Source organism: Nicotiana tabacum, chromosome 5, assembly GCF_000715075.1.
Source record: "Nicotiana tabacum cultivar K326 chromosome 5, ASM71507v2, whole genome shotgun sequence".
Lineage (NCBI taxonomy): Eukaryota > Viridiplantae > Streptophyta > Magnoliopsida > Solanales > Solanaceae > Nicotiana > Nicotiana tabacum.
The window spans coordinates 3607448-3679536 of record NC_134084.1 but is presented as its reverse complement, the minus strand read 5'-3'; the positions used below and the strand labels follow the sequence as shown (position 1 = coordinate 3679536).

The window sequence follows — 72089 nt, the reverse complement described above, 5'->3', positions numbered from 1 at the left end:
ATGGGATATTAAAATTCAATATACCCAGTTTGTAGATATTTTGTAGATGAATTGTAGATTATTTGTATTCTGATTGTAGATGCTTTATTTTCTGATTTCACAAATCAAAAACGACTAAAACTTCTACAAATCTTCTGCAAAAAATAATCTACAATTTTTCTACAATTTATCTACAATTTCTGCAATATGTCTTCTTCTTCTTCTTCTTCTTCTTCTTCTTCTTCTTCTTCTTCTTCTTCTTCTTCTTCTTCTTCTTCTTCTTCTTCTTCGAATTTCAATCTGAAATTCAGCCAAAACCAAGTCTAAATCTTCACCAAAACCTCCTCAAAATTGAGATATAAACTCCAAAACATATTTCCAATTATTTACAACAACACCCAACCAAAACAAATAATGATTTTTGAAAACCCAAATATGAATTCAAAGCTTTCAAGTTTTTTAATGGCTGTCAATGGTGGAAGCCTGTAAAAAGAACGTCAGTATGGATAAAACGTTGGTGGGGCTGAGAGGTTAGGAGAGAGAAACGTGGGTTGAGTGGAGATACTGAAATTAAACGGAAATCCTTTAATTAAGGAGTAAAAAGCATCTCATTAATTATACCCTTAATTAATTATGGTATAGAATTGGTAATTTGGTATACTAAGTGTAATTAAGTCAAACCTTAAATATTGAGGGTAAAAATGTTTCCTATGTGGTATAGCAATGTAAAAATTCCTAATGGGGAAATCGGGTTCTACTTTCTTAGTCATATTCTTTTCCTTATTTCTATTAATTTCATACCTTCTATGAATTTTGTGAAAACCATTCTAATAAATGTTATGTTAGATGAACCAAATTGTCATGCCCATGAAATGCGTACTAAGTTTAACTATAACATTTATGATATATTTTAAATTGTTATTCCTTTATGGATACAGAATTTAATTGACATACATATATATAACATGAATAAAAATCATGTGAAATTTATTTTCAAGTAGTGAAATGATATAAAGTATATTATTTGAAATGATCATATCTATACTTGAAAGTTCTTGTTTATGTCATCTGAGATCATGAAAGGAAAATGATATTCCTATTTAGAATTATTTTTTAAGAGGTTGCAGACTTTTAATAAATTAATTTTATTCTTTTTTTTAGATATGACGAGAAACTACATCTTTGAGTTATTGGGTTCTATGTGGACACTAACTGAAATATGATAAACGTATAATCATTTTAGATATTTATATTTTATGCAAAAAAAAAAAAATACATATTAAACCATATTGATAATATTTTGTGGATTGCATATTTCTATTCTATGTGTCTCATGTTATAATGTATTTGAGAACTATGCTAATATTTAATAGTTTGAATATGAAAAAATAATTTTTTATATGTTGTCAAATATCGAGAGCTAAATGAGTACAAGTTTATTTTATTTATCTCATCTATTTTTACATATGGAATTACGACATGATACATAGATGTGACGACGCTACATTTGTTAATGCAACCAAAAGATATTTTTGAATGAACGAAAGGAAAATCTGAGCTCGAGATAGAAAATAATTAGATATTGGATATTTCCAACAGAGTAAACACGTTGGATTACAATCGGTTTTCAAGAAATATTAAAAATAACGAAAGAAATTGCCCAAAAACAAATTAAAATTCTCGAGAGGGATGAGACTGAAGTCTTATAATTAGTAATTGCTGGCAGTAGCGACCCACCGTACCCTTACAATTGGAAATTCTATGACGAAGATTCAATGTGGTAATAACAAGTTGTCTATTAATTGGAGTAGTAGCATAACTTTTTTTTATTATCTTAGTTCCACTCGATTAAATTTTATGGTTGTATTGGGAAAAATTGAGTTTATATATATTGAAGTGATTGAAAGATGACGTGTCATGACACGAAGGCTGATAAAAAAAATGATGATTAGCAAAGAGGCACGAGTCGCAACAGATACGAGCAGAGGCACGAGCAAATATTCAAAAGACTCGACGCTCGTACCTATTTAAATCCAAAAATTAAGGAGAATGAATCAGATAGCATAAGAGAGTACAGATACAGTATTTAATAAGCATTAAATACTGAAAACGTTAGAGAATCTGTATTGAATTACAATGATTATCATTGTAACGTAGCATTAAATGCCTTTAGTTGTTATTATGACAAAAACAAAACGTATATCCTAGAAATGTCTATAAAAGGGGGAAGACTGAACATTTGTAAGGACAAGAAATATCATCGAAATATACTGATTTACTTTGTTTTCTTCTGTTCATCTTATTGTTAGCAAAATCAATTTCTTTTACTCATTTTATACATTGATTATCAATAACCCGAGTTCTTCTAAAATAAAGCTTTGACCGAAATTCTACTTTTTGGTTAAATAAATTGGTTCCGTTACCGAAAATCTGGTAATCTATTCTTTCTTAGCCTAACCTTTTTTGTTGCATCAACCATGTCAAACATTAATGACAACACCCAAGGAAACCAGGGAAACCATCAACTCCAAGGGAATCCACAGGATGATCGCACCCCGATCCCTTCTCCACAAAGCTCCCCCCGGCGGTCTCGAGAAGGCACTCCTGATGGATCTCATTCAAATGCAAATGCTCAATTGGAAAACGATGAAACTATCAATTAAGCTTTGCAAAAGCTAATCGCTCAACAGATCAATAAAGCTCTTGAGGCCTTTGTCAGCCAGTTACATGTTGCACTACCGACACCAACTCCAAATAACAACACTTTGGAGAACCCTCGTTCTGGTCTTGCTAATTCAGGCAGTGGTGGAATCCTTAGCGAGTCACGAGATGGAGAACCAGGTAACTTAGTCAATTCTGATTTATAAAATTTAGTATTAACATTGCAGAAACAGCTCAAGGAGCAGGGTGACCGCATAGAGAAAATACTTGGAGTACCGCCCATAATCAAAGGGATAGATATGGATAAATATTCACAACAACCTTGGAAGCCAAGTGCTGCTCTGCTCCCAATTCCAAAGAAATTCAAAATGTCTAATATTTCAAAATACGATGGAACAATTGATCCACGAGACCACGTGACTGCATTCACAACAGGCGTAAAAGGCAACGACTTGACCAAGCAAGAAATTGAACAGTATTGGTCAAAAAATTCGGTGAAACACTCACTAAGGGAGCATTAACATGGTATTCTCTTTTACCCAAAAATTCCATAAATTCTTTTGTTGAGCTTGCAGATTCATTTATCAAAGCACATTCGGGAGCTCAAAAAGTCAAAAAAAGAATGGAAGATATTTTCAAAATCAAGAAAGGGGACTCAGAGTTACTTAGAGAGTTCGTGGATAGGTTCCAACGTGAAAGAATGATGTTACCGCGTGTACTAGACAATTGGGCAGCTATAGCCTTCAGTAGTAATTTGAATGAAAAAAGCTCAGAAGCCACGAGGTGACTCAAGGAAAGTCTTCGGGAATTCCCAGCAACAACGTGGAATGACGTTTACAACAGGTATAGCACGAAGCTAAGGATAGAAGAAGATATTATCTCACGATCTCAAAAATAGGAAAAAGTGAGTTCGAGACGGGCGGAAACAGAAAAAAGGTCCGATAAAAACAGATACGAACCATATATGGGCCCAACGGGAAAAGATTCACGATCAAAACATGACAATTCAAGGTACGATCATAGATCGAGTAATAGAGAGTCAGGCTCATCATCAAGATTTGGGAATGATCGAAACACACGAGAGTCGTGTGATGATGATAGAAACTTAAAGGCAAGATTTGGCAGTTATAATTTTAATGTAAGCACTTCCAAACTCGTAGCTGTTTTAAGAAGCATGAGTGATAAGGTGAGGTGGCCAAAAGAAATGAAATCAAATCCAAACAGGCGCAACCTGATCACTGGTGCGAATTTCACAACGATCATGGTCACAAAATGGCAGATTGTAGGTTGCTACAAGGTGAAGTTGATCATCTATTAAAGCAAGGGTATCTCACCGAATTATTCAGTGAGAAAAGTAAGCAAGCATACATGAAGAATAGGCAGGAGCCCCCTAAACCGCCTTCTCCCAAAAGGACCGTTAATGTTATAAGAGGAGGTGAAGAAATCAATGGTGTGATGTACACAATAGCCAATAAAGTTTAAAAGGTCACAATTACCCACGGGATGCGGGTTCGACATGTTTTAGAGCAAGAAAGTATTACGTTTAATGATGCAGATGCGGATGGCATATTAACTCCATATAACGATGCACTGGTAATATCTCTACTTGTACATGATACTAATGTGAAACGTATTTTGATTAATTCAGGTAGTTTCGTGAACATTATTTTGCTAAGAGTACTACACGAGATGCAAGCTGACGATAAATTAGTACCAAAGGTGCATACTTTGTCAGGATTTGACAATTCCAGCGTTGTGGCGAAAGAGGAGGTAATACTTACTACATTCGCAGAAGGAGTTGTCAAAGATACAAAGTTTCAGGTGGTAGAGATGGAGATGACTTACAATATGATTCTCGGGAGACCATGGATCAACCAGATGGATGCCGTTCCGTCTACCTTACATCAAGTTATTAAATTTCCATCACCATGGGGAATATGTCAAATCCGTGGGGATCAACAGATATCCAGGAGCATCAACTCCGTAGCAGATTCAAGTACGAAAAACGAAGAAAAATAGCAGTTACAGAATCCAGTTAAGGATACCACAACACAAGCCTCAACTGAACAAGGGCGAACAAATGTGAACTCAACACCCGATTCCATTCAAGAACCAGAGGAAAACAAAAATATCAAAACAACAATTGAAGAACTAGAGGCTGTAGAGTTATTTACACAATGGCCTAAAAGGAAAGTGTACGTATGAGCCAATCTAAGCCAAGACATAAAAGGTAAGCTGATTGAATTTTTGAAAACTAACGTGGATTGTTTTGCTTGGTCCCATTCTGATATGACAGGAATACCACCGGAGGTAATGACTCACAAATTAAATGAAGACCCATCATATCCACCTGTCAAACAAAAGAAGAGAAAGCAAGGAACTTTCAAAAATCAGGTAATTCAAGATGAGGTCCAAAAATTACTGAAAATTGGGTCTATCTGCGAGGTAAAGTATCCTAATTGGTTAGCCAATATTGATGTGGTACCGAAAAAGAATGGTAAATGGCGAGTTTGTGTAGATTACACAGACCTTAACAAAGCTTGTCCTAAAGATTCTTTTCTATTACCACATATAGATCAACTAATTGATGCTACTGTAGGTCACGAGTTACTTAAGCTTTTTAGATGCGTATTTAGGATACAAACAGATCAAAATGGATCATATAGATGAAGAAAAAACTTCATTTATAACAGACAGGGGGACTTACTGTTATAAAGTAATGCCTTTTGGTCTCAAAAATGCTGGTGCAACATATCAAAGACTAGTGACCAAAATGTTTCAAGAACATTTGGGAAAAACTATGGAGGTTTATATAGACGATATGCTCGTTAAAACTCAACATTCAGGGGATCATATATCACACTTGTCTGATACGTTTCAGATCTTGCGAAAATTCAATATGAAACTAAATCCTGAGAAATGTGCATTCGGTGTTGCATCAGGTAAGTTTTTGGGTTTTCTTGTTTCTAACCGTGGTATTGAAGTGAATCCCGCACAGATTAAAGCAATTGAAGAAATTCCTGACATACTTACAAGTAAAAAAGAAGTGCAAAGGTTAACAGGAAGAATTGCAGCCTTGGGGAGATTTATTTCCAATTCTTCAGAAAAGTACTTTAAATTCTCTTCAGCTCTTAAAAAGCAAGATCAGTTCGAATGAACTGAGGAATGTCAACAGGCACTCAAAAATTTAAAGACATACCTATCAAATCCGCCGTTGCTCGCAAAACCCAAGGTTGGGGAAAGATTACTCATCTATCTTGCTGTCTCTGAAGTAGTGGTAAGTGCTGTGTTAGTTCGTAAAGACCAAGGTAAACAATCTCCAATTTATTATGTCAGTAAATCATTATTAGATGCGGAGACGCGATATCCTCAATTAGAAAAGCTTGCACTTGCACTAATCATGACATCTAGAAAACTAAGGCTTTATTTTCAATGTCACCCTATTGTCGTAGTAACTGCTTATCTATTACGCAATATATTACACAAGCATGAGTTGTCATGTAGATTAGCCAAATGTGCTATAGAATTAAGTGAATATGACATCACTTATCAGCCCAGAACCGTGTTAAAATATCAGGTGTTAGCAGATTTTAGCCAAGGAATGAAATTAGAAGTAGAAAAAGAATTACAGGTGTTCAACGGATCTAATCCAGGAATTTGGACCTTATTTACTGATGGTTCATCTATTGTGAAGGGAGCAAGCTTAGGAATTGTTTTGGTACCACTTACGGGTAAAACCATTCGACAAGCCATAAAATGTCATTCTATAACTAATAATGAGGCAGAGTATGAAGCTATGATTGCAGGCTTGGAATTGGCACGAGAACTTAGCATTAATCAAATTATAATCAAAAGTGATTCACTGCTCGTAGTTAACCAAATGCTGGGGACTTATACAGCTAGGGAAGCACGGATGCAGCAGTACTTAGAGAAGGTACGAGATCTGGTCAGGTAATTCCAAACCTGGAAAGTTATACAAATACCAAGAGATGAAAATGTCGAGGCGGATCCCTAGCCAATCTTGCATCTGCGGCAGATGTAACGAGCAGTGAAAATGCTTCTGTAATTCATTTTCTTCATTCATCACTCGATCCAGATAAAAATGAGGTAAATTTTAATAACTTAACCTGGGACTGAAGTAACGAGATTGTTGCTTTTTTGCAGTATGGTACCGTCCCTGAAGATAAGAAGAAAGCCCACTCGCTTCGAAAAAAAGCTGCTCGATATTGTTTAAAGCAAGACAATCTTTATCGAAAAATGTTCGGTGGTCCTTTAGAAAGATGCCTTGGGCCTTCTTAGAGGGAATATGTAATGAGAGAAATATATGAGGGGCATTGTGGGAATCACACTGGAGGAAGATCACTGATAAGAACCATAATTAGGGCAGGTTATTATTAGCATAGAATGGAAGAAGAAGCGGAAATTTTCGTGGCTAAATGTGATAAATGCCAAAGGTACGGTAATAACATGCATAGACCTGCGGAATTGCTACATCCTGTCATTGCACCATGGCCTTTTATGAAATGGGGGATGGATATCGTGAGTCCGCTACCACAAGCAAAAGGACAGGTAAAATTCTTGCTCGTTCTCACTGACTACTTTACTAAATGGGTAGAAGCCGAAGCATTTAAACAGGTACGAGAAAAAGAAGTCGGAGATTTCATTTGGCGAAATATCATATGTCGATTCAGTGTGCCAAAGGAAATCATGTGTGATAATGGCCCGCAATTTATAGGCGCACAAATCACAGAGTTTTTTCAAAGTTGGCAGATCAAAAGGATTACATCCACACCTTATCATCTGGTAGATAACGGACAAGCTGAGTCGACAAACAAAGTCATTATCAACAATTTAAAGAAGTGTTTGGAGGAATCCAAAGGTAATTGGCCAGAATTGCTACCTGGTATTTTATGAGCATAACGCACGACAGCAACAACAAGTACGGGAGAAACACCATTCTCATTGGTGCTGAAGCCTTAATTCCAGTTGAGATAGGAGAGCCAAGCACGAGGTTTACACAAGCGTCAGAAGAATCCAATGACGAAGAAATGCGCATAAACCTTGATCTACTTGCAGGAAAAAAGGGAAGATGCATTAATAAGAATGGAAGCATAAAAGCAGGTCATGGAACGATACTACAATCGAAAGCGCACCTAAGATACTTCAAGATTGGGGACTTCGTTCCCAAAAATATTTTTCAATCTACGAAGGCAGCCAATGCGGGAAAATTAAGTCCAACCTGGGAAGGACCCTACAGGATTCATGGTATCGCAGGGAAAGGAGCATACGAGCTGGAAACGATGGATGACAAGATACTACCTTCACATTGGAATGTCGTTCACCTGAAGAGATACTATTTCTAAGGAATACCCATGGTCAGGTATCCATATTTTAAAATTTTATTTTTGACTAGTTAAAATTTTACTAACTATTTTAGATAATAGGCAAAAAGCTAGCCCGTACTAAATGATGAATCACGACCTGCAAGGCATGTGTAATAAATTAAAATTCCCGGTCTAAGGTTACAACTATTCTGATAGAAATTCAGACGGATTAAGCAGTCTTCATCTATAATCGCACCTCCGAGTCCCGTGTGTTTTTCCTTTTCAGGGAAAGGACCAAATGAGAGGAACAATCAAGTGCTCAAGACTTTATACTTCAAAGCTCAAACACTTGGGGAACTATATAATATACATAGACATGTGTATAAAAAGGCAAAGAAGATTGGAAAATAATCAAAGTTCAAGCCTGAGAAGTTTACCCATTGAATGAGTCAAGTGCAGAGCAAAGTCACGAGCTAAGACCAAAGAAAAACCTTATCATAGTTAGAGTAAAAGCAATGTACTAAAACAAGTTATAAGTAAAAACCTTGTGTTCATTTTCTTTTTGAAATCTGTTGTAAGGAAAACAATTACGAGAAAGTTATAGAAGTAATTTAAATACATGTAAAGTGCTATTTAAAACTCGACAAAGTTCAAATAAAAACTTGCCGAAGTTATTCCAAAAAACATGTGTATTCCTATTTCTTTTATCGTACATTAACACCATTATGAAGTTGAGACGTCTTCTTCATTAAGTGTCGAATATAAAAGGGCCCTCTTTTATAAAATTCATGGTTAATTCAAGTATTCATGAAGTTAAAAAAAAGAAGCATTTTTGAAAAATAAAAATGCAAGTTATTCAGTAAGTCCTTAAAAATAAAAGCAAGAATAAACAAAACAGAAGTTCGAACAACGGAAACTTCTTAATATTAAAAAGTATAGACTAAGTATGAACTTAGTCATAAACCAAAAGCTGTTTATACAAAGTACCCCATGAAAGGTCTGAGGACTTAACATTTTCAACAAACCCTTAAAAAAGACCAAGGGTTACAACCACATACCACCAAAAAGAAAAAAAAAGGAAATCAAACATCATAAACTTTTCACTGAGAAGTTGAAGGAACTGAAGTAGGGTTATCAGCAGTAGCAGGCTCAACTTCACTTGAAGGAGTGGGGATACCCGTATCATCTTCAACATTTCCAGAAGCTTCAGCCACGGGAGAAGAAAAATCTTGGTTTTGCTGAGTCTTCTCAATAGTCTCTTTGATCTTGGCTAACTCAGATTCCAAGTTGAAATTCTCCTAGCTAACTTCAACAAGGGTATCATGGCGAGAATCTAAAAACGCCCAACTCACTTCAATGGTAGTTTTATCTTCAAGAATCCCATAATCTCTTTCATAGTCAGCAATTTCATTTCTTAGCTTCTCACTTTTTTAGCCAAGGCAGATTCATAAGAAGTTTGAAGAGAAGCGTGGGAATTTTCTAAAGAGCAAACTTTATCAGAAGATACCCGGAGGTCTTCTTGAGTTTAAGTCAGAGTCTGCACAAGTTCACCAGCATATGCTTCCTTCTTATCTAAGAGAGCCTTCAACTCTCTGTTCTCTTCACTTGCCTTGGAGAATTGCTCGGAAAAAGAGGTTTCGAGACGATTCTTTTCTTTACCTGCTTGATTTGATGAAGCCTTTTCAACCGCCAACTCTGAAGTCAAAGCCCTTACCTGCTGCTCTAAGGTACATTTACTTTCTTCTAATATTTCCATGTCGATTTGAAGACTTTCAAACTGTTCCTTCCAATAATCCACCTCCACTTGGTAGTCACACACTAATTTCTTTGAGAGGGAAACCCTCTTCATCATCTTTGTGCCAATTAGATTGACCTAAAAAATAAGGGGAGGGGAAAGATGAGAACACTAAAAATAGAAAAAAAGTAAAGTAAAGTTTGAAACAAGGGATACCTTTAAAGAAGCATGCACTATATCATTCATCAAAGTCAAGGAACTGTGGCCATCAAGTTTAGCTCTTTCAACTGGACCAATCAATGGCTTCAACCATACATCAGCTCGACCTGATTTCCTCAAAAGGTTGCCCTCAGCAGGAACTTCAATAGTAACTTGCCTCATGACTTCACTTCTACTTGAGGAACCAACCTCAGTGTAATGAACAATTGAAGGAGGAGGAGTCGAAAGAGGAACTGTAGAAGTAGTCAAAACAGCTTGGGGAGGAACAGTAACAGCCACGACTGGCAAATGAGGTATCGCAGAAATGGGAGTAGAAAAAGAAGCAAGGGGTGCTTCATCAGAAATCGGATCTAAAATTTTCACTTCCAAACCCGCAACTAAAAAGTTGCTCAATTGAATCATGAGCAATAGCGGTAACAACATCATTGGTAATTATCACCGGGGCTTCAACAGACTCGGTAAAAGGAATAGAACGAGGGGAAGAGGCTTCATCATCAGAAATGATTCGTCTACGAGCTCGTGGTCGTTTTACCAAAGAACGCACATCTTCTTCTTCTTCTTCTTCAGAGTTTTGGTCAACAAAAGCTTTTTTTTTCGATGAAGAGCCAAAAATTATCTCTTGGGCCCTTTCCAAATAAATTAGAGAAGCTACGACCGCCTCAGCACTAATACCTGGAATGACAAATCCTGATAAAAGGAAGGATTAAAATAAGATCTGGAAAAAGTAATAAAAAAACTCTTACCATGAGTTTTCACTTTCCAACCAAACCGTTGGGAGAGAGCTTTCCAAGATCTACTCTCCATTAAGGCTGTATACAACAATTTTCCTACCCAACCACGAAAATTGGGAATTTCATCAACAATTCCCATGGTTGCTAGAAAAGAAAGGGAAAATTAAGATAATGATCATCAAAATTGAAGAAAAAAGGTACGAGAAAGTTATTAAAAAGAATACTCACGTGCAAAATTTCACTTCTCAGGGAAGGGAACATTTTCATTACCCACTAAACCAACAATGGGGGCTGCAACAAACCTGGCATACCAGCTACGGTCTTTGTCATCTTTTGGACTGACCAAAACTCTTTTGCTCCTTGTTACTAAAGTAAAAACATCTTGGCGAACGAGTCTTGGAGAGTAAAGTTGAATTAAATGGGCAAAAGTGAAAGACACACCAGCCATGTTAGTCAAATGCCTCAAACAGGCAACAACCCTCCACACTATGGGACCAATTTGACCTAAACAAACGTCGAAAAAACGACAGAACTCGAGGATAACAGGGTCAATAGAAGGTTTGAAACCTAACGTGAAAAGGGTATGTATAAACAAAAGAAAACCCAATTAAATAAGAGGTGATTCTTTGATTCGCATTGGGAATTATGATAGGGAAGTCATGACTCCAATGACAGTATTTACGAATTAAAGAAATCAGGCCTTCAGTGATCTGAGTTGGGTAGATATTAGCAAGAGCCAAAGAGGACACTTGGTTTCTAAGGGACTCTCTATCATTGTAGAAAAATAGTTCCACAGGAACTATTTCCTCTACTGAAGGTTCACGAAGAGGTTCAGAGGGTTCTTTACCTCTAGAAGAAGACCTCTGAGAAAGAGAACCTTTGGTTCTAGAAGAAGGACCGGAACTAGATGAAGGAAGAGAAGAACCACGTATGGATGAAGATCCTAAATTACGTAGTCTACCTCCTCTTTTGCTCCTACTAGGGGCAAGAGGAAAGTTATCAACTATGGGGACTCTGCTAGGGTTAGGGTTTGATGAAGACATGATAGTACGAGGAAGAAGCAAACAAGAATTTAAGAATTGAATATTCAGAGAACTTTATGTGAGAAAGACAAATGCAAAAACTATATTTATATTAAGAAGCAACCGTCAAAGGAAAAAGTGCAATGATGGATAGGTCATAACGAGAACTGTCGCTTCGTAATTGGTGAAGCTGTAAAAGAGCCTTAAAAACCGATGCAAAGTCGCAGAACCAATAAAAAGATGCCATGTGTCATAAGCATTAAAGAGAAGTGACAATTGAAGCGTCGATTCCATAATAACATTAATGGCGTCAAATATTCCCGCTTTAATAAAATCCACATCCCAAATATTCAATTGATGAATAAATGGCAAGTGGGGGGACTATCTGTATTGGAAAAAAATGAGTTTATAAATATTGAAGTGATTGAAAGATGACGTGTCATGACACGAAGGCTGGTCAAAAAAATGATGATTAGCAAAGAGTCACGAGTCGCAACAGATACGAGCAGAGGCACAAGCAGATATTCAAAAGACTCGATGCTCGTACCTATTTAAATCCAAAAATTAAGGAGAATGAATCTGACAGCATAAGAGAGTACATATACAGTATTTAATAAGCATTAAATACTGAAAACGTTAGAGAATCTATATTGAATTACAATGGTAAAATTACAATGATTACCATTGTAATGTAGCATTAAATGCCTTTAATTGTTATTATGACAAAGGCAAAACATATATTTTAGAAATGTCTATAAAAAGGAGAAGACTAAACATTTGTAAGGACATGAAATATAATCGAAATATACTGATTTACTTTGTTTTCTTCTGTTCATCTTATTGTTAGCAAAATCAATTTCTTTTACTCATTTTATACATTGATTGTCAGTAACCCGAGTTCTTCTAAAATAGAGCTTTGACCGAAATTCCACTTTTTGGTTAAACAATGGTGCTTAATGCAACAACTAGGAACAATGCATACTTATAGTTATAATGAGTTCGTAGCAACCTATTCAGGATATGCTTTCATTATATATATTTGAAAAATACGCAGAATCATATATTACATAACTTGATATACACGTGCAACACACGTATCGAGAAATTAGTAAAAATAAAAAATATCAAGAAAACCAGTCATTGTGATCTAAATTAAGCAGAGGAGATGCATATTTAAGTGTATTCTAGTGGTTAATGAAGTGGCAAGATCATGGAAGATTAAGCTTCAAATTCAAGCAAAGACCAAAAATAGTAGTAGATAACTTTTATGAGTCTGTCGAAGTTTTGGTGGAAAAAATAACCTAATATAGCTTTGCCGGAGAATAATAGCAGGTACCTCAGCAACTAGTCGAGACACTCTCATGGACAAAGTTAGACGCCGACCCAGGCACTACTTTATGATCCCAAAAGAAAAAGGAAAAAGGAGGTTGACATGGAAAAAGAGAGTCAAGAATGAAGAAACAAAAAGAGTAGTGAGGTTCTTGGAAGATGTATTTATTTAAATTTAAATGGACACGTTTGAATGTTGCTCAAAAAGATTCAAAAGAGTTGAGCATGCCAATAATGACAGAGGCCAACTCCAACTTCTAATAAGTGAACAAAATAATATCCAGATGGTATATATACATAGAATTTAAAGTTCCCAACTTTAGATCATTATAATATGCACAGAAAAAGGGAAAGCATGGCTTAATTGACCTGGTCCTTAATTTCTTTAAGTGCCATTACCACCTCTTTTTTGACACAGGAATAACTTCACCTTTTCTTTTGGTTTCCGCATATTTGCTCTGGGTCCGACTAATCGGCATTTGTGACCGGAAGTCCTACTTTGCGGGTGCGGGGAGGTAAAACGCTTCCTACTCAAAAGCGATTCTATATTCAAGGCTCGAAATCCAAGTTTCTGGTTAATGATAAAAGAGTACTTACTACTCCACCGTAACTTTATCCAAAAAGAAAAGATAAGCTTAAAGGTAAAACACTTTCATTTATTTAGAAAAAGAAAAAAGTAGGGTGGTCTTTTTATTCTTTTAATCTCAGTGGACCATTGGAAGCAGTAGATAAAGACTACAACTCAATTATGCATTAATTTCAACATGTGATCGGCTATATAAATTTTCACGATCTATATGGCTACATATATTTTTAAGATATCAAAATTGGCTGGCTGCAAACATAGTACGGGTTTGTAGATGGTGATTAAGAATAATCAATTATATAGGAAAGAGTTCAACAATACTTGTTCACATCAGTGTCCTTTTCTTTTCCTGCTTTACTTGAGTCTTTCTTTAACTTTGTTTTTCCTTCTAATGATGGTATTCCTTTTTCAACACAATAATACTATAATCAACATGAGGTGCTTTATCTGAATTAACAATTGAAAAAGGTTCCAACGTGTTGAACCAGAAAATCAGTCAAAATTAAAGGGCCAAAGCACTATATATACTACTAGTTGTTTAAAGAATTTCAAGTATCAACTGTACTTCAGAACAGCAAGAAATTAGAGTTCTTTTAGCCCAGTTGCAGCCATGAATTTCTTGAAAATCTTTTTTCTTTTTTGTATGGTTAGCTGTTTTCCATGGCCAACTATTCAGAGCCCTTTTGAGACTTATATAGTTCAAGTTGAATCCCCAGAAAGCCAAATTTCCACTCAATCTTTATCAGATCAGGATCTTGAGAGCTGGTACCGATCTTTTTTGCCAAATACGATAGCAAGCACACGCTCAGATGACGAAGAAGGGCCACGTTTAGTGTATTCATATCGCAACGTAATGAAAGGCTTTGCAGCAAGATTAACAGCAGAGCAAGTGAAGGAAATGGAGAAGAAACCAGGTTTTATGTCTGCATGGCCAGAGAAGATATTGTCGTTACACACTACCCATACTCCAAGTTTTCTTGGATTGCAGCAGAATATGGGATTGTGGAAAGATTCCAACTATGGTAAAGGTGTGATCATTGGAGTCTTGGACACTGGCATTTCGCCTGACCATCCTTCATTTAGCGACGAAGGGATGCCTCCTCCGCCTGCTAAGTGGAAGGGCAAGTGTGAATCCAATTTCACTACAAAGTGTAACAACAAGCTCATAGGTGCGAGGTCCTACATACAAGAAGATCGCTCGCCAATAGATGATGATGGACATGGCACCCACACAGCCAGCACTGCTGCTGGAGGTTTTGTGCAAGGTGCCAATGTATATGGGAATGCTAAAGGTACTGCAGTTGGGGTTGCCCCTCTTGCTCATTTGGCAATTTATAAGGTTTGTGACTCTTCTGGTTGCGCTGACGGTGAAATTTTGGCTGCCATGGATGCTGCTATTGATGATGGTGTCGATATCCTGTCCCTTTCCCTTGGTGGAAGTGGTAGTCCCTTGCATAGTGATCCCATTGCACTCGGTGCATATAGTGCGACAGAAAGAGGCATTCTTGTAAGTTGCTCAGCCGGCAATGAAGGTCCATACAATAGCTCTACTTCAAATGAAGCCCCATGGATTCTGACAGTAGGTGCAAGCACTCTCGACAGGAAAATTAAGGCTACTGTTAAGCTTGGAAACAAAAAGGAATTCGAGGGCGAATCAACTTTTCATCCAAAGTCTTCCAACGTAACATTTTTCCCTCTATTTGATCCTGCAAAGAATGCAAGTGATTTTGACAGCCCTTATTGCGGAACAGGTACACTGACTGACCCTGCTATTAGAGGCAAAATAGTTTTGTGTATGGCAGGTGGTGGTTATACAAGGATTGGAAAAGGACAAGCAGTAAAGGATGCTGGAGGTGTTGGCATGATCATCTACAATGGGCCAGAATATGGTTTTACTACGTTAGCCGATGCTCATGTCCTTCCTGCCCTGGATGTTACTGATGCTGATGGAATGAAAATTCTTGACTATATGAATTCAACTGAGAAACCAGTAGCTAGAATTACGTTTCAAGGAACGATAATCGGAGATAGAAATGCACCAATGGTTGCTTCATTTTCTTCTCGAGGACCAAGCATGGCTAGTCCTGGAATCTTGAAGCCTGACATTATTGGTCCTGGTGTTAACATTCTTGCTGCATGGCCTGCTTCTGTAGAGAACAACACAAACTTAAAATCTACCTTCAATATTATTTCAGGCACTTCCATGTCTTGTCCTCACCTCAGTGGAGTTGCAGCATTGCTAAAAAGCGCACACCCTACTTGGTCTCCTGCAGCTATTAAATCAGCAATCATGACAACTGCTGATACATTAAACCTCGCTAACAATCCCATCTTAGATGAAAGGCTTCTTACGGCTAATATCTTTGCCGTTGGTTCAGGACATGTCAATCCATCAAGAGCAAATGATCCGGGACTAATTTATGACACCCCATTTGACGACTACTTACCTTACTTGTGTGGTTTGAATTACACAAATCGACAGGTGGGAAACCTTCTACAACGCAAGGTCAATTGCTCGGAAGTGAAAAGTATTCTTGAAGCACAACTAAATTATCCGTCATTTTCCATCACACTGGGAACAAATACTCAGACATATACTAGAACAGTAACCAATGTTGGCGATGCTAAATCATCTTACAGTGTAGAGATAATTTCACCACGAGGAGTTTCCGTGATGGTTAAGCCCTCTACTCTAAAATTCTCCAAGTTGAACCAGAAGTTGACATATCAAGTGATCTTTTCCAAAATAACCAACAACTCAAACAGTGATGTAGTTGAAGGATTCTTGAAATGGACTAGTAATAGGCACTCTGTACGAAGTCCAATCGCAGTTGTGCTAGTCTAGTAAAACTGCAGGTGTGGATGTCTATTTGCTTTCTCTTTCTAATAATTTGATCCATTTACAATAAGCATGTGATTATATGTTATTAGATTCCATGATTAGTCTAATTCAAAGAGTCGTTTTTAAATGCATTTTGCTTTTCAATCATCTTTTGCTTCAGTCTATAAAATCTACTGCATCATGGATACATCCCTATTATAACTTAAACTCTTAATGATGTAATCATACACATTAAACTCCATATATAATAGAAATTCAATGTATAGGGGGTTTTGAGTGTGCAATTTTAGAAGACATGGCGCGCAGCTGTACATTTTTATATAGGCCTTTTATAGAGGATCTATGTGCCTGATTCAAAATGCAGGAAGTGTATCCATAATTAAGCCATATTAACAAGCAATTTACTTTTCAAGTAATTTGATGTCAAAACTTTTTGAAATATATATCAAGATTAAAAGAATGTTTTATAAATTAGAATATACAAAGTAAATTAGGATCAACATAAATTTGGATGCAGATAAAGATGAAGGATGTAAGCAATCAATTCAATATACAACAAAGTAACTAAAATAAGTCGAAGTATAAAAAATATTACTGACGATTAAGAAAATAGAACTGATGTAGTAAAAATTCACAAAACTGAAAAGATGTAGAAAACCATTACAGAAATAAAGTAAAAGAATGAAGTAGAAATATTAGCCCACACTAAAAAGAAAGTAATAGAAGGGGATCCTTGGCGCAACTGGTAAAGTTGTTGCCATGTGACTAAGAGGTTATGAGTTCGAATCGTGGAAACAGCATCTTGCAGAAATGCAGGATAAGACTGCGTAAAATAGACCCTTATAGTCTGGTCCTTCCCTGAACCCCGCGCATAGCGGGAGCTTAGTGCACCGGGTTGCCCTTGCTCAAAAGAAAGTAACACCAGTATAATAGAATGTGGGTGCTTTCTGCACTCATTCAACATTGTCAAACAAACCAGTAATGCAGACTTATTATTAAAAGGAAAAGAGACTAGAAATCCAATGTTGCAGTTTCTTCTAAGACAACTGCAATTGGATTTCTTACAGAGTGCCTATTACTTGTCCATTTCAAGAATCCTTGAACTACACCACTAGTTGAACTATTGGCTATTCTAGAGGTTTAACTTCGAGAACTTTAGAATAGAGGGCTTAACAGTCACAGAAACTCCTGGTGGTGAAACTATCTCAACATTGTAAGATGATTTAGCCTCCCTGACGTTAGTCGATGTGTTCCAAATGTGATGGAAAATGAAGGATAATTTAGTTGTGCTTTAGGAATACTTTTCACTTCTGAGCAATTCACCTTGCGTTGTAGAAGGTTTCCAACCTCGCGATTTGTGTAATTCAAACCACACAAATAAGGTAAGTAGTCCTTGAATTTTGTATCATAAACTAGTCCCGGATCATTTGCTCTTGATGGATTGACATGTCCTGCACCAATGGCATAGATGTTAGCAGGACGGAGCGTTTCATCTAAGATAGGATTATTGGCGAGGTTGACTGTATCAGCGGTTGTCATGATTGCTGATTTAATAGCTGCAGGAGACCAAGTGGGGTGCGCGCTTTTAAGCAATGCTGCAACTCCACTGAGGTGAGGACATGACATAGAGGTACCGGAAATTATGTTGAAGGTAGATTTTGTGTTGGTGTTGTTCTCAACAGAAGTAGGCCAAGCAGCAAGAATGTTAACACCAGGACCAATAATATCAGGCTTCAAAATTCCGCGAGTAGCTATGCTTGGTCCTCTGGAAGAAAAACCAGCAACAACCGGAGCATTTTTGTCTCCAATTATAGTTCCTTGGAATGTAATACGCGCAATAGATTTTTTTGTTGAGTTCATATACTCAGTGATTTTAATTCCATCATCATAGGTTACATCCATAGCCGGAAGAACATGAGCATCAGCTGATGTCGTAAAACCATCATCTACGCTATTTATTAGAATCATGCCAATACCTCCAGCATCCTTAACTGCTTGTCCTTTTGCAATCCTGGAATAACCACCACCTACCATACACAAGACTATTTTGCCTTTAATAGCAGGGTTAGTCAGTGTACCTGTTCCGCAATAAGAACTGTCAAACTCACTTCCATCTAGTGCAGATCATACAAAGGGAAGAATTTTGTACTAAAAGCCTTTGGATGAAAGGCGGACTCGCCCTCAAATACTTTCTTGTTCCCGAGCTGAACAGTAGCCTTAATTTTCCTGTCAAGAGTACTTGCTCCTACTGTGAGAATCCATGGTGCTTCATTTAGAACCGAGCTTTCGGATGGACCACTATTACCTGCAGAGCAAACAACAAGAATACCTCTTTGTGTTGCACTATACGCGCCAAGTGCAATCGGATCATTATGGAACGGACTTGTACTTGTACCAAGGGAAAGGGATAAGAAATCAACTCCATCATCAATAGCTGCATCCATAGCCGCTAAAATACCACTGTCAGAGCAACCAAAAGAATCGCAAATCTTATAAATGGCAAGATGAGCAAGAGGGGCAATCCCAACTGCAGTGCCATTAGCATTTCCATACACATTAGCACCTTCCACAAAACCTCCAGCAGCAGTACTTGCAGTGTGTGTACCATGTCCGTCATCATCTATTGGCGAACCATTGGCTTGAGGAAATGTCCTCGCGCCAATGAGCTTGTTGTTGCATTTCGTAGTGAAGTTCGACTCACACTTACCCTTCCATTTAGCAGGCGGAGGAGGCATTCCTTTGTCGCTAAACGAAGAATGATCAGGAAATATCCCACTGTCTAAAACTCCAATAATCACACCTTTTCCATAGTTTGAATCCTTCCACATTCCCATGTTCTGCTGCAATCCAAGAAAACTCGGGGTATGTGTAGTGTGTAAAGACAATATCCTCTCTGGCCATGCATATACAAAGCCTGGTTTTTTCGCCATTTCTTTCACTTCCTCTGCGGATAATCTTGCTGCAAAACCTTTCATCACATTGTGATATGAATATATTAACCGCGATTCTTCATTTGAGCTTGAACTTTCAATAGTATTTGGCAAAAAAGATCCTCAGATAATGATTGAGTGGAAATTTTGCTTTCTGGAGATTCAACTTGAACTACGTAAGTCTCTAAGTTGCTTTGCATACTAGGCCATAATATACAGCCAAATATGCAGAAAACAAGAAGGATATTCAGTAATTTCATGGCTGCAAAAATGAGCTAAAAAAAACTCTAAGTTCTTGATATTTTGAAGTAATACATGAACTACTGATATATTTAAGAAATTAAAAAGATCTATGCTTTTCATTCTTTGAAGTACTAACATATACAGTGGAAAGCTTTTGGATTGTTTAATCAATAGATCTCCTCATGTTAACCGGGACGTGATGGATTCAAGCCGTGGAAACAGCCTCTTGCAGTGCGGCCCTTCCCCGGACCTCACACATAGCGGGAGCCTTTTATTGTATGTGAAAAAAAGAAAAGCATCATGTGATGGAAAAAGACTAAAGTTAAAGGAACAATTAAATAAGAAGAGAAAAGAAAGTATAGTGATATGAATGAGTGACTAGACTTGGAATAGTTTAATGTAGGAATTATTTTTTGGTTTTAATCATTAGTATATGAAATACACTAACTCGATTAATTCAGATATGTGTCGCATATGGGCCATTAAAGGAGATGCGGCCCATAACTCGAAATTCTCCATTCTCACCGCTCGAACCAAAAACATCGAATTAAGGACGGAGGGAGATCACCTTCATCCGACTATCTCCCTTCTTGGTGATGTAGTGCATAAAATAATACATAACTTTTTATTTAACTTATGTGTATATTAGCAATGCAAAGTTTACTTAGGCCACAAAATATTGTATTGAGTTATGCGACAATTATTTTTTCTTATACGCCTAACCAAACATGATATACATTCATGATAATCTTTCATTATTATTATTATTATTATTAAAGCAAATGACCACTAAATGCACTTGGCTTATCTTTAAGATCTTTTATAATTTTGGATAAAAGATGTAGCACATTATTAAAGTTATCCTTGTCATGATAAAATGTACTAATAAATTATGTGCAAGGTTTCTTGCATGGAAACTTAAATTTTCCCAATTGGCTTTTAAGAATTCTAATTATGAATAAAATGCAGATTTTTTTAATGAAAAGAAACTTATAAGGATCTATAAAGATGGGAACTTTAACTCAGTGTAACTTTTACACATATACCATGTGGATGTTGCTTTAATATTTTGTTTGATGTTGGACTTAGTATCTGGCATTTTTGATATACCCTATGTCCAACACAAAATATACATCTCTTTATATTATTCAATTTGGCAACATGTTAAAAGTTTACATTTCTAATGAATAAATACATCTTTCAAGAACCTAGATATATAGGGTCAAAATAATATTACTTAATTTAGGCCACAAAGACTGGTTTTCTTGATATTTTATGTTGGGAACAGGGTCAAATTTGTCATATAATACTGTCTGAAATAATTGATTTTGCAATCTGCTAAATTTTTGGTCTAATCACTCTTGACCCGTGCGTAGTGAAATTTCAAAGTAAGGGTGATTTTAAAATGAAAATAGCACGGGCTAGTCAGTTTTCGGATTTGTAATTGAAAAATAGTTAGCGTTTGCAAAATCATTGAAAAATAGTCATTATATTGCTAAAACACGGAAAGTTATAGCATATATGATGGATTATGGAGCTCTTGCGTATAAACTTCCAGCATATTATATTGGAACTTCAGCTTACGGAAAGTTCCAGCATAATATCCTGGACATTGGAGCTCTTGCCTATAAACTTCCAGCATATTATTGGAATTCCAGCATAAGGAAAGTTCCAGCATAATATGCTGGACATTGGAGCTCCTGCATATAAACTTCCAGCATATTATGGTAGAACTCCAGCACATTATGAAATCCCAACACATATGTAAGAAATTCGAACTCCGGTATATATGCTGGAATTTTTCTAGATTTTTAAGGGTGTTTTTGTTCAAATTTTATCTTTGCATAAAAAATGACTAAATTTTGATTACTTTTGAAATCGTGGTTATTTTTCAAGTACGAGCTATAAATCTAGCTCTTTCTGATTTTTTTCCGATTTTAAACCATCGACAAAACTTTAAAGGTAAATTTGGACCTTTATCTAAAGGTAGATTTATTTGGTTGAATTAGAGTAAATCTAGAAGTTACTGTGACTTATATAGTTAAAGTGTACAAAGGAAACCGACAAACCGCACCAACACGATAATCCGAGTCAAATCGAGAAAAAAAATCAGACTATGGTTTGATTTGATTTGGTTTAGTATTTGAAAAAAACCCGACCATAATTGGTTTGGTTTGGTTTTAACTAAAGAAAATCAAATCGAAATCAAACCAACCCGACATTACATATTTAAATTTTTTTAGATATATTTAATATATAAATATACCTTTTGTGATGTAATTTATAAATATTTTTTAAAAAATTTCATAATTTTTTCTTTTAAGGTATTATTTCAAAGTTGGACGTAGAACTTTTGAATGTTCCAATAAGTTTTATAGCCATTAATATTAGTAAATTAAATAATGCTAACAAAAGCCCAAACCAAAATCAAATCAATACTAATGTTAATAAAAGACATTCAATTCAATACTACGAATGAGGATGTATTGAATATCTATTTTTTGTTTTACAATAATTTAAATAAAAATGCATAACCTATTTTTATTTTTTCTTTAGCGTTTAATCATGTAATTAATACTCCCTTATTAGTCTACTTATTTTAGCATGACTTAGTACTTTTAGATTATGTTTATTTTTATTATGGTTTTTTAATTAGCAATATTTATATCACATAATTTTATTGTCTTTATTGTTGAATATTTTAGGATAAGCCATGACACATCTCATATTTTATATTATTTTCTTGAAAAATACTTTATATAGTTGTATCTTACTAGGATTAAAGAAATATTTTGAGCACAAGTTATATGTTTTGTTCTACGAAGATTTTACCGGAAAAAATCGGGAAAACCCAAATAACCCGAGAAACCGAGAAAACCCGAGAAAAACCGAGATTGAAAAACCCGAATTTTATTGGTTTGGTTTGGTCTTTAGATTTAATAACCCGACACAATTAATTTGGTCTGGTAATTATAAAATCCGAACCAACCCGACCTATGTACACCCCTATAGTTAATAAGTAAAAGGATTATGTTTTTATCAAAACAGTGTTAGGTAGATCCCAAAGTAAATTAAATCCACCTGCCCAATATACAGCTACGTAATAGGAGAATGTGATTTATTATTTTATCTATGATTATGAGTTAATAACAAATAACAACTTGTTTCTTGTCAATATTGTTAGGTCAATATGGATTTATATTTGTTTGTTTGTTCTTTTAAAATTTGTTTAATTATCAAATCAAGTAACTAAAAAAGTCTCTTTTTAGTTATTATGACTATATATTAAACAAACGAAATCCAAGAACTTATTTTTACGACTTAATTGCATATTCATTTTATGTTTTTAAACACGTTCTTTCACAAAATACCTGATCTCTTTTTAACCAAATACGTAGAAATACATATTTTGTTAATCTACTGTATTGAATTTATGTGAATTATCTTATCTAAAAATTAAAACCGTCGCAAATCAGCAGATGGAAGACAATCATAGTATAGTTTAAGTACCATATTGTGCAAGCCTTGAAGCAACGGTAAAGTTGTCTCTTTGTGACCTAGGTCAGGAGTTCGAGCCGTGAAATCGGCTACTGATGCTTGTATCAGGGTAGGCTGCCTACATGACACCCTCTTGGGGTGCGGCCCTTTTCCAGGCCCTGCATAAACGCGAAATGCTTTGTACACTGAGTTGTCATTTTATATGCTAAATTTTAGGGTAAAGTCAGGAAAAGTGAAATCCACCTAAATAAAAGATGTCAAAAGCCAATGCTTAAATAAAAAGTATTCCCTCCATTCCATTTCAATGTGAACTTGTTTGACTGGGCACGTAGTTTAAGAAAAAATGAAGATTTTTGGAATTTGTGATCATAAACATGTCAGAAGGGGTCCAGAGTATTTTTGTGGTTATAAAAGCTTCTCATTAAGGGTAGAATTGGAAGTTTAAGTTAAATTGTTACCAAATTTAGAAAAGAGTCATTCTTTTTGGAACGGACCAAAAAGAAAATAGGTTCACATAAACTGGAACGGAGGGAGTAATGAACATTGAAATAGAAATATTAGTCCATACCAGAAAGGAAATAACACCAGTAGAATAAAACATGAGCAATTTTTGCACTCATTCTACATTTTGGATACAAGCCATTAATACAGGCTTATTATAAATTGAACAAATTATTAAAAAGAAAAGACATTAATCTTCTGGTGTTTCAGGCTCTTGTAGAATAACAGCAATTGGACTTCTTACAAAATGCTTATTACTTGTCCATTTCAAGTATCCATGAACAACTTCCATGTTTGTGATGTTTGTTGTTGTGGAAAATGTCACTCGGTATGTCAACTTCTGATTTAACTTCGTAAATTTTAAAGTTGAAGGCTTAACAACAACGGAAACACTTCGTGGTGAAACTATCTCCACGCGATAAGATGATTTTGCCTCCCCGACGTTTGTCACTGTTCTTGTGTATGTTTGTTGATTTGCTCCAAGAGAAATGGAAAATGAAGGGTAATTTAGTTGTGCTTCAGGAATACTTTTCACTTTCGAGCAACTTGTTTTGCGTTGTAGAAGGCTTCCCATCTGTCGATCTGTGTAATTTAAACCACATAAATAAGGTATGTAGTCCTTGAATTGTGTATCGTAAACTAGTCCTGGATCATTTGCTCGTGATGGATTGACATGTCCTGATCCATAGGCGAAGATTCTAGCAGGAGAGAGCATTTCGTCTAGGAGGGATTCGTTGCTAAGATTGACTATGTCAGCCGTTGTCATGATTGCTGATTTAATAGCTGCAGGGGACCAAGTGGGGTGCGCGCTTTTTAACAATGCTGCAACTCCGCTAAGGTGAGGACATGACATAGAGGTACCAGAAATTATGTTGAAGGTAGATTTTGTGTTGGTTTTGTTTTCGACAGAAGTAGGCCAAGCTGCGAGGATATTAACACCAGGACCAATAATATCAGGTTTCAAGATTCCAGGACTAGCTATGCTCGGGCCACGAGAAGAAAAACCAGCAAGCACTGGAGCATTCTTATCGCCTATTATCGTTCCTTGGAATGTAATTCTAGCAACAGGCTTCATTGTTGATTTCATATACTCGATAATATTATTTCCATCAAAAGAAGCAACATCCAGGGCCGGAAGGACATGAGCATCAGCTGATTTAGTTAAACCATCCTGAGGCCGATTAATGAGAATCATGCCAACGCCTCCAGCGTTCTTTACAGCTTGTCCTTTTTCAATCCTGTTAAAACCACCACCTGCAATGCACAAAACTATTTTACCTTTAATAGCACGGCTGAGGTCAGTTAGCCCTGGTCCGCAAAAAGAGTTATCAGAGTCTGTTGAATTTTCTCCAGGATTAAACAAAGGGAAGAATTTTGTCTTGGAAACCTTTGGATGGAAAGCTGATTCGCCTTCAAATTCTTCTTTATTTCCAAGCCTAACAGTAGCCTTAATTTTCCTGTCAAGAGTGCTCGCGCCTACAGTGAGAATCCACGGGGCTTCATTTACAACAGTGCTCTCAAATGGACCGTTATTACCAGCAGAGCAACTTACAAGAATACCTCTTTGTGTTGCACTATACGCACCAAGTGCAATAGGATCACTATGGAATGGATTAGTACTTCCACCAAGGGAAAGCGATAAGATATCAACTCCATCATCAATAGCCGCGTCCATGGCAGATAAAATGCCACTATCAGAGCAACCAAAAGAATCGCAAACCTTATAAATGGCGAGGTGAGCAAGAGGGGCAATCCCAACTGCAGTGCCATTAGCATTCCCGAACACATTGGCACCTTTCACAAAACCTCCGGCAGCAGTGCCAGCAGTATGTGTGCCATGTCCATTATCATCTATTGGCGAGCCATTGGCTTGTGGAAAAGTCCTCGCGCCAATGAGCTTGTTGTTACATTTTGTAGTGAAGTTTGATTCACACTTGCCTTTCCATTTAGCAGGCGGAGGAGGCATTCCTTCGTCGCTAAATGAAGGATGGTCAGGAGAAATACCAGTGTCCAAGACACCAATAATCACACCTTTCCCATAATTGGAATGTCGCCATACACCTTCGTTCTGTTGCAATCCAAGAAAACTTGGAGTACGCGTAGTGTGTAACGACAATATCCTCTCTGGCCATGCAGATATAAACCCCTCTTTCTTCTCCATTTCCTTCACTTCCTCTGCTGATAATCTTGCTGCAAAACCTTTCATCACGTTGCGATATGAATACACTAAACGTGGCTCTTCTTCTTCATTTGAGCTCGTGCTCGCTATGGTATTTGGTAATAAAGATCGGTACCAGCCCTCAAGATCCTGATCTGATAAAGATTGAGTGGAAATTTGGCTTTTTGGGGATTCAACTTGTACTATATAAGTCGTTAAATCGCCTTGAATGCTAGGCCATGACAAACAACCAAGTATGGAAAAAACCAAGAAAATTTTCAAGATTTTCATGGCTGTAAATGGGTTGGGATATTTCTATTTTCTTGATATTTTATGAAATAATATGAGCTAAAACATTTTGTACTAAGGTAAGTGTAGTTGATACTTTGCATTGTTTGAACTAGTGTATATATAGTGCTCTGGCGGCTGGCTATGTTCAAGATATATGCGGCAAGTTGGGTGGCTTTTGAATTATTTAATCAGTAAAGCCCTCATGTTAATTATAGTACAAATTTTATTTTAATTTTTAATTTTATCTTTGGTCGAAAGAGGAGAACAATTATTACGAGAAGAAAAGAATTAAAACTAAAAGAAAGATTTCAAAAAAGGAGAAGAAAGGATAATGATGTGAATGAGTGCCCCTAAGAGTTCTGATACACGTGATGTATGAGTTAATTGTAATTAAGTGAAGAAAGGTAAAGGCTCAACCCATTATTCACCAAATTTCGAACAACCAGTGGCGGAGGCAAGATCTCCACGAAGGGGGTTCAAAAAATTTTTTTGTAGCTAGTGGGAATTGAACTCATGATCTTATGTAGATTTTGAACCCCCTTGACCACTAAACTACACTTTAGGATTGTGTTAAGGGGGTTTAAAACTTAATATATAAAGGTAAAAAACAGATTTTGCCTTATATATACAGTGTAATTTTTCGGCGAAGGGGGTTCGGATGAACCCCTTGCGCCCCTAAATCCGCCCCTGAGTGCGACCACTGACCTTCGAAGAATTTTTTGATAGTAATCTTGAGAATTGTCTATTAAATTTAAAGAATGACTCTCCTTTTATGTTTCCCTAAATGAAGTTGGTTGGCTTTAAAATCATTTATTTTTTGAATAATAAAGTTGTAATACATAAAGTTGCACCATAATATATTAAGAACCCCGCCAATTAGCCGCCATGCTTTCTCAATATTTTTCATATTTTAACGTTCTAAAGTTGATAACTTTGACTTCTTTTTGCATTTGATGTTACTTTAGTCAATTATTTGATGGTGGACTTATTATCTGATATTATTGATGTACACTTTTTCCTACATAAAATGCTCAATTCTTTTGAATTCTCAAGTGGGCAACATGTTACAGTATTCCATCTAATGAGTAAATACATCTTCCAAGTAGCTCAGGTGAGTCAACATATTTTCCCTTAATATAGGCCACAAAGACTTTTTTTTTTTTTTTTTTTTTTTTTGATATTTTATGTTTTTTTCACTCTTGGAACAGAGTCGTTTTTTATAGGGAGCGCAAATTCAAGAAAAGGCAAGCAACATTAGATGATTTCTTTTCAATAGCTAGTTTAAACTTTAGTGAGTAGAGTTATTTTTACGATGCATATGTTGATGAGAGATATTCGAGGTATCCAATTAGTCGAGATGTACACAAATTCGCTCGTGTGTGTGTGTGTATATATATATATATATATTAGTTTAAAACTTTAGTGAGTAGAGTTATTTTTACGATGCATATGTTGATGAGAGATATTCGAGGTATCACGACCCAAATCGATGGACCGTGACGGGCACCCGGTACCTTACTCAACCGAGTACCAATGTAGCATATCTTTCTTATCATACCATCATGGGTAAGTGGGCCAGAAGGGCCGTCATGAGATAATCAGAATAAAACATAAAGGAATACTAGACATAGGGCAACCCAATATGATGTAGAAATTCATACATGTGACATACGGTCCTACAAGACCAAAATGAACACTCGTACACTGAACATAGGCCGATAAGGCCATTCAATCTTTCATATACATGACATCTGTCTACAAGCCTCTAAGAGTACATACACATCACAAAGGTCGGGACAGGGCCCCGCTATACCAATGACCCTTACTTGCCCTATGGTAACCCTTCTGTACCAGGGATAACTGAATTTCTTATGCATGAAGGTAACACCTAGTGGAACTGGCACATATAGTCCCTTAAGATTAACTCTGCTCAGAGTGTTTTCTTTAGGGAAGCGTCTTCCTAAATGACCTTTAAAGGTTATTCGTCCGTTGTCTATTCTATTATTGTCGGAATGCGATCGATGAAGTTATCACAATGTCGACTATTATCAAATCCTCTGGTCCCTAATTCATGTTCGGTTTTATCTTGTTTACTATCCCATACTAAATTTTATTACTACGGGGATCTAATTTTTCCTTCTGGTAATGACGTTCGAGTCACCAGCTCAATTCTTGAATGAGGATATAGCCGTTGGCCTATACTCTATTATTGTCTCAAGGTCTGTCACCTCTTGTCTTTTCCTTCGCTTGACTATAGACTTTATCATCGTGTCAAATTTTGATTTACCGTTATCACCCATTTATCACCTTTTACTCATAATACTTTATTTACTCTCTTCTTATTCTCTTGCTAATATTTCTGTTTATCACTTTATCCTGAAAACTTCAACAAAACATTCTTCGCTTTTAGCTCCTCTTGCTTCATCTCACTAGCTCTTCGGGATGCCTAAAATTCTCTCTCTCTCTCTCCTTCTCTCTTTTACTAGGGGCGAGAGTCATACTAAGGTAAATATTTATCCCTTCTAGGATTCCACTGCCTATCTTCTGAAATTTCTGAGCATTCTAGTATTCATATATGATTGTACTATTCTAGAGTGCACCATCTGGGTATCCCGCAAGGAGATCTGTTACCATGTTTTCACTATCCTTCAAAAATGTTAGCTAATGATAACAATCCATCCACAAATTTGGGTTACTCTAACCCCAGCTGGATCTTAATATCCCATCCTTCTTTTAAACTATATTTGTTAGCTCCTATAGGGCATAATTAAGATGGATGTGTCCAATTGTATATATCCCTGTTACTGTTGAAAGTAACTCAGAATGGTTATATTTCTCTACATGAATTGTAAATACTGATAATCTCACTAACTGGATAACTCGTACCCTTCTTCACCTTGCTTCTTTTACTTGTTGTATCTTGTATCTACCTTCTGATTCTCTTATTACTTTTTACCATATGGGTGGATAGAATGCCTTAGGGTTCTTTATCAAGAAACTTACACGTCTTAGTACACACATGATCTGCAGAAGACCTCACATTTACTCATCATAAGCTTAATGCAAAATCAAGTTCCTCTGACTCAACTTTTCCATAACCACATTCAATCTCTTACCAACCATCTTCTTTCTGGATGTAGATTTCATTGTATTATAAATTAAATAGAATCTAAGAGTTTGAATTCTTACAACTGAGATCTACCACACGATCTAGAGTAAGAAGAAAGAGTGATAGTCCTAAATGCCCTGTAGCCTCCTGCTTATAAGTGTGGTGCACAACACACCCATAAACAAGACTCTACTAGACCCGGTTTGTAAACTCCTTAGGACAGAACTGCTCTGATACCACTTTTGTCACGACCCAAATAGGAGGACCGTGACGGGTACCCGGTACCTTACTCAATCGAGTACCAACGTAGCTTTTCATTTCTTATTATACTATCATGGGTAAATAGGCCCAAAGGGTCGTCATGAGATAATCAGAATAAAACATAAAAAAATACTAGACATATGACAACCCAATATGATGTAGAAACTCATACATGTGACATACGGTCCTACAAGACCAAAATGAACACTCGTATACTGAACATAGGTCGATAAGGCCATTCAATCTTTCATATACATGACATCCGTCTACAAGCCTCTAAGAGTACATACACATCATAAAGGTCGGGACAGGGGCCCGCCATACCAATCAATACATGTCCAAATCATATTGACCAAATAGGCAACTCCGGAGCAAGTGGAGTACACCAACACCTTTCGCTGAGCTGATAGCCTACTAGTAGGAATGTCAACCTGTCTATCGGGACCTGCGGGCATGAAACGCAGCATCCCCAGGCAGAAGGGATGTCAGTACGAATAAAGTACCGAGTATGTAAGGCAGGAAATCATAAATAAGAACTGTAATATAAAGTGAGATAGAGGAGATACAACCTGGAACATCTGAGTGCCTCTTGGGGGCTACTGATATAAAATGCATAATACATATATATACATAAACTTTTAAAAATATACGCCTTTGTGGGCATCATCATCATCATATCGTACCCGGCCTCAAAGAGGACTCGGTAAAAACATACCCGGCCATCATAAAGCTTGGTAGAATCGTACCCGGCCACGCGGAGCTCGATAAACACAACTGATCAGTGGTTGCACAATAGGTGTCGTACCCAACTGACTATAGCGCGGCTCGGTAGAGTAAAATAGATACTATATATAATGCATGCTAGACTCATGGAATCACGTTCTAAACCTTTCCGAGTGACTTAAGGTCATTGCACCTTCGATTAACATTATGGACATCCATACCCTCAGTATTAACCTCAGTAGGATTCAAGGATCATACGCACTTGCTTAGAATAAATTTATAAGGAAAGAACAACATGGACAACCTTAGTTGCTAGGAGTAGATCCGTTATGAAATAGCGTATTCATTTCACTTTAGATCATGCCAAAAGAAATAAGGGATTGCCTTAACATACCTTAACTCCATTGAGTCCTTAATACCTTCCAAGTAATTCTTCAAATAACTCAACTCAATCTATCATAGCATAAGGAGATTCAAAATTAGTGTTGAGTAAAGGCTATGTTCGCAACTTAAACTAGTAGCTCGTTTATGTAAATTTGGGCAGCATCTCCCCAGTAACAAGAGCCTCCTCCAGTACCATATACCAACAACAATGACCAAAGAAATCCAGCAATACATAATTATCAATAACAAGACACCATAAAATAACAACAAGTCACAACTACTTCACAACGAGCGTCAAACTCCAATTGGAATTCATATACCCATATTACCCCTTATAGGCTTCTTACTTTAACTTAATAGTATCATTAACATGATAATTAATTCATTCATCAATGATTCGATCCTTATACTATATATTTATAACATGGAAAACAATTCACAACTCCAGTTATCCTCAATTAGAAACTTTATTCACTAGTTGTTTAACTTAATCATTGCCAAGATAATCTTAACAAGAATCAAGAACACAATATAATAACCTCCTACAGTGGATAAAAGTCTAAATCCATGTTACATTTAGCTTACAACAGCTCAATACACCCCAATCACTTCATACCTAAAACGACAACTATAGTAATGTCAAACACGCCGAAAATGTTACAAAGAACGACTAATCCACCATTTCTCCATTATTTGGTGTTTCTCCACACAATTTCTCCTCCAAAACTCCATTAAATAACAACAAAATATACAGCCCAAAAGCAACACGAAATAGCCCAAAAACAGCCCACAACAAGTCGAATAATTCGAACTCACGACTTCCGATCACCGTCCCGTGGGTTCTAGCTATTACAAAATGTATTTATCAACCTTCCTTTATATTTAAAAGCTTAAATACAGAAATAAGGCATTTTATTAACTATTAAATATCTTCGAAAACTCAAACTACAAAGAAAAAGAGAGGCAATATAGCGATACTTACGTCGTAGGGATCATTTTAATGTTATCGCTACTTGATTTCGTGCCCCGGATGATAATCTTGTTGGAAACCCTTGTGGAGAGATTGAGGGGAAGGTTAGAGGTGTTATTTCGTCGTGCTTTCTGGAAAAATGGGGAAAGAGACAAGATAAGGGATGTAAATATCCATTTTGTTGAAAAGTCAAAAAGGTGCTACTTGGCACCCTAGCATTGGTCCTTCTTCCAACGCTTATAACTTTTTATCCGTGTGTCATATGAGCAAACAGTTAAGAGCGTTGAAAACTAGATTCCAATACCTTCATATAATATATCCCAAAAAGACCTCATATAACACACAAAATGTATTGCTCAAAAAGCTTTAGTGACACACCTACTTGCCACTTATACAGTCTGTGTAGTCTCGCAAAACTGCAAATATCTCTCTACTCCGATATCGTATTGACAAACCATTTAATGCATTAGAAATTAGACTCATAGATCTTCAATTTGATATGTGGATCATCCTGTAATTCCAGGTATATTGGGAGAAAAGCTCCACTACATTTGACCTAATGTTTAGCACATTTAAAAAAGCAACTTGTGATGACCTTTGCCAACTTTTGTTCCACAACTCGCTTGACTTCAAAACGTAACATACAACTATCATAAACCTAAAATAACTTATAACATAACCTCCTTATCACGTTAAGAACCCTAGTCTCACCCCAAAGTGCATGTTATAACATTCCAAACTTATCGACTTTCGACGAAACTTATTTTCTTCAATTTGCTTAGCTTCTAAGCCTTTCCAACCATCTTGGTACTTGTTATTCATGATCTTAAATATTTGTAACCTCTAAGGTAACATGATTAACTTACTTTATTTGCTTCCAATAGAATCTTATTTCTAAGCTTACATCAGTTGACTTACGACATACTCTCACGTATGAAAAAATGGGGTGTAACACGAGGTATCCAATTAGTCGAGATGTACACGTTTTTGCTCGTGTGTGTGTGTGTATGTGTATGTATGTATGTGTATATATATATATATATATATATATATATATATATATATATATATATACAAAGATGTACGTTGCATATGTTTTTTAAGTAAAGGGAAGTCTTTTGTGTGCCATATAGGTCATGGGTTGAAATCGTGGAATCAGCCTATATTATACTCTTCAGGGTGCGATTCTTTCTCGAACACTACGTGAATACAGGATAGTTCGTGCACTGCATGTGTTGCATTTTTTAGGTGTACCTACTACTGGAATATCTAGGAGCATGTGATTTATTCTCTTTATGCTTGTGACTAGACAAATAACAAGTGGCAAAGGACCCTAGCTCTTTAATTTTCTGGAAACATGAGATGGCTCTTTTCTTTATTTGTATGTATCTTGTCAGTTCCTGCAAATTCTACATGAGAAAAGCATAATCATCTCACTAACAACCAAAGCTAGTGCACAATATATTAATGAAACTATCATCACTAAAGATATTTTGAATGAATACAAAACTAATTGATAAGACATTATATGTGTATTTTACCATAATAATATGGGAGAAAGATGCCCTAAACTAACTTGAAAGGGAAAAGAAAATAATCATCAAGAAAGATAAGACATGAAATGAGAAATTGAGCTATTTAGGCAACACTCTTTTTTTGACTGTTTAAGAAAGAATGATACGTTTTTAAATTTAAAAATAATTTAATTTCTAATATTTCATTTTATCCTTAATGATATACTTTTATAGTCTCATTGTCATGACATATGTAAGACACTAAATATCAAAAATATTCATCTTTCATAAATATTGTGCTCAGTCAAACACTGTCATATAAAATGAAAAGAAGAGAGTATATAAGAAGTGGAAAGGAAGTAGCCATGTGGATGTTGACTACTTGACTTCTAGTACTTACTACTTTCTTTGTTTCATTTTATGTAATACTATTTCCTATTTAGTATGTTCTAAAAATAATGCCATATTTATATATTTAAAAACAATTTAACTTTAGAGTTTAAACTTCTCATTACCCTTTATGATATGCCTTTTAGCCGCAAAAATGTCATGATGTAGTTAATACCATAAGTTTAAAAAGTCTTTATTCTTTTTAAACTCCGTTCAAACAAACAGTGCCACATAAAATGAATCTTAGGAATTATATAAGAAATGGAATAGACATCAGGGTGGATGTTGACATGTCTCCTGACTAGTGGATTGTGTTTGGAAATTTGTATACTCTGTAAAGTACAATGCTTCTTAATTTACTAATAAGCATGGCTTATTTTCTAGGAAATTTACTAAGGTAACAAAATTAATTGAATTGGGCTCAATTATAGTCACATGATGGTAAAAGATCAAGCACTATGGTTTTAAAAAAAAAATTAACAGAGGTGTCCATATTTGTCTGAACGCACCTTAATTGTTCCATCGAATGCCTGTTACCTCTTACCAGTAATTTTATCGATAAACTCTATCTACCAACACTTAGATGATGAGAAGAGATGACCTAACGTTTCTCTTAAAATATTTACCACTAGAGCATCTTTAATCCTTTAACTTTGCTAAACTAGAGCACCTTTAGTCTACTAACAGAACCAAGTTAAAAACTAACGGTGCTAACCCATGTGACACTCACGTGACTTTGGAAAATGCTAAACCCACCAGTTCCATTTGCAATTTTCCCTCAATTCCATCGACAAAGAAACCCATTACCAAAAACCCTAGCCTCTCAAAAAAAGCTTCGATGACTGAAAACAAGAAGAGGACTCAAAGTGAAGAAGCTTATTTATTGATCTCCAGCAATGATTATTAGATGCCATGGTAATGAAATACCCAATTATAGTAAGATTTTAGCAAGAAATAGTATTTGGATTTTCATCAAACTGAAGAAATTGTGATTTTTTTTTTTTTTACTGTAAGTTGATTCAATTTCTCATTCTTTAGTTTATTTAATGATTATTATATAACACATGAGAGCTTCATTGTATTATAATAAAGTTAGTAGATTAAATCTCTCCTATTCTTCGTGCAATACAGTGATATGCAGTAGCTTTTCGAATAAAAAATATTGGAATAGAGACAAACAATAAGGAATAAAAAAGTTGTTTCTAACATTGCTAATCTTTTATCTCTCTTTTTTAATCGTTGGCGAATTAGGTCCACCCATATTAACGTGTCTTTTTCTTCTTATAAAATTACTCTGTACGTGTCCACTAGAAAAAGGTCTAACGTCAGGGTTACTATAATGGTAAGCAACTCCACTTCTAACTGAGAGGTTGTGAGTTCGAGTCTCCCCAAGAGCAAGGTGGGAAGTTCTTGGAGGGAAGGATGCCGGGGGTCTATTTGGAAACAGTCTCTCTACCCTAGGGTAGGGGTAAGGTCTGCGTACACACTACCCTCCCCAGACCCCACTAAGTGGGATTATACTGGGTTGTTGTTGTTGTTGTTTATATATTGCATACATAATATATATTTATATACAAAAATAACACATGGTGGTACGATGAAGCATCAGCCTAGCAGATATTATCTTGGGGGTCGTATAGATTTTATTGATTATGTTAACCATATGGAGTTGAAGCTCTCGCAATTCAAATCCATGGCAGAACTATGTGGTTATGAGAGAGATTCTGTTACTTTTTGGCAGAAGTGCAGGAGGTACGGGAATAGAATGCGACTTGTTTCTACTGAAAATGATTTTTCAGATGATAATGAAAATGTGAATCATATATATGAAGTTAGTGAAGAAGTTAAGAAAAAAAATGACTGCTGAAGAAGGTGATACATATTGTGTTGACTCGGATGATACAAAGAGTTTAGAATGTGACTCTGACAGTGAGAGTTTCAACTTTCCGATGTTCAATCCTAAAACAGACGGGGATAAACCAGTGTTGGCATTAGAATTGACATTTGAAAACAAGCATGAGTTCAAATATGTTGTAATAACTCATGAAGTTAATGAAGGGAAGTACATTAAGTGGTGCAAGAATGATAACTCGAGAGTGAGAGCAACTTGTGATCATCTAGATTGCAAATGAGAGATTCTAGCTTCAAGAATGCATTGAGATAGAACATTTCAGATCAGAACATACAATCCCACTCATGATTGTAAGATTTGGAACCACCGTAACAAAGCAATCACATCTTCTTATATTGCACAAAGATATCTTAAGGTCATAAGCTCAAATAGGTCTTGGGCAATCGGTGCATTCAGAGATCACGTTAGTGTGGAACTTAGAGTTCAAGTGACATTATCATAATGCAGAGGGCCGGATTCAGTAGTATCTCACTCAGGAATGCCCTTTGGAAGGCTGCAAAGGCTACAACAGTAAAGTGGTTTGAGGATTGCATGGTTGACATCTTTGATATAGATTCATAAGCTGCTCATTGGCTCAAGAAGAAGTCGCATACTGAATGGTCTAAATCTCACTTTCCTGAAACTGTGAAATGCGATACCTTACTCAATAATATGTGTGAATGTTTTAATAGCATGATCATTGAGGCTAGAGATAAGTCGATTATCACTTTACTGGAGAAGTTAAGGTCTCACCTTATGACAAGGATGCAAGCAAATAGGGATAAAGGTACCAAGTGGAATGATGGTGATATTTGCCCCAGGATTAAGGATGTATTGCACAAAAATCAAGCGAAAGCAGCTGAATTTATTCCCAGAAAGTCAAATGAGTGGAATTATGAGATAATAGGAACAAGTATAATGAACAAGTGGGTTGTGAATTTGCTAAATAGAAAATGCAGTTGTAGGAAATGGGATCTAACAGGAATTCCTTGCAAGCATGCCATTGCCGCGATTTGGGCTAAACATGATGACATTAATTCATATGTGGATGATTGTTATAAGGTAGAAACTTATAGAATGATCTATGCACTTTCTATTCTACCTATGAATGGTCAAGAGATGTGGCCTAAGTCGAATAACATTCCTCCTTTGCTTCCACGATTGGAAAGACAAAGTACCAAAGGAAGAAAACAAAAGCTTCGCAAAAAAGAGCCTGATGAAGTTGGAGCAAGTTGACAAAAAATGAAAAGGAAGCAAACAAAATTAGATTGTAGCTTATGCCATAATCCAGGCCATAACAAAAGAACCTGCAAGTTAAATCGTGTGTATCCAGATTCTCATGATGATGAGACGGTGCGACAAGAACCCTCATTTCCTATTGCATCTTCTGCTCCTGTAAAGGTTCCGGTATGAGTTTATTACACATATCACTTTATTTAATTATATTAATGATAATATTTTTCTTTATTGTAGGTAAGAAGAGAGCCTGCTAGCCAAGACCATATGAAAGCAACTCAAGAAAGTAGAGTGACTGGAGATATATTTTTTGATATGTAAGTTTCTGCTTAAAAGGATTGGTTGTTGCTGCTGTAGGATAGTTAATTTAAAAAGATATGTTTCCTACATTAATTACTCCTTGGGTAAAGGTGGGGATGTCACAATTTTGAACTAATCAAATTTGCAGAACCCATAAGGAAATCATTTGAGAAGCTTCAGGCAATCACCATTAGAAAATTTGCCCCTTCCGTTAGTTTTTAAGTTGGTGAGGTTAGTGTGACCAAAGGTGCTCTAGTTTAACAAAGTTATAGGATTAAAGGTGCTCTAGTTTATATTTGAAGGACAAAAATGAACCTATTCCTATAGATAAGGGATAATTTTAGTCAAAAACTCTATATTTATATATTATATAATCAAAGACTTAGACTTGGATTTGACTTGGGCGCGGGCCGTGTCGGATCCTAAAGTTAATTATTTTACTTTAAATTTTAATTTGTGACAGAAAATCAGTTTATTTGAATTATAAATTCGAATAAACAGTTATGTCTATTATGAAAGGGCCTTGTATGGGTCGAAATTTGGACGACCACGACCGAAACCAAGTAATGCAGAGAGCAAGGTCCCTACGATGTCGCTTCCTAAGGATCGTCATGATGAACGACGATCGACAGTGGCTAGCGAACGCACGACACTTGTAGTCGTGTTAGCATGATAGGAAACAATGAGAATATGCCTTTGGAATATTCTTTAAGTTGTACTTTTTTCTTTTGAGAGTAAGAAGGGAGATTGTCCCCTATAAAAGGGGACCGGACACTCTTTAAAAAGGGGAGCTTCTGGGATCACAATTCTAAGATCTATATACGACTTTTACTTGAAGCTGGGAATATCTATTACAAAATCTCTTTACATTCAGAGTTGTCATATTGATAATTTGTCGTTCAACCCTGAAATACAAAGAAATATTATTCATCTTGCTCATTCTTAACATCCTTCAAGCTAGATCTTATTATATTTGGCCGAGATTTACCCCTTCAATTTTCTTAATTGATTTAATGAAAAACGTTTCAATATCTTTTGGTCAAACAGGCCTGTCCGGAGATGTCTGTTTGTGAATCAAGAAATCTTTTCTAAAAGGGTATGTTGGTTGCCTATAAATACTCAAGAATTTCCAATGAGTTGACCATCTTAACCTTCGATGCCCGCTTAGGGCCGGTACTTCGAGGAGTCGTTTGGTTACTGGGATTAGGATACTAATTTCAGTACTAAATTTAGATCCACCGTTTGGTTATTGGTGTCAGAAGCGGATCCAGGATTTTAACACGACGGGGGAACCAGTATTCTGCTCAACCAGTGTCCCCAAGTGATTTATATTAACCATTTTCAAAGTGTACAATACAAGATTTCTGCCGAAATTTACCAGGTTTGATGACCCCTCAAGGTTACACATAAGTCCGCCTCTGATTCGTATTAACTAATATCGGTATAAATTTTATGTCAAAATTTTGGTATTACCTAACAGATATAGAAGGTGGGATTATAATTTCACAGAACAACTGAATCTGTGTGGCCAAATAAAATGTGAATACTTTTGGAACTTATTCTACAGTTTTTATTGAAACCACTAATATATAGACTTGTTATACATTGTTCCAATTACTAAAAATAGAAATTAAACTAGAAACCAATTGTAGTGTCTAACACAACTGCAATTGGACTTCTTACAGAGTACTTATTACTAGTCCATTTCAAGAATCCTTGAACAATACCACTGTTTGAGCTATTAGCTCTTTTTGAAAATGTTACTTGATATTTGAACTTCTGGTTCAACTTCGAGAATTTTAGAGTAGAGGGCTTAACAATCACAGAAACACCCGGTGGTGAACCTATTTCCACATTGTAAGATGATTTAGCGTTCCCAGTGTTAGTTACTGTTCTCGTATATGTCTGAGAATTTGTCCCGAGTGTGATGGAGAATGAAGGATAATTTAGTTGCGCTTCAGGAATACTTTTCACTTGTTTACAATCCACCCTACGTTGTAGAAGATTTCCCACCTGTCGATTTGTGTAGTTCAAACCACATAAATAAGGCAAGTAGTCCTTAAATCGTGTATCGTAAACTAGCCCTGGATCATTAGCTTTTGATGGATTGACATGTCCTGCACCAACGGCGAAGTAGCCTTTCATCTAAGATGGGATCGTTGGCGAGGTTTACTATATTAGCCGTTGTCATGATTGCTGATTTAATAACTGCAGGGGACCAAGTGGGATGCGCGCTTTTCAGCAATGCTGCTACTCCACTGAGATGAGGACAAGACATAGAGGTGCCAGACGCCAGAAAAAACGGATCAATTATCCGACCCGACCCATATTTAATACGGATAAAAAATGGTTTAACCGGCGGATAATATGAGTAATCATATTATCTATAAATTCTTACATATGATCACTTTTGGGAGAATTCCTAGTCTCCATAATTTGAGGAACCCCCAATTTGAGGCTTTATAAATATAAAAGTTAGACCATTGCTTATTCATTTTCTAAATGAATAATATAGTTCTTATCCATATTTCACTTATTTTTAAAAAGTTTATAATCCAACTCATTTTTTAGTGGATAATATGAGTGGTTAATTGTTTTCTTTTAACTATGTTGTCAGCCCTAGTCATGGATTAAAACTTTTGGAATTACCTTATATCACACTTCTCAGGATACGACCCTTTTTCGAACTCTACATGAATGCGAGATAGTCCGTACAATGTGCTGTCTTTTTAGGCGTACCTACTACTGGAATATTTAGGAGCATGTGATTTATTTTCTTTATGATTGTGACTAGACAACTAACAAGTGTCAAAGGACCCTAGCTCTTTAATTTTCTGGAAACATGAGATGGCTCTTTTCTTTATTTGTATGCATCTTGTCAGTTCCTACAAATTCTACATGAGAAAAGCATAATCATCTCACTAACAACCAAAGCTATTGCATAATCTATTAATGAAACTATCAGCACTAGGGATATTTTGAATGCTTACAAAACTAATTGATAAAACATTATATGGGTATTTTACCATAATAATATGGGAGAAAGATGCCCTAAACTAACTTGAAAGGGCAAAGAAAATGATCCTCAGGAAAGATAAGACATGAAATGAGAAATTTAGCTATTTAGGTATTACTTTTGTTTACCGTTTAAAAAAGAATGACATTTTTAAATTTGAAAATAATTTAATTTTCAACTTTTCATTATAGCCTTAATGACGTGCTTTTACAGTCTCATAATTATCATGACATATATAAGATAATAAATTTCACAAGTCTTCATCTTTCTTAAATATTGTACTCGGTCAAACACCGTCATATAAGATGAAAAAACGAGAGTATATAAGAAGTGGAAATATGCAGTCGTGTCGATGTTGACTTCTAGTACTTACTACTTCCTTTGTTCTATTTTATATGATACTATTTCCTATTTTAGTGTGTTCACTTGGAAACAATTTAACTTTAAAGTTTAAACTTCTTATTACCCTTTATGGTATACTTTTATAGTCAAAAAAAATATCACGATGTAGTTAATACCAAAAATTTCAAAAGTCTGTATTCTTTTTAAACTCCATTCAAACAAATAGTGTCACATAAAATGAATCCTATCCGGGTGGATGTTGACATGTCTACTGACTAGAGGATTGAGTTGGGAGATTTGTATGATTTTTTCACTATAAACCCAACCCGTGATTTAGCAGGGCTGGGCTAGAATTTTTGGAGCCCGTTAAAAAATGAGGCTTTTATGCCCGGCCCGAGTAAGCCTGTGGCCCGTGAGGCCGGTCCGGACCCGTGGGCCTAATAAAATATTTATTTAAAATATATAAAAAATAAAAAGTATACTACCTTTAGAGATGAAAAATGAGAATTAGATCTTTACTAAGAGGAACCAAAACTTTATCTTCAGAAGTTTCAAGAGATGATGTTGTCATGTATTGGAAGGACCATTCTAGAAAATATCACGATCTTTCAATGATGGTGCGTGATGTACTTAGCATTGTTATTACCATTGTACCATCGGAATCAACATTTAGCATTGGTGGCGTGTTCTTACAAAGTACAGAAGTTACATTTATTATGAAAATATCCAAACACTTGTTACTACTCGAAATTGGCTGCACAGATTTTTCCAAACTCAAACTGGTAATATTTTTTTATGTGAATTTAAATATTATTAATTTTTAATTTTTTTTTTAATATTTAACTAATTAATATTGCATATGAATTGTAGATGAAAGTGAAGATGTTAAGACAACCTTGTCACAAGCGGATTCAAATGTGTTTGATGAAGATGATGTGTTGGATATCTCATAAGCATCATGAACGTTCTCTTGAATAGTTTGTTTTAAGTTTTGACTTTTAGTGAATGAAATATAGTCCTGTTTTTTACTTTTTTTAGTATTTATTGTGATATATTGGAACAATATAAAAAGTTATTAAGTTTTGCAAATTTTTTCCAATAAGATATTTTAACTTTTAAATAATTATCTTTTTTTAGGTCAGAACTTAAAGAAAAAATATAAAATTATATTTTTAAAAATGATGGGCAGGCCCGTGGGGGCCCGCGGCCCACATAGTGCTGGGGTGGGTTGACCATTATAAGGCCCATCAAAACGGTGGGCTAGCCCAACCCAGCCCGTTAATTATGAAAGTCTACGTGGGCCGGGCTGGCTTAGCCCGGCCCGGCCCATATTGACAGTTATACTATAAAGTTTGCAACCACAAACTGTTCTATAGGTTGCTTTTCTTGATTTTCACTATGGGACTGTTTGGTAAATTGACATGGCTCAAGTTTGAACGCACCTTGAATATTCCATTGAATACATGTTACCTCTCACCAGCACATATATCGAGCAACTCTATCTATCAAAACTTAGACTGATGATAAGAAATTACCTACCGTTTCTTAAAGAATCTACTAAAATTAGAACCTTGGCTTTTCATCCATGACTTTCCCCGAATTTATTAACCGATAAATTACACCCTTGAGTGCAGATCAAGCACAACATATGCAGATCATTGCTGAAGTTGTTACTAATTTTCTATTCTTTAGGTTCTATGCATATACTACATACTTAATACAATGTGCTTTTTACTTGCAGTGATGTGGTTCTTGAATACCATGTGGGGGGAAATGATTGACAAAGTAAAGTTAATTTCATAAAACAACCACCAGATTGGAGACAATATGTCAATTCAATTTAAAGTAATACTTGGTTCTTTAAAACTTGTAGAGATTTCTTCAAAATGTTAGAAGCAGACCCAAGATTTTAACACGACGAGGGCACCAATATTCTGCTCAACCAGTGCTCCCTAAAGGCTTTTAGTGTTTAGGGAGCCAAGTGATTTAAATTAATCATTTTCAAGGTGTACAATACAGGATTTTTGCCGAAATTTACGGGGTCTGATGACCCCTCAAGGTTACACATAGGTCCGCCTCTGATTGGTGTTAACTAATATCTATAAGCGAATATCGATATAAATTTTATGCCAAAATCTTGGTATTACCTAACAGATATAGAAGGTGGGATTATAATTTCACAGAATAACTGAATCTGTGTGGCCAAATAGAATGTGAATACTTTTGGAACTTATTCTACAGTTTTTATTGAAACCACTAATATATAGACTTGTTATACATTGTTCCAATTACTAAAAATAGAAATTAAACTAGAAACCAATTGTAGTGTCTAACACAACTGCAATTGGACTTCTTACAGAGTACTTATTACTAGTCCATTTCAAGAATCCTTGAACAATACCACTATTTGAGCTATTAGCTCTTTTTGAAAATGTTACTTGATATTTGAACTTCTGGTTCAACTTCGAGAATTTTAGAGTAGAGGGCTTAACAATGACAGAAACGCCCGGTGGTGAACCTATTTCCACATTGTAAGATGATTTAGCGTCCCCAATGTTAGTTACTGTTCTCGTATATGTCTGAGAATTTGCCCCGAGTGTGATGGAGAATGAAGGATAATTTAGTTGCGCTTCAGGAATACTTTTCACTTGTTTACAATCCACCTTACGTTGTAGAAGATTTCCCACCTGTCGATTTGTGTAGTTCAAACCACATAAGTAAGGCAAGTAGTCCTTAAATCGTGTATCGTAAACTAGCCCTGGATCATTAGCTTTTGATGGATTGACATGTCCTGCACCAACGGCAAAGATGTTAGCTGGAAGTAGCCTTTCATCTAAGATGGGATCATTGGCGAGGTTTACTATATTAGCCGTTGTCATGATTGCTGATTTAATAACTGCAGGGGACCAAGTGGGATGCGCGCTTTTCAGCAATGCTGCTACTCCACTGAGGTGAGGACAAGACATAGAGGTACCAGATGCAAGAAAAAAGTTAGGTTTAATGGTTGGTTTGTTATCAGGAGAGGGAGGCCAAGCCGCGAGAATGTTAACACCAGGGCCAATAATATCAGGTTTCAAGATTCCAGGACTAGCTAAGCTTGGTCCGCGAGAAGAAAATGCAGCAACCACCGGTGCATCTTTATCTCCGATTATTGTTCCTTGAAATGCAAGTCTTGCAATAGGTTTTGATGTTGTGTTCATATAGTCAAGAATTTCTATTCCATCTTTGTATGTAATATACAAAGCCGGAAGGACATGAGCATCGGCGAACTTGGTGAAACCATCATCAGGTGAACTATAAATAATCATGCCAACACCACCCGCATCCTTTACTGCTTGTCCTTTCTCAATCCTGCTATAACCACCACCCGCCATGCACAAAACTATTTTGCCTTTAATATCAGGGTCATTCAACGTACCTGTTCCGCAATAAGGGCTGTCGAAATCAGTTGCATTCAATGCAGGATCAAACAAAGGGAAAAATGTTGAACTGTGACCCTTTGGATGAAAGGCTGATTCGCCCTCGAATTCTTTTCTGTTTCCAAGCTTAACAGTAGCTTTAAGTTTTCTGTCAATAGTGCTCGCGCCTACTGTCATAATCCAGGGGGCTTCATTTGATAATGTGCTATCAAATGGACCATTATTAGCAGCTGAACAACTTACAAGAATACCTCTTTGTGTTGCACTATACGCGCCAAGCGCAATTGGATCATTATAGAATGCCTTACTACCTCCCCCTAGAGACAGGGACAGGATATCAACACCGTCATCAATAGCTGCGTCCATTGCAGCTAGAATGTCACTATCAGAGCAACCAAAAGAATCGCAAACCTTATAAATAGCAAGGTGAGCGAGTGGAGCAATCCCAACTGGAGTGCCATTAGCATTACCATTCACATTAGCACCATCCACAAAACGTCCAGCAATAGTGTATTGGAAAAAAACTGAATTTATATTAAAAATGATGTGGCATGACACGTGGATTAGTTGAATGGTCAAAGAACAAGCAATTGACTAAGAGGCACGGTGAAAACAGCCACGGGAAGAAGAATTTAAATAAGCACGAGACGACGTATAGATACGAGTCTCGTACCAATTTAAATTATTTACAGCCAACGGATTAGAAGGCATTGAAAGCAAGGATCAGATGACAGAAAGGAGTCCAAATTCATTATTAAATGTCTGATACGTTATAAAGTTGGTATTTAATAGGAATGATTGTATAACGGCTTATTTAATGTCATTTATTGCTCATGATTATATCATTAAAGTTGAGGCTTTATTCCTTTACCTAGAATGATCTATAAAAGGAAGAAGTATCATCATTTGTAAGGACACGGAATACTATTGAGAATTCATTGAAATACTTATCTATTTACCTTCTACCATTGTTCTCAAAAGATTTTTATTTTTTGTCTCCTGATTATCAGTAACCCGAATTTCTCTTTTAGCTTTGACCAAGGACTCAGATTTTTGGTGAAACAAATTGGTTCCGTTACCGGGAATCTGATAATCTTTCCTTTTAAGCTATATCTTATCTATTATCGTCACCATGTCAAACAATAACGCCGACAACAACAGTAACAACACATTGGGAAACCATGAGAATCAAATACATCAAAATCAAGATATCGTGGTTCCCTCTCCTTTAAATTCACCACGTCAATCTCGTGAAGGAACTTCTGTTACTGAATCCCGTGCTGATCAACAAGAGCAATCTGAACATTTTGAAGGAGTTACAACTGAAGCTTTGCAAAAGCTAATCGATGCACAAGTCGGCAAAGCACTTCAGGCACTTGTTAGTCGATTGCCTGCTGCGCCACCTACACCGACTCCTAATAATAATACATTGGAGAACCCCCGTTCTGGTCTTGATAATTCTGGAAACGGAGCAACCCCCAGTGAACCACAAGAAGGGGGACCAGGTAATTTAAATAATTCATATTTGCAAAATTTAGTACTAACCTTGCAGAAACAGCTGAAGGAACAAAATGAACGAATAGAACAAATCCCTGGAGTTCCACCTGTAATAAAAGGAGTAGACATGGACAAATACTCACAACAACCATGGAAGCCTAGTGCTGCTCCCCTTCCAATTCCGAAAAAATTCAAAATGCCTGACATCCCGAAATATGATGGTACTACAGACCCACGTGACTGCATTTACAACCGGCGTGAAAGGCAACGACTTGACCAAACAAGAAATTGAATCAGTATTGGTCAAGAAATTTGGAGAAACACTCACCAAGGGTGCATTAACCTGGTATTCTCTTTTATCTGAAAATTCTATTAATTCTTTTGCTGAGCTTGCAGATTCTTTTATTAAAGCACATTCGGGAGCACAAAAAGTTGAGAAAAGGATGGAAGATATTTTCAAAATCAAACAAGGGGATTCGTAGTTGCTTAGAAACTTCGTTGATAGATTCCAACGTGAAAGAATGACTCTACCTCGTGTGCCAGACAATTGGGCAGCTATAGATTTTGCAAGTAATTTAAATGACAAAAGTTCTGAAGCCACGAGACGACTCAAAGAAAGTCTTCGAGAATTTCCTGCAACCACATGGAATGATGTTTACAACAGGTATAGCACGAAGCTGCGAATCGAAGAAGATACCGTACCTAAGCTCCATCATGAAGAAAGGGGCGGTACCCGAAGGTCAGATTCCGAAAAAAGATCAGGTAAAAACAGGTATGATCCATATATGGGACCCGCAGGAAAGGACCCACGGTCGAAGCAAGATAACCAGCAATACGATCAAAAGTCAAGGAACCGGGATTCTGGCTCTTCTTCAAAGTTCAGGAATGATCGGAATAGACAAGAATCACGTGATGATGATAGGAGTTTAAAGGCACGATTCGGTGGATATAATTTTAACGTCTCTACCTCCGAGCTCGTAGCTGTTTTAAGAAGCATGTGAGATAAGGTACGGTGGCTGAAAGAAATACGGTCAAATCCAAGTAGACGCAATCCGGATCATTGGTGCGAATTCACAACGATCACGGGCATAAAACTTCAGAATGCAGATTCCTGCAAAGTGAAGTAGATCATTTATTGAAGCAAGGATACCTCACTGAGTTATTTAGTGAGAAAGGAAAACAAGCTTATATGAAAAACAGACAAGAACCACCACAACCTCCTTCACCCAAGAGGACAGTGAATCTCATAAGCGGGGGAGAAGATATTCATGGCATAACTTACACAGCTTCCAACAAGGTTTCTAAGGTAACGATTACACACGGGAAACGGGTGCGGCAGGTCCTTGACAATGAAAGCATTTCATTCGATGACGCAGATAACGAAGGAGTGACAACTCCACATAATGATGCACTGGTAATATCTTTACTTGTATATGATACTAATGTAAAGCGAGTTTTGATTGATCCAGGAAGTTCTGTAAATATTATATTACTAAGGGTACTGCGGGAAATGCAAGCTGAAGACAAAATGTTACCCAAGGCGCACACCTTGTCAGGCTTCGACAATTCAAGTGTAGTAACAAAAGGTGAGGTAATACTAACAACTTTTGCTATGGGTGTTGTGAAGGAAACTAAATTTCAGGTAGTTGATATGGAAATGGCCTACAATATGATCATGGGAAGGCCATGGATACACGATATGGATGTTGTCCCATCAACCCTGCATCAGGTTATCAAATTCCCATCACCATGGGGAATTTGTCAAATTCGTGGGGATCAGCAGATGGCTAGAAATGTCAACGCTGTAACAAGTACGAGCGCCGTAAATAAAGCAAAATAGCAATTACAGGAAACAATTGAAAGTAAAAAAGATCAAACTTCAACTGAACAAGAGAAAACAGATTTGGACTCAAGGCCTGACACAATTCAAGAACCTGAAGAGAATGAAAGCATCAAAACGACAATTGAAGAGCTTGATGCAGTGATGTTATTTGATCAACAGCCTGAACGGAAGGTTTATATCGGGGCTAATTTAAACACGAACATGCGAGGTATGATAATCGAATTTTTAAAAGCTAACTTAGATTGCTTTGCTTGGTCCCACGCTGATATGACAGGGATACCACCAAATGTGATGACTCACAAACTCAACGAGGACCCTTCTTTCACACCAATAAAGCAAAAGAAACGGAAACAAGGTGCTTTCAAGAACCAGGTGATTCAGGATGAAGTCCAAAAATTATTAAAAATCGGATCAATCCGTGAGGTAAAATATCCAACTTGGTTAGCTAATACGGTGGTTGTACCCAAGAAAAATGGTAAGTGGCGTGTTTGTGTAGATTATACTGATTTAAATAAAGCCTGTCCAAAAGATTCCTTTCCCTTACCACATATAGATCAACTAATTGATGCGACCGCAGGTCATGAAATTTTAAGTTTTTTAGATGCGTACTCAGGATATAATCAAATCAAAATGGATCCTGGTGATGAAGAAAAAACTTCTTTCATCACAGACAGGGGGACTTATTGTTATAAAGTAATGCCCTTTGGTCTCAAAAATGCTGGGGCAACCTATCAAAGGTTGGTCACCAAAATGTTCCAAGAACATTTAGGGAAAACAATGGAGGTATATATAGACGATATGCTCGTCAAAACCCAGCAATCTCATGATCATATTTCTCATCTATCTATTACTTTTGAAATTTTGCGAAAATTTAATATGAAACTCAACCCAGAAAAATGTGCATTTGGAGTTGCATCAGGTAAGTTTTTGGGTTTTCTTGTTTCTAACCGTGGTATTGAAGTGAATCCTTCTCAGATCAAAGCAATAGAAGAAATCCCGGATATCCTTACTAATAAAAAGGAAGTACAACGATTAACGGGAAGAATTGCAGCTTTGGGGAGATTTATTTCCAAATCCTCAGAAAGGTGTTTTAAGTTTTTCTCTGCACTTAAAAAGCAAGATCATTTTGAATGGAATGAAGATTGTCAGCAAGCCCTTAGAAATTTGAAAACTTATTTGTCAAAACCACCGTTGTTGGCAAAACCGAAGGTAGGGGAAAAACTTCTCATTTATCTGGCCATATCTGAAGTCGCGGTAAGTGCTGTTTTAGTCTGCGAGGACCAAGGTAAACAATATCCTAATTATTATGTAAGTAAGTCCTTATTGGAAGCTGAGACACGATACCCACAGCTAGAAAAATTAGTATTAGCTTTGGTCATGGCATCTAGAAAGTTAAGACCTTATTTTCAATGTCATCCCATTGTTGTAGTTACTGCTTTCCGCTTCGAAATATTTTGCATAAACATGAACTTTCAGGAAGATTAGCAAAATGGGCTATAGAACTAAGTGAATATGAAGTTATTTATCAACCCAGGACCGCTATAAAGTCTCAAGTACTAGCTGATTTCGTGGCTGATTTTAGCCAGGGGATGCATTTAGAAGCAGAAAAAGAATTATTAGTTTTTAATGGTGCGAACCCGGGGACTTGGGTTTTATACACTAACGGTTCATCTAATGTAAAAGGGGCAGGCTTAGGAATAGTCCTCGTACCACCTGCGGGTGAGACCATTAGACAGGCTATAAAATGTCATTCTATAACTAACAATGAAGCAGAATATGAAGCTGTAATTGCAGGTTTAGAATTGGCACGAGAACTCGGCATAACACAGATTATAATCAAGAATGATTCTCAACTCGTGGTTAATCAGATGCTGGGGACTTACACAACCAGAGAGTCACGAATGCAAGAATACCTCGCAAAGGTACGTGAGTTAATAAAGCAATTCCAAACTTGGAAAGTAGTGCAAATCCCTAGAGATGAGAATGTAGAGGCAGATGTTTTAGCAAACCTTGCATCCGCAGTAGACGTGGCAAACAATACAGATGCTTCAGTCATACATCTATTTCATTCCGTTCTTGAACCTGACAAAAACGAGGTAAATTTTAATCATCTAACATGGGATTGGAGAAATGAAATTGTTGCCTTTTTACAGCACGGAACCGTGCCTAATGACAAAGGAAAGGCTTACGCGCTTCGCAAAAAAGTTGCACGATATTGTTTATATCAAGGTAATCTTTATCGAAAGATGTTCGGCGGACCACTAGCAAGGTGTCTCGGCCCTTCTCAAACCGAATATGTCATGAGAGAAGTACATGAAGGACATTGTGGGAATCACGCAGGAGGACGGTCACTGGTAAGAACGTTAATTCGCACAGGATATTATTGGCCTAAGATGGAAGAAGAGGCAACCAGTTTCGTGTCCAAATGTGATAAATGTCAAAGGTACGACAATAATATGCACAGACCAGCTGAGTTACTACATCCTGTTTTAGCCCCTTGGCCCTTTATGAAATGGGGAATGGATATCGTAGGTCCACTTCCACAAGCAAAAGGTCAGGTAAAATTTCTACTTGTACTTACAGATTATTTCACTAAATGGGTAGAAGCAGGGGCATTTAAACAGGTACGAGAAAAAGAAGTTAAAGACTTCATATGGCGAAATATAATATGCCGCTTTGGAGTACCAAAGGAGATCGTATGTGACAATGGACCACAATTCATTGGAGCACAAGTTACAGAATTTCTTCGAAGTTGGCAGATCAAAAGAATAACATCTACGCCATATCATCCAGTGGGGAATGGACAAGCGGAATCAACTAACAAAGTTATTATCAATAACTTGAAAAAGAGGTTACAAGATTCAAAAGGTAATTGGCCTGAGGTGTTACCCGGAGTACTATGGGCTTATCGTACAACGACCAAAACAGGCACTGGAGAAACACCATTTTCGATGGTTTATGGTACGAAAGCCTTAATACCAGTTGAAATAGGTGAGCCAAGCACACGGTACGATCAGGCAACGGAGGAATCCAATAATGAAGAGATGCGGGTTAGCCTAGATTTACTTGAAGGAAGAAGAGAAGCTGCTTTGATAAGGATGGCAGCACAAAAGCAAGTAATAGAACGATATTACAACAGGAAAGCACGCCTCAGATTTTTCAAAATTGGGGACTTCGTGCTTAAAAAGGTGTTCCAATTTACAAAAGCTGTTAACTCAGGAAAGCTAAGTCCAACATGGGAAGGACCATACAAAGTCCGTGGCATTGCGGGAAAAGGAGCATACCAGTTGGAAACAATGGATGGTAAAGTTTTACCCTCTCATTGGAATGCTGTCCACTTAAAAAGATATTACTTTTAAGAAAGTACCTACGGTCAGGTATCATCATGTAAAAATTCTTCTCTTGGTTTATTAATATTTTACTAACAATTTTAGATGCTAGGCTAAATATCCTAACTCGTGCCAAATGATGAGTCACAACCTGCAAGGAAAAATGGAGTATGCTTAAATTCCTAGCCCAGGGTTACAATTAATCTGATGGAAATACACACGAGTTAGGCAGTCTTCATCTATAATCACACCGTCGAGTCCCGTATATCTTTCTATTTCAGGTAAAGGGCCAAAGTAAAAGAAATAAACAAGTGCTCGAGGCTTCATACTTCACCGCTCGAACACTTGGGGGACTACATATTATACACAGATAGGTGCAAAGAAACAAATACGAGTATCGAATAAAAATCGGCCACAAAGAAGCAAGTGTTGAGAAGAAGTTATGAAGTCTTCAGCATTCATGAGAACAACAGAGTCATCTCTCAAACTCATAAATAAAGTCACCTCTCAAACCCTTCTTAACATGTAAAGATAGGGTCATGACTATGTATTGAAACAGGTTATAAAAAAAAACCTTGTTTAAACTCTGTTATTTACAAATCTGTTACAAGAAAAACAGTTACGAGAAAAGTTGTAGATGTATTGTAATACATGTAACAGTCAAACACTTGTTAAAAGTTTATGAATGAAAACTTGCCAAAGTTGTTTCATACAAAACGTGTGCTTTCCTATTACTTTCATCGTATTTTAACACCATTATGAAGTTGAGACGTCTTCTTCATTAAGTGTCGATAAAATAAAAGGGCCCTCTTTTATAAGCCTCATGTCAATAAGTCATGGGAAGAATCATAAAGCATTTTCAAAAGATAAAAATTCTAAACTATTCTATAAGTCCTAAATAAGTAAAGAAAAGGCAAGAGTAGAACACATTGAAGTACTAATAAAACTTCTTGATATAATTAAAAAGACTAAGTAGAAACTTAGTCAATAAAAGTTTATACAAGTGCCCCATTATGATAATTGGAGACTATCACCAAAAAATCCTTTAAAAAAACTAAGAGATAAAACCATCATTCAATTGAGGGGGTTGTCACGGAGGCTTCAACTTCCACAGACTGGGTTGTAGAAGATTCACCCTCTGAAGCTGGAATAGCAACATTTTCAGGAACTTCAAGGGCAGGAGAAGGAGTATCAGTAGACTGCTGGCTTTTCTCGATGGTATCTATGACTTTGGCCAGTTCAGACTGCAAGTCAAAACCCTCTTGAGCAGCTTCCGTCAAAGTATCACGACGAGAATTCAGAAAAGCCCAACTCACTTCTATGTTAAAATTTTCCTCTAGAAGTCCATATTCCTTTTCCCACATAGCAAGATCGTTTTTTAAAATTTGATTTTCAGCTAAATGGGAATCAAGGGAAGCTTCAAGAGAAGCATGAGAACTCTTCAAGGCTTGAATCTCGTCAGAAGAAGTCTGTAAGTCAGCCTGAGCTTGAGTCAAGCTTTGCACTAACTCTCCTGCATATTCTTCCTTTTTAGCCAAAAGTGTCTTCAGCTCTCTAACTTCTTCACTAGCTCTGGATAATTGTTCTGACAAAGAGCATTCCAAAAGCTCTTTGTCTCTTTTCAATTGGCTTGAAGAGGCTTTGACTGTTGCCAGTTCAGAAGTTAAACCACGGTTTTGCTGCTCTAGGAGGTTTTTATCTTCTTGCAACTCTTCTATAGTCCCTTGAGCATTTTCGAACTGCTCCTTCCAGTTGGTTGCTTCAAGTTGGGCTCCCCTAGCTATTTCCTCAGCCTCGTGGACAGACTTTTCAGACTCACGAGCTTTTCTTTCCAGTAAGGAAATTCTTCTCATTAATTCCGTGCTAATAAGGTTAGCCTACAGAGGTAAGTCATGGAAATGAGAAATTGAAGATAATTTTAAAAAAAAAAGAGAAAAAAACTTGTTGGTAGAAATACCTTCAAAGTAGAATGAACTATGTCGTTCATCAAAGTTAAGCAGCTATGGCTCTCCATCTTCTTCTTCTCGATATCTCCAATTAGAGGTTCGAGCCAAACATCGGCTCTGCCGGTCTTCCTCAGTAGGCTATGATTGGCAGGAACCTCCAAAGTAACACTTCTCATTGTCATATTTCCGCTGCTAGAACCTGTCTCTGTATGATGAACAGAGGGAAGAGGAGCAGCAGAGGAAACTTACATTCAAAATTCCACTTCTCAGGAAAGAGAATATTTGTTTCGCCAATCAAATCCACTGTACGGACAGCAACGTAACGGATATACCATCCACGATCTCTGTCATCCTCAGGGTTTACCAAAACTTTTTGCTCCTTGCAGTTAAGGTGAAAACCCCATGGCGTATTAAGTTGGGATGGTATAGATGAATGAGATGAGAAAAGGTGAAATTGACATTGGCCTTGGATGATAAATATCTCAAACAAGCCACTGTTCTCCACACCAATGGACCAATTTGGGCCAAACAAATGGTAAAGAAACGACAAAAATCGAGAATAACTGGGTCAATCGGAGGATTAAAACCTAAAGTGAAGGGGTAAGTGTAAACAGAAGAATACCCATTTCTAAAAGAGGAAATTCTTTGATTTGGGGAAGGAATTGACATTCGGAGACTATCCTTCCAGTTACAATCTCTTCTTATGGTGGGGATTGTAAGCTCGGTTACTAATGTTGGGTAAGTATCGGCTCTTTCTAAATTTTTAATTTGTTTTTGAAGAGACGTTTTGTCACTTTCAAAAGACAAATCTCCGGGAACTATATCATCAACTGAGGGTTCTTGAGAAGTATCAAGAATTTCCCTACTTTTAGAAGAAGGGGCTTTTGGGATAAAACTCCTTGAAGAAGAACCAGAGGAACCGCCTCGCGTAGATTCTAACCCTGTTCGAAGCCTACTTCCTCCGCCTCTTCTGTGTCTAACAGGGGCGTTGGGGAACTGATCTAGAATTGGAACTTTTTTACGGTTAGGGTTTGAAGAAGACATTGTTAAGAAGAAAGTATGTGCTGAAGATTTGTGAAGAAGACAAAGTTATGTGTAAAATGGGAACCGTCAACTTTTTAAGTATAATGATGAAAAGCCTATAATAAAGGCAGCTATCACTTCGTAAATAGTGAGAATGAAGAAGTCTCGAAGAAGGGTATGAATAGCGGAATCAATTATAAAATGACACATGGACAGAACATTAAATGGAAAAGACTGCTGAGACGTTAGTACTGTCATGAGCATTAATTGTGGCAAAAGTTCTTTTTACATGAAGATCCACTTCCCAATTATTTAATTGATAAAAAAAATGGAAAGTGGGGGGACTATCTGTATTGGAAAAAAACTGAATTTATATTAAAAATGATGTGGCATGACACGTGGATTAGTTGAATGGTCAAAGAACAGCAATTGACTAAGAGGCACGGTGAAAACAGCTACGGGAAGAAGAATTTAAATAAGCACGAGACGACGTATAGATACGAGTCTCGTACCAATTTAAATTATTTACAGCCAACGGATTAGAAGGCATTGAAAGCAAGGATTAGATGACAGAAAGGAGTCCAAATTCATTATTAAATGTCTGATACGTTATAAAGTTGGTATTTAATAGGAATGATTGTATAACGGCTTATTTAATGTCATTTATTGCTCATGATTATATCATTAAAGTTGAGGCTTTATTTCTTTACCTAGAATGATCTATAAAAGGAAGAAGTATCATCATTTGTAAGGACACGGAATACTATTGAGAATTCATTGAAATACTTATCTATTTACCTTCTACCATTGTTCTCAAAAGATTTTTATTTTTTGTCTCCTGATTATCAGTAACCCGAATTTCTCTTTTAGCTTTGACCAAGGACTCAGATTTTTGGTGAAACAAATAGTACTAGCCGTATGTGTACCATGTCCATTATCATCAAGCGGCGATTCACTAGCTTGTCCAAAAGTCCTCGCGCCAATGAGCTTGTTGTTACATTTTGTAGTGAAGTTTGATTCACATTTGCCCTTCCATTCAGCAGGCGGAGGCGGCATTCCTTTATCGCTAAATGATGGATGGTCAGGATAAATCCCAGTGTCCAAAACTCCAACGATCACACCTTTTCCATAGTTAGAATCCCTCCACAACCCCATGTTCTGTTGCAATCCAAGAAAACTTGGACTATGTGTTGTGTGTAAAAACAATATCCTTTGCGGCCGTGCTGATATAAAGCCTGGTTTCTTCTCCATTTCTTTCACTTCCTCTGCTGATAATCTTGCTGCAAAACCTTTCATCACATTGTGATATGAATATATCAACCGCGGTTGATCTTCGTCTGAGCCAGTAGTTGCTATGGTTTTTGTCAAGAAAGAACTATACCAGCTTTCCAAATTCGTTCTTGTTGATTGAATGCTAATTTGGCTTTCTGGCGATTCAACTTGAACTATGTATATCTCCGAATCGCTTTGCAAACTTGGCCATGAAAAAAGCCAAGTATAGAAAAAATAACCAAAAAGATTTTCATGGCTTGAAAATGGGCTAATGATGTAATAATTAGGAAAGTAGAGTTTGATATTTTTTGCCTTGTTTGTACTATATATATATTGTTATGAAATAAAAGCAATTTAGTAAAACATGAATAAGAAATAAAAGCAATTTAGTAAAACATGAACAAGAAATAGAGATAGAGAGAAGGAAGAGATTTTTTTCTTCAATTGTGTGTATTTTTCTATCTATTACAAGGCTTTTATATAGGCATGAAAAGTGAAGAAAATATGTCATGGAATATGTCATTGAACATAGAAAATATGTCATTGAATATGTCATTAACCATTTGAGAGAAAGATCATGGAGAAAGAGTAGACATCCACCATATTTTGATTTTTATCATAACACTCCCCCTTGGATGTCTATAAATAATGTGCCTCGTTAAAACCTTATTAGAAAAAAAACCCTATGGGAAAAAAAATCCTAATGAAGGAAAAAGAGTACACATATTTAGAAATACGACTTTTGGTTGCCTCGTTAAAAACCTTGCAAGGAAAACCCAATGGGACAAAACCTTGTAAGGAAAAAAGAGTACAACGCGTATTAACTCCCCTGATGAGATTATCAGTTCACATTGTTGAGCCTTCGTATCCCAATATTGTACACTAGTTTCTTGAAGGTTGACGCCGGTAGATATTTGGTGAACAAATCAGTCATATTATCACTTGAACGGATCCGTTGCACATTAATATCACCATTCTTTTGAAGATCATGTGTGAACAATAATTTAGGTGAAATGTGCTTTGTCCTAACTCCTTTATGAATCCTCCCTTTAATTGAGCTATGCATGTTGTATTTTCTTCATACAAAACTTTGGGTAGTTTATCACACTTCAAACCACATTTGTCTCGAATAAGATGTATAGTAGACCTCAACCATACACATTCTCGACTTGCTTCATGAATAGCAATTATCTCAGCATGATTAAAAGAAGTAGCCACGATTGATTGCTTAGTCGATCGCCAAGATATGACAGTGCCACACATGTAAACACATAACATGTTTGAGATCATTCCTTGTGTGTGTCAGATAAATACCCCACATCGACATAACCAATAAGATCGGTATTGCAATCATTGCCATAAAATAAGCCCACACCGGTAATCCTCCTTAGATAACGCAATATGTGCTTGATTTCATTCCAATTTCTCCTTGAGCGGAGCTATATCTTGCTAAGACATTAACTGAAAAAGTTATGTCATGCCTTGTAGTTAGCAAGATATATTAGCGCACCAATTGCATTAAGATATGGTACTTTAGGACCAAGAAGCTCTTCATTATTTTCATGAGGTCAGAGTGGATCTTTATTTATATCGAGTAATCTCACAACCATCGGGGTACTTAATGGATGTGTTTTATCCACATAGAAGCTCTTTAAAATCTTTTTAGTGTATGCTGATTGAAGGACAATAATTCCATCTTTCATATATTCAATTTGTAGACCAAGACAAAATTTTGTCTTTCCAAAATCTTTCATTTCAAATTCTTTAAACAGTCTACTGCTTTAGGAAGCTCTCCGGGGGTTCTAATGATATTTGAATCATCAACATACATGGCGATTATAACAAATTCAAATCCATATTCTTTTATAAGGACACAAGGACAAATTGAATTATTCTTATACCCTTCTTTCAACAAGTATTCTCTCGGGCGATTATACCACACGGGCCCTGATTGTTTCAATCCGTATAAGGATTTTTGAAGCTTTATTTAATAAATTTCTTGGAAACCTTAATATGCTCCAAGAAAATTTAAATCTTTTAATGATATCCAATATACGTATATCAAGTTTTTCATATATTGTCAGATTAAAACCTGAAGTGACTATATCCACTATAAGAGAACATGTCTCCATATAATCAAAGTGAGGATATTTACTAATTTTTTTGTGCCACAAGTAGTCTTTATGTCTATCGACTTGAAACTTTCGCACAAGAACACATTTATATCTCAATTGACTTTATACTTTCAGGTGTTGGACTATCCGTCCAACTTCACATTTTTCAAGTGAAGTCAATTTCATTGCGTATTTTTTATTTGGCCAATCTTTTATCCGTCCAAATTTCATGACAGATTTGATCTCAAGATCCTCGTCAATATTAATCATATTGAGCGCTACATTATATTAACAATATCGTCGACAATCATTTTATGTCGGTTCCATTATTACCCAATAAAGACATAACTTATTGAGATCTCTTTATTTCATTATTTTCAGGTACCTGAGCCTCTCCCATGAGGTCTTATGAAGTGTTATGTTGTGGTGCTCTTCTAGGGCACTTGCCTCCTTATTATGACCATTTTGAATATTTGTCTCTCTCCTTCTTCAAGGAGTTTTATCTTTGGAACCGATTGGTCTGTTACACTTCATGTGTGCCATAGACTCTGTCCCTCATGGACTTTATTCTATTTGGAGCATTAGCAGCTGAAATATGACATTTAGCTTTGGGTCAGCAAATGCGTCTGGCAATAATTTGTATATGAATTATCACTTGAACTTCAAGTTTATATTTTCTTGTACGAGGATCTATATGTATTCATAATAATTCATTTCACGTATCACTTTCTCAGCTGCCCATTTTCTCCCCCTAATGTTGGGATCACCAACACATTTCCCAACTATCTTTGAGAACTCATCTTTGTGCATTTTGGTGGCATAATTAAATCATATAGCACATCCATATTTCTATATAGAAATTATTTGGTTCCTGACCCTGAACCGATTGTGATAGGGAGAAATTTTTATAACTTGGCTAGATGCATACAAGTGCTGCTGTATATTAAATAATAAATCTCATACCAAAATTTGTTTTTGGAAGTTTTGTTCTCATAACCAATGATTTAGCTATAATTGGAGGCATACAATTTCTGCTAAACCAACTTGGATTTAAACCAGTATTATTAAGATAAATCATCATAATTTATATTCTGGAATTGTGCTCTAATAATTTGAGCAAGCAATCTTGCAAAAACCAAACTGCAAGTTGATAACAAATGCACATGTGACCATAAAATAGATGCATCTATTAAAATCATATAAACGGTCCACATGGCAGGTGACTGAGCCCATATATATATCACCTTTTATTCCTTCCAGAAATCAAAGGATTCAATCCCAACCTTTAACTGGTATATCATGAGAATAAGCAGCACAAAAGAATTCTTGAAGAATCTTTTATTCTTCAATATGTGTCAATGTAATTCTTAATTAATTTTTCGCATCATAATTGAACCGATATGGTCAACCGGTCATGCCAATTAATATTTATTTTAGTAAATCTCTAGTTTACTTGTGGCATATGATTCCAGCATCATGCTTATATTTGTGTAGTACAAATAGAAAGAAGATCGGGTAACCTTTCATATTTACCCGGTATGATTATAGAAATATGAAGATATTCAATCTTCCTTTCATTTATAGTCTCAATATGCCAACCACTTTGACTTATATATTTGAAACTCAAAAAGTTTCTTTTGAGACTTTACAATACCAATGTCATGAATAAGTTTATTCATCCGGGTAGTAACAAATTAGTTTTTTCGGAGTTCTTAACAACTTTTGTACTATAAGATCTTTTATCATACAATTCATATGGTAAATGTCTCCTTCACGGAGAAAATTATATCATTATAAATTGTCATGGTCAAAATCATCATAAGCAAAATCATTTCTTGCTTTAATTTTGCCTTTAATAACTTTTATAAGCCATGACAAAATAATATTTGGCATATCACATGTACGCGACCAATAACATATTCATGTAACTACACAATAATATTTATTCTCTTTATTTTACTCAAACCTCCCTTAGAGGTGAGTTGTGTGGTATTCATATAATCATGAATTGCATGTCTTTATTCATTGCTTTTATCACATATTGCCACATTCAACTTTAGGAATGGGTATGCATTTTCAATGCTTATCATAAGTCACATTCTCTTCAAGGAATGGATCATAATCAGCGACGTGCTTTATTATTTTCATACCAATTTGATGGTAAGCATTGCCTTCACATTTTGAAGGACTATTTTGAGAACCCTTATTGTTCTCCTTTTATAATCATAGTGATGATTATTATTATTATTTTGATATTTGGAACGCCCACGTTCATTGTTCAACTAATTGTCTTCATTGAAACTTATTATGCATTGTTATCACATTCACTTCAAGAATGGAACAAATGGGAAAATTTTCATGTCTTTTCATGAAAAATATATTATTTTTCTTTAGTCATCATTATATCATCAATATGGTATATTGAGACTCAAACCCAATGTCTTACCAATATAAAGGCATGTTAGGCCATAATAAATTGGGACTCAAACCCAACTCTTATCATTATGGAGCATCAGGACTTGATCCCCATGTCTTACCCTCAATCAATGGCATAATAGTTTAATCTCAAGCCTTAATTTCAATCACATGCCAATAAAGTTATACACAACTAATTTGCAACTTAGCAAATCAAATTTGCTTTCTTAAATAAGTGTATAAATCTCAAATTAGTGTAAATCTTTATTAATTATTTGTAGCATCTATATGAAATACAACCGTTTGTAGTCAGAATATTTCTTCTAAATTCTATAAGAGTTTAAAAGGATCATAAAATCATTGTCATAATATTTATTGAGTCTCTCTAAAAAATATTGTTGTTTTCGGGGTATACCCTACCTATTGGATTTGATTTAACGCCATGACTTTCCTTCACTCAATTCAACCAAGCAATTAGTGAATAAATTTATCAAAAGTACACCTAACATATATATAGTACTAATACATAAATTCAGCATTTATATTACCTGAAAAGTGACATTATAGGTAACAACTTACCAGTTGTAGCTTGTGCATCATTCATATAAAATACTTAAAAATGGTAAGTCAGTAGCAAGCATCAAGTAGGTCATGGATACTCAAAAATACCTCTTCTAGTAATCATACTAATCATTGTTTGCTTTCAAATAATACGACCATAAATTATGAAGTATACTTTCAAATAGCTGGTTAGTTTTCCAAATATCAAAGAAGTACTAATTAATCAACCTAGATAAAGATGTGAAGTATTTCTTGTTTTCTTCAAGATGATTTATGCTTTTAATCAGTATGACCAATTTTATTTTATTTTTTATTCCTTTTTTTGGTACTATATGCAAGTGTAAAAATCCAAAAGGAAAAAAAATATTCATCCAAGTAAAAGAAAATGTTTAAAGCGGCAAGACAGATTGAAGATAGTTAACACATAAATATGCATAGGACAATTTATATAAAATATCCTTGGTTACCATGACATGCATCATATCAACAATTAACTGCTACTATGATTTTCACATATAGAACTTCAAAAATTTTATTCCATTCATGTGATATAAAAGATGTAATATTAATATGTGCTTATGCAATACAGGTGTAGCACGAAATTGTGTGCATATGAGATTTTAAAGGAACTTCCGCCTTTTCAAGCCAAATTCTACCCCGGACCTCCAAATCACAATCCAGACGCGCTCCTTGTTGATACCCAATTTTTCCCTATATATTTTTATATGCAAAATATTTTCAAAATGGCATGTATATGCATATATAAGTATGTCCAAGTGTTTTAGTATTTTTCCTAAATTTTAAAAAGATTTTTTAAATCAATTTATTGCCCTATTTTAACAGTACAAAAACCAATAATTGTTTCTCGAATTATCATTTTGGTGATTAACTTATTTTATTTTCATATTTATACCAAAATATAGCTAAGGTAATTTTTACAAATTCATTTAGTATTTTTAAAGCTAAATTGCATATAATTGCAATTTTAGCCTATTTTAAGATTTAATTGTGTTTATAATTACAAAATTAATTCCAGTATTTTTAATTTAATATTTGTACATTATTAGTTAATTTAGTACCTTTAATTTGTTTCCAGAAATCACTTTACTATTTTTTATAATATAAAAAGGAAAAAAGTGGCTATTTAAAATTTAGCCCTAACTATTTCGATTTTAGCCAAATCAGCCTCCCCAATTAACCCAATTTCAAGCCCCAAATTGACCGGCCCAATTCCTAAACTACCCGCCCCTGACCCAATTAGGTTAACCCGTCCTGCCCCCCATTAAATCCAGGTCGTTGATCAACCACAAACCTTTCTTTCCCCTTTTAATCTACCAACACCCCTTAAACCTAATTCATTTCATCTAACCAGCCGCCTATGAACTCTCAAACTCTCTCGAACATTCCCTAACCCTAGCCGCCTCTCACCGTCTTCAACCTTGAAACCACCGTAATCCATGGCTTCTCAAGTCATGGGAGCCCTATACTCACCTCTATTTGCTCTTATACACTTCATACTTGAAGATTCGAGGTCTAACCTCGAGGGTTTTCACCCAGGCCTCTGCCGATTCAAGGTTCCACGACCCTCTCCGGCTTTGTTCCGGCGTACCATGGTCGTCTGAGCTTGTTTCTGACCTTCTTCGACTCAGATCGGTGACCTTTTCAAAGCCTTTCTCATTCTAGGGTTCTCCTGAAACCCTAACTCTTTGAGGTTTTCTCCTATTTTCTTAGATTTGTTGTGTATCCATGCTTTACTTAAGTTTTCAAACGATTTCCCCAACTTTTCTTTCAAAAATTACTTTCAAAATCGCCTCTTTTCGATTTAGGATTTTCTGAAAATGCTTAAAGTGTTTTTCTGACTTTTCTTTTCCTTTTCTTTTATGTGTATTTGTCCTTGTTGTGTTCTTATGTTTTCTACTACCATGTATGCTCTTCTAATGTATTTTTTTACCCATTCTTATGTATTCTTCTACTGTGTTTCTATACTATGTGCTTGTATGCTCTTGTACTATGTTCTGATATTTTCTTCCACTATGTTCTGATATGCTTCGCCTATTGTATCCTTCTACCATGTTCTTAAGTTCTTACTATTTTACCTTGTTTAAAGTTTCTTCTAAAAGACTTGCTTAAGCATGTTTCTTCTACTATCAGTTGTTCTCTCATTATGCTACTGTGTTTGTATGTTTTTCTCATGGGTTTCTGAAAGAAACCTCTGAGTCTGTTTCAACTACTGGCCTCCTCATCTTTGTATTTGATTCAAGGTGGAAACCCTAGAATTTGGGGATGCTGCCGAGGTCTGATTGTGTGAACTAGGGTTTTATTTTTAGAACCCTTAACTGTTTCAGTTTGATTCCGAGTCCCTGAACTGAGTTTGGACATCTTTGTTTTCATACAATGTTGAACCTTTTGCTAAACTCTTCTACACTGGAGTTTCTACTGATTTTACAATGGCATAACAAGTTTCTCTCATGTTTAACATGTCTGTATGTTTTTTATATGTGATGAATCTTTCTTCAAAAAGATTTTCAAACTAATGATTGATTCAGAATTCCTTTTAAACAGGTCTAATTGATTGTCTGCTGATTTTCCTTAAGTTAAAGCCTTTTCCATCTTTCTGACTTGGTTTATTCATAACAAATCTCTGACCTCTGATTTCTTGGCTGTTAATTGATTTTCTTTCCTTAAATGGTACAACCGTATATTTCAAAGACCTTGTCTTTAAATAACCTTTATGTATTTGCCCCTAATTTGCTACTTTGCACAAAGTGTTTGATTAATTTCTTTCTTTAATTGGTTTATACCCATTTGAATCTGAATCCCTTAAATAAGGGAAGTCTTGTGTAATTGATTGCCAATCAGTTTTTCAAACTATCTTCTTGCCTTATTTCTGCCTGCTTTCTACACTATAAAAGGCACAACCCTTTTTCACAGAGAGACGACTACACACTTCACAATTCAGAATCTCTTCTGAACTCTTACTCGCATAATAAAAATCTCTCTTCTTGTCCGCACTGAGGGTTTTACCAGACTACTGCATTTTTCTCTACTCGTTTCTTTGAAACTGGTATGTACTAACTTCAAATTTCAGCATTCCCAAAATGTGTTTACTTACAGCTTTTCTGCATCTATGTCTACTTTACTACTTCTGCAGAGTTAAATACTTAAACTAGAATGTTGATTTCCTTTTGCTTGTTTCTACTATGAATCCCTATTCCCTATTCCCCTTTATGTGCTTTGAGTGACAATTTAAAACATGGCAATATGTAAGTTGTTGTCTATGTTTTGAACTTGATTCCTTAGGGGATCCTAACCTCTAAACAATGTGTTCCAGTAGACTTATGGGTATGCCAACATCTTCCATTGTTGGGTTATGCCCACTAGCCTGCTTTTCACCTCTTGCAACTCCCCATTCCCTATATCCCTATGTGTGCTATTTCCCTTTCCCTTTCCCCCTTTCAGAATTCTGCACTTACACTCTCTCTTAGTTCCTAAGTTCTGCCCCCTTCTTGTAAGCATTGCCTTGGGACCCTTGAGTTCCCTCTGAACTTGGACACATGAGAGCTGGCCCTTCCACACTGCACTTTGGCTTAACATGGTAATATATTTGGGTGTAAGCACTGCCCGGAGTTCTTATAAAACTCTTAGGGAACTCTGACACACTCAAGTGGGAGAAAGGCTTTGAAACATGATCTTTGGAGTTGGTTTACTTCATATTTCAGACACGAAGTCTGAATCAGGCTCTCCTTGGTTGTAATTTTCAAACTTCTAATGTATTTTTCTTTACTTTATTTTTCTAGGCTGTAATAACTTTGTAATAAGCTATTGGGGATAACTAGTGAAAAGGGGGGAGTAATTATGTATGCAAAAAGGGTAGATATCTTGTTCATAGGGAATTTCTGATCTCTGCATATCACATAGATATCCTGCCTATAGGAGTTTATGAATTTCTGCATTCTCATATAGATACCATATCTATAGGAATTTTTGTATTCTCAGATACCATGTTTATAGGAATCTTGCATTCTCATATAGATATCATGTCTATAAGAATTTCTACATTCTCATATAAATACCATGTCTATAAGGAATTCTGCACCCATATAGATATCCTGCCTATAGGTTTCTGAAATTCTGCATTCATATAAATATCCTGCCTATAGTTAAATTTCTACATCTCTCATATAGATACCATGCTCATAGTTAACTAGAAATCCGAATCCTGCATATGCATCTGTCACTAGGCAAACCTGTTATAGGGCTAATTAATTAACTGCATCTAGATATCATGTTCATAGGCTTAAACGAAGTACAACAATTAGATGCCATGCCTATCGGATTTCGGCACTCTTGCTATGTCTGTAAAGTGTTTAAAATCAACAACGCTTAGAAAGGATGCCTATAAGAGCTTTAATTGGATTTGAACCGCTTCACTCGCTTATAAGTCTAAAATCAGTAGCAATGACGCATGATCCTTTTGTCAAAACTCGTCTTTCCTGAATAACTGACAACCTTTTTCTAAAATCAGTATACTCCATCTTTTTTTGAAATCAGTAGACATCATGCCTATAGATCTTCATCTAACACTTAGGCAAACCATAGGATATTTTATAAACTAAATCAGATTTTTTTATATGATACAACCATCAGGCAGGCCTGACTCGGGCTTCTTATCTGAAATATGCAATAAATCAATCTGCCCTAACTGTTAAGTTTAATCAGACCCCAATCAGTACGTGTAAGACATGCTAAACTATATGTTTTTCTTTGATTTAAGGAGGTCTGTTTGAGCCTTATTTGTTTATGTGCTTCCCCATATTTGCTATATATATGTTTTTGTTTGTCGCTTTAGTATTTTTACCTTTGAAACCATAAATAAACCCAACATACCTCCCCTTTAGGATTAGTAGTCCTAGATGCCTCCGGGACTGATAGAATTGGGGCGGGTAATAGCATGCAATAAGTAAATGAGACCATTTCGCGCTTTAATACCTCAACGGGGTGGGAAAGGGTAGGTATGTATATGATGTCCACGCAGTAACATCTCGTGTAGCCCCTTATTGAGGAGTGATTACCGGATATTGGGTGGGGTGATTCATATTATTAATAAACCTAGGACTCCCCTCCCTTTTCGTTTTCTTTGTTTCTCTTAAAAAAATTTCTTTAATCAATTCCTTTTAGTTCCTTTTTCTTACTTTTGTTTATTTGTAAATCATTACATGAAAATCCCCTCTTATTTGAAGTCTTTATTTGCCTATGTGTTATTTGCACTTAAGTCACAACAATAATAGCTTGGCCGGGAACCACACTAGTGGATCTTGAGGGGTGCCTAACACCTTCCCCTTGAGATAATTGCGAGCCCTTACCCAATATCTGGTTGTTCAAATTAAACCTTCCATAGTGTCCTAATGCACTCAAATCATTAGGTGGAGACTCTTCAATTCAAACCCAATTCCGGAAAGGGAACGAGTTGTCCTCCCAAATGTCATGAACCCGATTTCACAAGAGAAAAAGGGGGCGCGACAGCGTGGCGACTCTGCTGGGGATATCTTTTAGGGTTCTACCATTTCAAGCTATTACTATGACTTTACATTTCTTATGCGCCTTATTTGTTTAATACCTTTGAGTATTTAATTCCCTCTTCTACTGCAAAAAAAAAAACTAACCCGTCTCTTGTTTCTTTCCATTGTTTCTTTTACTGCTTTCCTTTATTGTGCTTATTTATTACTGTTTGAAATTATTGTAATTATTACTTTATGAACGTGCAAATACGTGACAACTTATTTTAATTATTACACAAGCATGTTTTCAACATCATATTCCACTCGTACCAAACAAATACCATAGAAACGCTTATAACGAGTGGTTGCACTCTTCCGATATTATCATCCTTTAAATCCGGCAAATGCGTATTTGCGATAAAACCAGTCAATCAACGGTGTAGTCGACGGTTTCGTGCCTTTCCCTCTTGAGTTGTCCGCTCAAGGGTACCAGTCTAAAACCCCCCATAGAAACCTTACTTTGTTTAAATGTGCATGCATCATAGTCAAACCTAACCGAGTCAGTTATATGGTCCGCATAATGACTCTTAAAGATAGCCTTGTCCAAAGTCCACCGGGTTTTCCCAAAACCCAAATGGACACTACCACGTTCTGTGCATTTATTCGGAGAACTAAATGCTTTTATGCCAATTATTGGTATTTAATAGTCGAGTCTGGTGGGGGTAAGGGCCTAACCCTTTTGTCTTGTAGAAACATGAGGCACGACGTCCCCAGATTCGGCATGGTCACAAACATCCACCCAAGGTTGCTAAGCTGGTGGGAGGATATTCATTCCAGTGATCAGACTCTTGTCCGAAAATACCTAGGAAATCTACCTTCTCTCCTGGAGGTCCAACCCAACAACAAAATCATAGAAGCTGCTACTCTATTCTGGGACTATGATAGGTCTGTGTTTCGCTTCGGGGAGATTGAGATGACACCCCTGCTAGAGGAAATAGGAGGATTGTCTGGTATACCATGGGAGACTCCGGGTTTGTTAATGCCGAAAAATCGCAAGGGTAGAGGTTTCCTCAAAATGATGGGCCTAAAGAAGAATTCAGACTTGACATGTTTGAAGGAGTCTTACATTCCCTTTGATTATTTGTACGAGAGGTACAGTCACAACAAATCCTACAGTACTTATCCGGATGAGTTTGCCCTTACATCGTTGGGGCATATTTACTAAAAAGTCTTTGTCTTCATGTTCTGTTTCTTGGGGATGATAGTGTTTCCAATAAAGAAAGCAAAGATCCATACCATGCTAGCCATGGTCACCAAAACTTTGATGGAGGGAATTGGTGGACAACCATTTAGCATAGTGCCCATGATCATCGTAGAGATATACCGAGCCCTGGAAAAGTGTTAACAAGGAGCCCCACACTTTGAGGGTTGCAACTTGCTACCCCAACTCTAGCTCATGGAGCATCTTTAAAGGGGTGAATATCGGCAAGAGATTCAGCGTAGATACTGGGACGATCATATAGCCTTCCATCAACCAAGGCGAATGAACTACATGCCCAACATGTTTGCTCAGCTAGAAGATGCCAAGAGATGGGTGGAGCTATTTGAAAATATGACTGAGGATCAAATACAATGGATGTTCGAGTGGTTCCCTACTGAAGAGTTCATTCCCCGATCCAGGGACACACCATTTTTGATACTGATTGGTTTGAGAGAAACCTACCCTTATGTCCCTCTCCGGGTTATGAGACAGGCTGGTAGAAAACAGGTTATACCAAGGGTCGACAAGATGAGTCACTTCCGGGCTAACTTCCAAGCTGATGACAGTCCTTATAAGTTCCAAGATCAGCATATGTGGCATTGCAAGATCATCATGGGGAGAGATACTATCAATCCAGACAGATACCATGCTGGCTGCACCCCATACTATTCATGATGGCTGGAGGATAATCACAATGGTCTGGGCCAACCTGGGTTTATTCTAGGTCACAGAATCATCGATGAAAGGGATGAAGCACAGGTCAAATACAACCAACTGCGCAAGAGGATTCGGGAATGTGAAAGCGAGCACCGTGAGATTCAAGAAGCCCACCAAAAACTGATTGAAGAGTGGAAAGACATGGCTATCAGTGCCAACAAGCGACTAGGATACCTGAAACGAGGTTTAGTGGAGCTGGAAAGGAAGTTTCTCAAGAGGATCGAGGACTGCCAGAATGCTGAAGGAAACGAGGGTGGACACTTGGCCAGAGCCTACTTGCTGTTGGGACTTCGCGAGCTGGTGAAGCTTTTCGATGGGGCCAAAGATGCCGAGTCTGGGGAAGGTCCTTTTGGAACCAAATAGATAGGAGTTTTCTTTTGCTTTATGAAATGTAATAAGGCCAATGGCCATTAGTGACATTTTATTCTTTGTTATTTAGTGTCTATTTGGGACTCGTCTACTTTTTATCAATAAAATGAGGCATTTAGCATTCTAAGTTCTCCAAATCAACTTGTCACTAGGCCTACCTCGGGTGCAAAGAGACTCCCAAATTAGGACAAGATTTACATTCTTGTACTATGTGTTTAAATACTGCAACATTTTCTTATAATCCTCACTAACTTGTTCCCTTTTTGTTTTTTATTTTTGTTTATTTATTCCTTTCCCCAAAGGTTAGTTCGTGCACTCTGGCATCGTCATCATATTCCACAAGATCAAAGGGTCCTCCACCCACTCCTCCTCCTAGTCCTATCAGAAGCAGGAACAAAGGAAAGATGGAAGATTTGAACAACACCAGAAAGGAAAACTCAACTGAACAGGTAGAGGTCACTCATGGTGCTCAGGTCTCCAAAGAAAGTGCGTCCCAACTCGAGCAGAAACTGTTGAAATTTCAGGAGGAACTTGATCAGGTTTGGAATCTGGCAAACTTGTCATTTTCCCTTACCACTCCAAATATCAATTTTCCAAACGCTCAGAACCCCACGCCTCCACAAAATATCCCAAAACCACAAAACCATCCCGCTCCTCACTACCACTGCAATACATGCCATACATCCAGTAATACTCCACTGCTCATCCAAGAACCTTTGAATTCCACAATTGATTATTTCCACGCCCACCATAACACCCCCATCTATGTGGAAACCATGCCACACTCCACCCAACCTATTTCAAGCACACCCGAATCTGATGATAAAGACTTACTCATCAGAAACTTGGTTGCGGAACTCAAGAAATTGACTTGTCGAATTCAGGGTGTCGAAGGAAGCAAGGGGATTGAAGGGTTGAACTACGAAAATCTTTGCATACAACCTGATGTCGAACTGCCCGAGGGGTACAAACCTCCTAAGTTCGAGATGTTTGATGGTACAGGGAATCCGAGGGTCCACTTGAGAACATACTACGACAAGCTGATCGAAGTAGGGAAAGACGAAAGGATTCGCATGAAGCTTTTCATGAGGAGTCTGAAGGGAGATGCTCTGTCCTAGTACATTAGCCAAAACCCGAAGAAATGGTCAAACTGGGTGAGTATGGCGTCCGACTTTATGGATAGGTTCAAGTTCAACACAGAAAATATGCCAGATATACATCCAGAATTTAAAGAAGAAGCCTACAGAAACATTCCGTGAGTATGCTACTCGTTGGAGATCAGAAGCTGCTAAGATCAGACCAGCTTTAGAAGAGGACAGATGAACAAGTTTTTCGTCCGGGCTTAGGACCCGCAATACTATGAAAGGCTGATGTAGATTGAGAGCCAAAAATATTCCGACATTATCAAGCTAGGTGAGAGGATTGAAGAAGGCATCAAAAGTGGTATGGTTACGAATTTTTAAGCCTTGCAAGCTACCAATAAGGCTTTACAGTCTGGTGGTACGTCCAAGAAAAGGGACGTAGGTGCCGTAATGGTTGCACAAAGAGCCAAATACCCTATCAAATACCAAGCCTATCCGATACCTCCACTCACATATCAGCCTACCCCGAATTACCAAACACCCTCACCCTCTTACCAAACTCCACCACCTACTTACCAATCATCCCCACCTCCTACATATCAACCTACTTCACCCAGATATTCCCAACCCGCATATGTCTACCAAGCCTACAATGCTCAGCCATCCCACTATCAATCACCTTCCACACATCAAAATGTTCCTAGACCTCGACCAAATTTCAACTGCAGACCCCCCAAAAGTATACCGCCATTGTTGAACCAATTGACCAGCTGTATGAAAGGCTCAAAACTGCTGGTTACATCACCCCTATCCCTGCTATAACCCCTAAAAACCCTTCTCAGTGGGTCAATCTAAATAAATCCTATGCATACCATTCCGACATGAAGGGACATACCATTGATGAATGCCACTCTCTAAAAGATAAGATCCAGACTCTGATCGATAACAAGATCATTATAGCAAAAGAGCCTACTCCGAATGTTTGCAACAACCCCCTGCCGGACCATAAGGGTGGAGGTGTTCACATGATTGAAGTAAAGGATGATTGGGATCCCAAAGGATCGATCGGTTTAATCACAGAAGGTAACGAACCAAAGAAGCCAATAGACACCCTCAATCCGATTGTAGTCCAGACTCAGCCTTCTGGGGATGCCGAGGTAAACATGTCTGTACCACTTGAGTTTGAAGCTCCACTCCCCACAAAGATGCCAACACCAATTGAGGTCGAGTTTAGGTCTCCAGCAAACACACCCGCACCATTTGAAGTTGCGGTTTTACCCTCCAAAACACATACTCCATATGGAGTAAAGGTGCCCATCCCAGTAGCAATGTCGGCCATAACACCATTTTATACAAATGTCATACCTTGGGATTACACAGCCGAGGTGATAAGGAAAGGAAAAGCTAAATTTGGGGAAACAGTTGCGGCACAGGGTATGACAAGAACCGGCAGGGTTTATACTCCGGAGCATTTAGCTGAGTCAAGTAAGCAGGCATCTGGTCGACCGACCATCACTGAAACTAGGCCCGATGATCTCTGGAGAAAGATACAAGCCAAGGAATACTCAGTCATTATTCAACTGAACAAAACACCGGATTCCGATGCACATAAGAATGCCTTGTTGAAGGTGTTGAGTGAGACATATGTACCAAGCAACATCACCAGAGGAGAAATGGCAAACATGGTAGGGCAGGTATTGGAAAGCCACAAGATCACTTTTTATGAAGATGAGCTGCCACCAGAAAGGTTGAGTCATAACAAAGCATTGCACATCACCGTGCAATGCGAAAATTATTTTATCACTAGGGTCCTGATTGATGGAGGGTCCAGCCTCATATTTGTCTGTTGGTAACACACAGGACATTGGGAAAGGGGCTGCATGATATCAAGGATGGGGCCATCAACGTCAAAGCTTTCGACGGTTCCCAAAGATCCACGATTGGGGAAATCATCCCGTGTTTGCAAATGGGGCCTACTTGGTTCGACGTTTATTTTCAAGTGATAGACGTGCCGACATCTTACAATCTGTTGTTGGGACGACCGCGAATTCATGCCGCTGGGGCTGTAGTGTCAACACTGCATCATACGGTGAAATTTGAATGGAACCACCAAGAGGTGATCATTCACAGCGACGGTAGCAATCCCATATACAGTCGCCAAACCATTCCAGCAATCGGAGAAAGGAGAAAGATAGGCGAGGAAACCTATCACCACATCGAGCGAGTCAAGGCCGTTGACAAAGACAAATGGTGGAATAACAAAATTGAAAGCATATTGAACTGGAGAGGATATGAGCCTGGCAAGGGACTTGGCAAGAACCTCCAAGGAATCGCCAAACCTATCAAACTGAAGAAATATGGCACCACCTTCGGTCTGGGATACGAGTATACTTGGAAGGAATTCAACAACTGGTCGCCACCATGGCGCAGTCCATACTACCCGCTGGAGCAGCCAATACCACATCTGGAACAGACTTTCCGACCAGTCGATGTTGTCTATGGGTCGAAAGAAGAGGAAGCACTGGCAGCAGTGAGGAATTTGTTCCTAGAAGATGATGACATGGATTGCTGTGTCATTTTCGAGGAGGAGGGGGAGGAAGGCCCTTCCATACAGGCCGTAAGCCGAGGAGCATGCCTCAACAATTGGACCATCAGAACCACCAGAGCCCGGAAAGCCCGGGGTAGCAAGGCTGAACAAAGCATCATGCACTATCTTTTATTTTTACTAGTTGATTTTCCTTTCGCATTTTTTGAATTTTCGCAATAAGATCTTCCAATATTCAAAATTGTTATGAAATTTATCAAAGCATTTCGGTTTCCTTACAAATCTTACTCTTATTATTTTCTTTCATTACTTTATTTATACAGCATTACTATTACCTATTTTGATGAACCAATGACTGTGACATGCAACGAGACAATGCAACAAACGGACATAGATTCAGACGAAGATGATATACCGGAAGGGATTGTTAAAGAGGTCGAAAATTTTGAGAACAGACCCAAGTCCAACCTGGATGAGACCGAGATTGTTAACTTGGGAGATGCAAAAAATATCAAAGAAACTCGAATCAACGTTTATTTGTCACCGTCTGAAAAGGAAGAATACACAAAATTTTTGAAGGAATATGAGGACATATTCGCCTGGTCATATGATGACATGTCTGGTTTAAGTATATCTATTGTAGCGCACAAACTACCAACTGATTCGACATGTCCACCGGTGAAACAGAAGCTCAGAAAGTTTAAACTTGACATGAGTCTGAAAATCAAGGAAGAAGTCACTAAGCAGGTCAAAGCTAAGGTCCTCAAGGTAGTAGAATACCCAACATGGGTAGCCAACATCGTGCCAGTACCGAAGAAGGATGGGAAGGTCAGAGTCTATGTCGACTACCGGGATCTCAACCGTGCCAGTATGAAAGATGACTTCCCCTTGCCAAACATACACATCCTGATTGACAATTGCGCCAAGCATGAGTTGCAATCATTTGTAGATTGTTTCGCTGGGTATCATCAAATCTGGATGGATGAAGAAGACACTGAGAAAACGGCCTTCAT

General features: G+C 36.9%; 2 protein-coding genes, 1 long non-coding RNA gene and 2 pseudogenes across 3 annotated transcripts; 1 reads left to right on the top strand and 4 right to left on the bottom strand.

The window, feature by feature from the left end:
* The first annotated feature begins 14134 nt into the window (after positions 1 to 14134).
* On the top strand, positions 14135 to 16559 carry LOC107800440 (subtilisin-like protease). The gene has a single exon (XM_016623610.2). It carries the CDS (start codon positions 14197 to 14199, stop codon positions 16429 to 16431), a length of 2235 nt encoding a protein of 744 aa, XP_016479096.1. The 5' UTR covers positions 14135 to 14196; the 3' UTR covers positions 16432 to 16559.
* A 144-nt stretch (positions 16560 to 16703) lies between these two features.
* LOC107800442 (subtilisin-like protease 4) lies at positions 16704 to 19618 on the bottom strand (annotated as a pseudogene).
* Positions 19619 to 23669: 4051 nt separating this feature from the next.
* LOC107800443 (subtilisin-like protease) lies at positions 23670 to 26143 on the bottom strand. Its single transcript, XM_016623611.2, has one exon. It carries the CDS (start codon positions 26047 to 26049, stop codon positions 23791 to 23793), a length of 2259 nt encoding a protein of 752 aa, XP_016479097.2. The 5' UTR covers positions 26050 to 26143; the 3' UTR covers positions 23670 to 23790.
* A 3454-nt stretch (positions 26144 to 29597) lies between these two features.
* LOC142180572 (uncharacterized) lies at positions 29598 to 31630 on the bottom strand. The gene is made up of 3 exons (XR_012709185.1): positions 31509 to 31630; positions 30537 to 30595; positions 29598 to 29864 (listed from the first exon to the last, which is right to left on the bottom strand). It is a non-coding gene; the product is annotated as an uncharacterized LOC142180572 (long non-coding RNA).
* Positions 31631 to 42426: 10796 nt separating this feature from the next.
* LOC107761124 (subtilisin-like protease) lies at positions 42427 to 54768 on the bottom strand (annotated as a pseudogene).
* Between the last annotated feature and the right edge of the window lie 17321 nt (positions 54769 to 72089).

Coding starts and splice junctions, on each gene's coding strand:
- LOC107800440 (XM_016623610.2), top strand. CDS start 14,197: ATGAATTTCTTGAAAATCTTTTTTCTTTTTTGTATGGTTAGCTGTTTT.
- LOC107800443 (XM_016623611.2), bottom strand. CDS start 26,049: ATGAAAATCTTGAAAATTTTCTTGGTTTTTTCCATACTTGGTTGTTTG.